Source organism: Anser anser, assembly GCF_964211835.1.
Source record: "Anser anser genome assembly, chromosome: 7".
Taxonomy (NCBI): Eukaryota; Metazoa; Chordata; class Aves; order Anseriformes; family Anatidae; genus Anser; species Anser anser.
The window spans coordinates 29,721,834-29,793,922 of record NC_139727.1 but is presented as its reverse complement, the minus strand read 5'-3'; the positions used below and the strand labels follow the sequence as shown (position 1 = coordinate 29,793,922).

Sequence of the window (72,089 nt, the reverse complement as noted above, 5' to 3'; positions counted from 1 at the left end):
CGGAGAGCAGAAAAGGCATGCTTATTAATTGGTTAAATCCGTCATTAATAAGCTCTCAGCTATGTTCAGTCTGTTTCCCCAGCACTTTACACAATGTCTGAGCAGTAATACGCTGATAGAAAGGGCATATTCTGGCAGCTGATAACAGGACAGCAAAATGAGAAAGCTGAAAGCAGGTAGTGTAATAATTGTGCGTTTCCCTCTTGCTCAGGATGGTGATTCTGAGCTGTTCACTCGGGGTCTGGCTCTGTCGGGAGTCTTCTCTGCAGGGTCTGTGCTTGCTCCCTGTAAGGATGCATTAGTGCCTTTGGGGTCATCATGCACTGAAGGAGCAGGCTGCTGCTGGAGAGGCTGGTTGCGGTCTCTTCATAATCCCGGGATTCTCTTGCCAGCACTGAGTGTCCTGACATACTTGAGACCTTTTGGCTGATTGATATCCCTTTGGCTCAGTTTCCCATTCAGTCTGAGACACCTCACAGGAAGCGGTGATGCCATGCAGTGATCTAGAAAATCACAGGCGAGGTTTAAATTGTTGTTTCTTTCTTTTACAGAAGGAGAACTCTCCATGTTTTGGGTGGAAGCTAATATGGGGGCTTTTGCAATCAGACTTTCCTGTGAATCAATGATGTTAAGCTAAATCATCTGATGAAAAGGAGTTTCTCATAAAATAAATAAATAAATCAATCCAGTGGTTACATTCTATGCAGAGGACAGTCACAAAAATAAGGTTCTTAATAAACCCCTGAGCTGGGAAAGCTGCAAAGTCTGCTATACATCATTCTGAGGGACAGCCTGGCAAAAGGAACAGATTCTTGGTTTATGTAAACTGATGTAGCTCTGCTGTTTTTGCAGGCAATGCACAGCTTAAACCATGTTTTTTAACAGGCATCTGAAACTCTGTTATGATCATAAGAAGTGATGAGGATGGCTGGACTACAGTGACTAGAAAGGTTGTTTTATTTAAAATAAAATCCCCACTCAAGCAGTGAAACATCAGCTCAGTTGATCCAGTCTATTATCTCTCACTGAAGTTGAAAATCAGTATTACACCTTTTGCCTAATAATTAACGTGTTTGGCAGCTCTTGCTTCTCTCCTCAATAAATCCATCTGTATCATACAGCTCTTATTATTTTACACATAGGTGGTACCGTCCATCAGGGGTTGGCAAAACAGTTTGCAACATTTAATTTGCTGAGCTTCATTAATGTTCTTGCTGAGCTGTTACAGAATATTTTCCTGTTAGGCCTAGATGAATATGTGAAATGAGATTTGTATGCGCACTCACCAAATTTTAAAATAGCTTTCTTGGGATATAATCAAATTCCTTTGGTGTCTTGCTCCTTGCCATCTGTTACATGATCATAATCCTGTAACATGTTTAGCAGCCCTGAGCGCAACAAGCTTGACTGACAAGGTCTGTGATCGTAAAGGCTGAGACTTAGGAGAAGGGTCTTTACAATTCCTTACCTCTGATGTGTTCGGAGAGCCAGATAGGCCTGATTATGCTTTCATAGCTTTCTCTCACTTACTCATCACTCTTTTTCACCACGACTGTGATGAAACTAGTGCATGGCAGACAGCAAACACACACTGATTTTCCAGTGACGTGGAGCAGACAGGGACCTTATCTCACTCCTCTGCATTTGTACCCAACTTCAGATCATTGAAGAGAAAGCATGAGCCAAACTCCTCCAGGCAGATATCCCCTGCAGCACATTTCTGGACTAGTGTGGCACATGGACCACCTTCTGTCTGCCTGGAATAGCTAAATAACTAAAATTTTACATTATGTCGATGAAAATGCATAATAACAAAGACTGAAAGGAAGGGATAACTCACCCAGAGTAGAGGGAAAGAGCACACATTTTAACCCACATTTACAGTGCTGCTTCTAATCCATCTCTATGGATGGATTAGACCACTCAGGCCAGGTTTGAAAAAATAAAGGTGGTGAAGAGTGCCTTTTCCTGGAATCCAAATTCTCTGGGATAATCTATGTTAGCAGTGCATGAGATGGCTCATAAAGGTGAAGTATAACAAATCTGGCTCAGTTAGTGAAATATATAGTGCTCCTAGGTTGTTGCTTGCAATACAGAAAATTTATAAAGGGGGTGATTAGGGGCACTGGACAGAAATCAGAAGAGATATTAGGTGTCCAGCTCTCAAGCTACAGCAACCTAACATACTGCTTCTCACAGATAGATTTGTCATCCTTGATTTGGAGACTCTGGCAAGCTACAAACTCCTTAAGAAAAAATCAAGTTGGTCCATATTTTGAAAACTGGAAAAGAAATGTGGGTCTTCTCTCATTTATTTTAAGGCTTTTTTACATGATGGCACTAAAGTGGGCTATAAAGCAAGCATAAATGCAATTTATGTCCATTACATGTAAAGAAGGATGAGTTCAAATGGTAATCCAGCCATATATTATCACATTGCAGACTGGCAAATGGAATCCATTATGGGACCATGAGTCTGTCCAAGGAACTGAAACTTCACCATGCCTGAAAAATCAGTGAGAGAAGGTCATTTTATGCTTTTTCATATCTTCTCATTGACTATGAATTCTTTTTTTCCTCTCTCTTTTTTTTTTTCTTTCCTCACTGGGCTATTATATTTCTGCAGCAACACCTTAGATTAACAGCCCAGTTAATTAATATGGAATCCAAGTGGAAATGCTATAGAAGTACTTGTGACATTCACATTAATAACAGAGGGGTTCATCAAAATTAATGTTATTACAGTAAATACCAAGAAAATTAACTGTGATTAGCTCATTACTTTAAATTGTCCTCCCATCTGCATTTGGCTCTTCTAGATAGTTTTATTTCAGGAGGAATAGGTATGGCGATGATTCAGAACTTGGAATCAGAAAGCAAACAGAAAGCACAATGAGCTGTGATCAGTATTACTGAAAGACTTTCATCATGGCTCAGGCTCACCTCACTGTAAGGCAGATAAATCAGATTCGGAAGCCTTCTTCACTCACATCCTTTATAAAATATCTGGGACGTTTTGGTAGTGCCAAAATAGAAGTTTTGATTTATTAGTAAATGAAGAGATTCTAGTGTAGGAAAAATCTCTCTGTATGAGGCACCATATTTGAGGCTAAATTACATAGAATCACAGAATTGAAGGGGTTGGAAGGGACCTCGAAAGATCATCGGGTCCAAACCCCCTGCCAAAGCAGGTTCCTTAGAGCAGGCTGCCCAGGTGGGTGTCCAGATGGGCCTTGAATATCTCCAGAGAAGCAGACTCCACAACCTCCCTGGGCAGCCTGTCCCAGTGCTCCGTCACCCTCACCGTGAAGAAGTTCTTTCTCATGTTGGTGCGGAACTTCCTGTGCTCTATCTTGTGGCCATTACCCCTTGTCCTATCCCCACAAACCACTGAAAAGAGGTTGGCCAAATCCTTCTGTCTCCCACACCTCAGGTATTTACACTCATTGATGAGATCCCCTCTCAGTCTTCTTTTCTCCAGGCTGAACAGACCCAGGTCTCTCAGCCTTTCTTCACAGGGAAGATGCTCCAGGCCCCGTATCATCTTTGTGGCCCTCCGCTGGACTCTTTCCAGGAGATCCCTGTCTTTTTTGTACCGGGGAGCCCAGAACTGGACACAGTACTCCAGGTGAGGCCTGACCAGGGCAGAGTAGAGGGGGAGGATCAAAGAGCAGAGGGGGAGGATTAAATTAATGTGATGATACTATGCAAGAAGAAAAGCTTAAGTGTAGAGTGATGATCATGTGGAGCGACTTGACAATTGCTGATAGCAAAAAACAGACCAGTATTCAAATCTTCTGAGCCTTTATCCGGTATATTGTTAACCTGAAAATTCCTTCCATAACCATCACTACATCACTGAGAATAACTTTATGGATAAAGGAATTACTATATATGATCATTTCAGAATGTTGGGCATATAAACAAAACAGGTTATGCCTTGGCTGCCTGTTTTATAGAAACCTAAGTTCTATAAAACCTAACCCTAGCTTGATCCACTGGTTTAAAATAATAATAATAATAATAATAATAATAATCTTCTTTTTAGGCAAATAAGCCAAATCAAAATGCTCAGTAAACAAGAAAATCAAAGGAAAAAAAAAAGTTTAAATTTGGAAAGCACATGAAAAATGAGAGTGTGCAGAAAGATACCCATGTGTTCTTCTCTGCAGCAGCAACTGAAGTGTGCATTGTCAGGACTGTGCAGATTTACATTTTGCAAAATTATCTGCTTGTTGTTTTCCACCTCTCATTTTCATGTCAAGTAGAAGACCAGATAAGATAAACAGTCACCTGATGTAAATATTTGTAAATTGCCTTCAATGGAGCTATTTTTACTTGCTCCAGAAAAGAATCTGAGCCTTAAAATGCTGTATATAAAAAAAAAAAAAAAGTAACAATAATAGGAAATTAAAAATTATGCAGATAATGGAGGAAATCAGATAACTACTTATATACTTATTGAAGTCATTGCAGAAATGATCACTGCCATGTTTCTTGATCAGAGGTTGGAGAAGGCAAGGCATTATTGGAGAAGGAGAAGATCAAGGCCTTATTGTTATAAGTAGAAGATCAAAGACTAAGATACAGTTTATTGATAGTGTGTCATCAGCTTCATTGGAGTCATCCTGATTTTTGCCATCTGAAGATTTCATCGAGAAATTTGGGTGTCAAAAACAGAGTTGATCTTAATGTGCGTGAACTGAAAATCCATAGCAGCTTGGTTCAGTGATATCTGTGCTCCTTCCAAAGTGTGGATTTTTCCCCAAAGCCCCTGTGATGTCCAGAGTGCTTTCCCCACTGATACTTTCTGAGAATCGCCTCCAATCTCCATGTTGCTGATGCAGTAAAAATAAATAATAGAAAGAAATGAGAGTCATTCCTAAATTAACTTTGGGCTTCATTTTAACATTCAGGCTTAACAAAATGCCTCTTTTTGTAAGGAGAATAGTTTTTTCTTGCTTTTAAATTAAATTTCTTCAAATAGAGAAATGAGTTTTCTGCTTTTGTTGAAGTTGAAGCAGAAATGACAAAATGAACTGACTGGCTTTTTAGCCAGAAACCTTACATTTGAAAATATCATTCTGAATAGATTCTGGGAATTTGTACACACTCATTTATCACAGGGGCCATGAAAGCAGTACCCTCCATTCCTGTCTGCAGTGAAGGAATGAGCTATCCCAGCAGTGATATTGCTGCAAACTGCAACTAAACATAGGAGATTTCTGAATGCCACGGTCCATTTCAAAGACAAACAACAATTTCTTTTCCTTTTTTTTTTTTTCCTCAAAGGCCTGCGCTGAAATGGGAGACTGTATGTCATCTAGCTAGCAGAAGGATACTACATTTTTTCTATTACTACTAAATTTCTTTTTAAACTTCCATCTTTAATGGAACCATCAAAAACTAAATACAAAAAATCATTAAGGTCAAATCTGCTCTGTTGGAATCACTGTTCTGCTAGAAAATATTTAGGAGTCTGAAAATATGTAGTTGAAAGTATGGCAGATGGGACTGTTGACTGATGCCACAGGTAACACAAAGGTTGGGCAGATCAGCATACACTTGGGGGCTTGCAGTCCCAGCCTTGACACTGTCTCTGGGTATGACAGTGACAGCTCGGTTTGCCCATGCCTTAGTTCATCCAGCTGTGATAATGATAGTTGTTCTGTCAGAGGAAGCTGAAAAGCTCTGGTTAGTTCACTAAGGCACATAAAGACTTTTTAGCATTTCTTGAAAGCATTACTGTCATTTACAAGGCACACCATTCTTGTTATCAGGTTAATCTGCAGCAATAAATGACTGGGCTGTACATCTGACATAGAGCTGTAAAAGTGTGTGCAGACACTTCATGTTTTGTGAAAAACAAACAAAGAACAAAACCAACAAAAATAAACTATCTTTAGCCCCATCTATTAACTTTTTTTTTTTTTTTTTTTTTTTTTTTTTAAGTCTGCAGGGACAACGTAACAGGGAAAACAGCCATAGTTTTCCATTCTGATGAAATAATCCAGGTCAAAAGGGTGGGGAAACAAACATCTTCCACATCTGTGTGTATGCACATGCATCCACACACCTTTGTAAAAATGAGAATGTGAAAAAGGAGGAGGAAAAGACACCTCAGCTGGCCAAGAGGATTACTGACATCAAAACTCGCTTTATACATTAGAATCACATTAACTGTTATGCTTGGAACATGGTAAATTTTTTTGCTGCTTTAAGCTAAATGAAAGATTTACAAAAAAAAAGCAGAGAGGGAAGAAATGGTACATTTTCTGGACTCAAAACACTCCTCTTGGGTGGGGCACAGGGCAGTCACCTCCTCTCTTGCTGCTCCAGTGAACAGCATGGTTCATAATCAATGGAGACCATGCCTATGAAATGAAAATAAGCCAAAAAGACCAAGACACCATGTGCTGTGGATAATTGCATCTATTAAACCACCAGGTAAGAATTAGAACTTGTGTCCCTTTGCTCCAAACATGCTATCACGTTTCATTTGAAGGAGAGCCGACCCTTCCAGAAGTAAGGTCTCTATCACCCTTGTAAGCCCAAACATCTGTAGCGTAACCATTCCTGGTTTGCCTTGGCAGGATCCCATGTAACTGAAGCAAAAGGATTACTTTTTTTTTTTTTTTTTTTTTACTTTTTTTTTTCCTTCATTTCAAAGCAATACATCAATGAGAAAATCTCGCCTTTTTCTTCCATCTCTTTCAGGGCCAAAGATGATGGGGGTGAGGTATCAATTTACCAAAATCCCTGAACTACAGTGTAATTAACTAGAACTAAACAGGAGTGAGATTTCTCTGTGTTTTTGCATTACAGTCAACCTAAGTATGAAAGGAAACAGCATAAGGAGAATATGTGATATGATAAAAGTTAATATTCTAGAAGATAATGAGATGCAAATTGCTAGTTGTAACAATACCTACAGGCCCAACTCTTCCTTTTTTTTTTTTTTCCCAAAGATAGGGATATTTTACGAATTAATAATCATTTTCAGTTCTTGAGCTCTTTATAAAGGAGATCAGTAACAATGTGCCTTTTTCTTCAGAGGAAAAAAATGAAGCAAAAAGAGATATGATATACATTGTTCCATAGCAGGCTAGACACTCATCCCCATACTACAGACTTCCTAAGTTTTCTTTAAAGTTCTGAGGTATGATGACTTTTATATGCTGTACAGTTTGTCAGGCATTAAATCAGCCTATCTGGTTGGGGCAGTAGATTGAATTCTGAAATCATCTTTCAGACAAAAGTAAAAAATAAATTAAAATAAAATAAAAAATAAATTTAAAAATAAATGATCTTGTTCAAAATGTTGACACGATGTGTTTGTAAAAGCAGCTGGGACACAAATTTTATGTGTTTTACAAACACGTGTCAACATTTTGGCCCTGAGCATCATCCTAGTGTTTAGGAAGCCAGAGTTTATATACTTGGATTCCTGTGTGAAAGGAGCAGGTGTTGTTTGTGAACAAGATGCATAATTCAGTCATTCTCTGCATTTTAAAGAGTTTAGACATCGGATCTAGACTTAGCTTTCATTCTGACCTACAAGTGTGGTCTAGGGACTCAGGGATTGGATTTTAGTTCAGAAGACTTGCATCCAGTTCCTGACATCTGGTGACCTTGAATTTGATAGTACTTTCCTAGGACAACCTTACCTCATCCTCTTACTTGTCTCAGGACAGCTCCCTCCCAAGTCCTGAGTTACCCCTACGTCTAACTGTCCACACAGCCCTGTCTTCTGTGACTGTCTGGAAGATCACATTTTTGTCACAGTCCTGCAATGCTGTCATGTGGATTTCAAACGGTTTTGAAGGCTGACTTCTGCACTGACAGCTGTGTCCTCCTGAATGCTCTTGATCCTGTGCAGGGAGAATCACAATAGTCCGGCCAGGCGGCCTGCCACAACCATAGACACAGCAATACAACCAACATATCCCTCCTCCTTGGCCTCAGAGTAATTCAACACCAACCATTTGGACCCCTGTCATTACCGGCCAAGAGATCTTCCCTGGTTCTTCTGCTGGCATCCCATCATTCAGAATCAACAAGTCATCAATCAACTTCATCATGAATTGCTTTAATGACTGTAGTTACAGATACATTAGACATGGACTCAATGGCTCCCTAATTTGCATGCCAAGAAAGCAGCGATAAAACACTTTCTGCACTTGCATGTTTTGTGATTTAGTGTCTGCAAAGTGCTTTATGATCTGTGGTGCTGCGCTGCTGTTTCTGCAAAGTGCTGCTGCAAACAGAAAATGGCACGGTTCTGTTCCAGTTGCTCAGGGACAAGATAATAGCTGTAACTGCATCTTTGTGCACGCAGAGCATCATGCAACAACCTTCCCATATGGGAGGCTTTCAGCATTAATAAGAATAAGTCCTTGCTTGAAGAGAGCCTTGCCTTCCTGTTTCTTTCTTTAGCCTGGCTTCTCTTACCTGTCTGAAAATATCACCTAACTGCCAGTCTAAAACCTGGATCTCATCTAAGGGTTGCTTTGCTAAATGAATATAATAATCACTAATATCACAATGACCCAAGCAGGACACTGAAGTCAATATTGTGCTGAAATACCTATTTTTGGCATGCATGCCATGGATGAAAGGGTTCATTTCTGTAGAATCGAAAGATTTTTAATCTTGCAAAGGAAAAGATGAACTTTTTATTTTAAAATAAATGTTATGCAGCATTGTCCTCTGGACAATTGCCATTCTCTCTACTACATACAGATGGTTAAATGTTTGAAAGAACATATTTTTTTCCTTGCTGCTTCAGAGATGGGGTTGATAGGAAATTTAACATAGGTATGCAGAAAATAGAAAAACTGAAAAGTTACTTTTTTCCCAAAGTCTAATTAAAAAGGGAAAAATAATCAATCCCTGGAATAGTTGCCTGTTTCCAGTCCAAGTTCTGGTGAACATAGTTGTGAAATATTTTTATTTTTAATTTGATTTATTTTGTGGTGAATCTTACAAGTTTGAATTTACAAAGATAAAGCTTAGAAAAACTTGCCACTTAAATTGTGATGGAAAAAATTAGGGGTAGGAAAAATTCCTTTTTTACATTGGTCAGACTTTTCCTTCAGACTTGGTTTATGTTTTCCTATAAATAAGTAAATAAATAAGGAGCCAAAAGGAATGAAAGATCAAATCATTCTCCTTAAAATGCCACAAATACAATGTTTTGACCCTGTTTTCTGATTTTATTTCAGTTTTTGAAGTTCTTTCAGTTCTGAAAATAGAGGCAGCATGTTTTGATGAAGTGGTTTGCATATAAAAAATCAGCATTTTCCAATGGGAACGAATTCTCTATCACTTCTCTTTGGAGATGAATCATTACCATAAGATGACTGTCGTCTTAGCTAGCACTGAGGACAGAGACAAATACCACCAGATGAAGTCATAAGCCCCTACAGTAAGAACGGAAGTGCTGGGCACAGTAAGTTCCGGTTATAATAGCTTTTCTATATAATATTTTGGGAACATTAAGAACTGAGAAGTGATATAGTGATCTTGTAACAATGCAGCAGTGTTATTGCAAGCTGATGAAAGGAAAGGGGTTTGTTTTGTTAAGGTGTTTCTGGTTGTTGTTTTGTTTGATCACAAGGGTTGGTTGAGAGAGCGTTGTGGCTGAAATAAGGTTTGCTTCATCTCAGAGTAATTCAATTTAAAAATAAAAATAAAAAAAATCTTACCAAGATGTGCTAACAGTTTTACTGCTCACTGATGAAGAAAAACAGCATCGAGGCTTTTCACTTCCTTTCAGAGGATAAATGACAACGCATTTACCAATCAAACAAAAAACACTGAGAATTCAGCCTGTGACAGCCAGATGTTGGTAGTCACTTCCAACCTCATAATTATAGGTTAGAACAAAAACTTGGTGGTGATATTGTTCACATACTGGGATTGGACTAGATGATCTTAGAGTCGTTCAGGTTGGAAAAGACCTCTATGATTCTCTGTTGCTAGTTTAAACCGTTTATAGCAGTCTTTGGTTTGCACAGGATGCTAGGAACACACAAATCTGGCTGGCAAAAGTGTGAGAGGAATCAATCAGCCATGATAACTCTTTGCTGTCCTTTACCAGTGGTGCAGTAAGAGTAAGTGTTTGCTGTAAGAACAGCTCTTTAAAATGTTAAGCTACCCTGAAGGGAGCTGATCGGAATTTTCATGGCATCAGGTTGTATTGCACAACAGTATTGTCCCACTGTGCAGACATCTTGTGCTCCAAAAGCGCAAATTATCACTGCAACTGCAAGCACGGACTAAGCCTTTAATTCTGCCACTGTAATTTTTCCTATTCATCTCCCTTTGGACACACCATTTCATTAGGATTAGCAGATCTGGGTAGTGGAAGAAGCAGCTTTGGGATTTGGATCTCAAGACGTTCTTTGCTTGTGGCTTTCTACTGCTTTGCCAGCTGTGCAATGGGGTAGTCAAGAGTCTTTTAATTCTGGCAATGGAGAGACAAGCAAAGAGAAAATTGCAATTCAACCTGGAATAAGCATATGTGTCAGTTCATAGATTCTTTGTTCATTTGGTTGCTAAAGTAGTCTGGGAGAGAATTTACAGTCTGATTTCCTTTGAGCATGCCCTGTGTCAGGGAAGCTTTACTTACACAAAGGTAAACAAAACAGCAATCCTCTGTCTAAAGTAGCTTGACTTTAAAAGAATGGAAAGAAAACATGCTTATCAACTCTTAGGTCACATTTCATAGTATCTTTTCCTTGAAGGATGATTTCCTAGTGAGGATATTTTCCTGGACTTTGTACCTGGTCATGCCTTTCAGTTCATCAATATTCACAGATTTGTCCCCAGAATGGCCATCAAAATATCAGACTGCTTAGGAAAAGCCAACCTGCTCTGCTGCATGAACCTTCTGCTCTCAGTTACACCCAACTGCCTGTAACAGTTAAAAGGAATACAAGTTTCTAATATCACCCCTGCACAAGGATACCAGAGCCAACTCTGGTGTAGTTGATTGCATGCCTGTTTTGTACAGTCTGTAACTGTGTTGTTGTTATACGTACTGTGCAATGGATAAAGGTTATCCTTGAAGAAATCATCATACTTCATAAGCAGCTGGATTTTACTGGTACATCTTATATGTATGTATATACATATGTGTGTGCATTTCTTTAAGAAAGAAGTAGTTCTTCCTTTTGATTTCAGTACAGATTTATAATTATTGTGAATGACTAAGGATACCAGTAATTTTACAAGAGGAGCTTGATATTATGAGATCTGTAGTATAAGGGTTTTCTCCATATAAATGTGGAAAAGGATGTGCTTTTTCATCTCACCATGAATTTTCCTCCCCAATAACAACAACAAACTGCACTGCTGAAGGATCCATCATGCATTCATCACTGCTTTCTCTTACACCATGAAGCTTTGCAGACTTCAGCCAGTGACACAGTTTCAGCCTCACAGCTTCTGTTACTCACATATGACAGGAACAAGAGCCTTAGGCAGAGGAGTGGGGTCAGGGCTAGGATGAGCAGATCATTCATGAGATTCCATGGGCACCAGCTTTCCCCCTCATCTCTGCTGGTACCCTATCTGTTATCACCTTGATTTCCTGGCTGGCACATGCTAATGATAACATTTACTCTGCCTGTTTGGGCAGAAAGATGCAGCAGCAGAGCTGCTGTTGCTGGGACTTCCTGTGAATTTAATAGCACAAGGTCAAGTTCAGCTGGGGCCTTGAGACATAGCTGATCCCTTTCTTCTCCTTTCTTCCCTCATTCAGCCAGCCACTTGGGGTGTGAAGGGAATAAGACACAGGGGTGCTGGCTACAAAAAAGTCAGGCCACTTTCAGGCAAACTTCATCTTTCAAAAAAATTATATATTGTTTCAAATGCATCTTTGACAGCATTTTCATATGGATGTGTTTTTTGATAATACTGTTTTCTTATCTGTGTGGAAAGGATCTTGACCTTAGCCTGGCCTGCTAGCATAAGTCAGCAGCAGAGACAGAGACCAGTCCTGTGTTCCCCTCAGTGTCCCGTTCCTCCCGCAGCGCCTCTCTGCATTGATTCACAATCTGCCCTTCTCTAGTTCAGAACAGCCAGAGCTGCATCAAACCACTGTTTCTGCCTGTGGCGATATTTCTGTAGGCTTTGATCTCGCATAACACATACACAAAGGTCAGGCAGCAGAGCAACAAACCATTGCAAAGCTCAAGGGTGCTGCGGGAGCCAGCACCGACAGGCCAGCCTGCTGCAGGACAGCCCCAGTGCCACAGCACAACAAGGGGAGAGCTGTAGTGATGGATATTATTTTGCTGAGAGTTAAAAGTCAGCTTCTGGCTGCTAGCAAATGTTGCAAATCCCAGATGTTTTCTCTCATCAGAGAAGAGATGTAGAAATTTCTCTGTCCCAGATGTATGCACCACCTTTTGTATGGTGAGTTTACAGAGTGAAGGCAACCTTACATGTGGCAATGTGTCAGAGAGGGAGACCAGATCCCTCTGTTCTGCCCCATGGTCTGAGATCCAGCAACTAAACACCTTATGCTAGAGCATTAGGGGCATATAAATCCTCCTTCCAGATTGGTTCCAAAGTTGTTACTCCAAACCTTTGGATCTAAAAGTTTAGGCCACTGACTCAGTAGCAAAGAGGCCAGTCACTGACACTTTGCCCATCGTGGAAGTGGAGCAAGGATATCACCCTCAGCTGTAAACGCTGGCAGTAATTATCCATTGGGGGGAGACAAAGAGCTGTATTTATTGCACTTCACTGTGGTTGTGCGGTGACAGTTACTCATATTTTCCAGATGCTCAATCCAGATGTTGTTTTAGTTAGCAATGAATAAAGCAACTTCTGAGCAACTTCAGCCACCATGGGGTTGGGACAGCTGCAGGGATGATCCTCACTCCATGGGATGTAGTAGAAGCACCAACTAACATACATTCATTGACTACGGAAGCCTGACATAAGGACGCCTCCAGACACAAAGGGCTGGTTTTAGCTCTCTGTGGTACTTCAGAGAACCAGGGAAGGTTCAAAGTACAGACACTGTGTCCCAATGTCCCTACTTGCCATACAAGTTCAACTAAAGCTCTCAGGTCATGTCTTTCGTTAACCTATCGTCCAAACATAAGCTGACAGTCGTCGTCCCCCCCCCCCCCCCCCCCCCAAGCACATTTCACACATGTGTTGCACAAGGAAAAGGAGGAAAGAGGTTCTTCATGAACTCACCTTTCCTGTCCCTCGTGTACCTCTCCAAAGGGAAAACCACACTACGATTCCCAACATGCCAGCAGCTCCTCTTTTAACACTTTCATTCTGTGCATCTGTTATCCTGACTGCTATTCCAGGAGCAAAGAATTCACAAGAGGGGAAAAAGAGATTCCATACACCAAGTGACCTGAAACCTCAGCTCCTATCTTTGGGAAACAACAGATCTTCAGTTTCACTAGACTATTATCGGATGGGCAATCAGAGATTAGCTTATGCTGCTCAGCTGAGTCTGCTCTCACCTGAAGCTTGCCTAGGCAGGCAATATAGTAAAAGGTGGTTATATTCAGGTGCAAACAGTTAATGTGGTTAGAAATACCTTCAGTCAAAGAGTATGCATTAGTGGAACTCAGGTCCATATGCACTTACACACATAGTTGTCTTTTAAGTATTATTACTTCATAATTCTCTGTGATTATTTTCAAAAGATTCATTCAGCTAGTGACATGCAGTATAAAGCAAGGGACCCATTCAGACTCATTGTAATTCTTTCTATCAGATCTGTGAAACAGACTGTGGAAGAAGTTTATGGAGGGGGGGGACGGGGCAGGGGGGAGGGAGGGACACAAGACAAGACAGATGGGCAGACAAAAGTTACCAAAATTTTAAAACAGATATGCAAACATTAAATTCCAAATCTTTCTGCCATTGCGTTTTTGTGGTTCATTTCACCATCCAAAAAAAAAAAAAAAAAAATGTTGGCAACAGGGAGATATCAGAACCTGAGAAAACTGAAAAGGAGTGAGAGAATAAAACATTTCATCTTCCTGACAAGGTTACTTGGAAAGTTTGTAAAACGTCCCTCTTTCAGTCTGTACTCTGCCTTCAATGTTGTTTTTTTCTGTCCATATGAAATGGGGCAGAGCATTCAAACAGGTTCCAGCTGGGGATTCATTGAGGTGGCCTCATTGCTGGGAGAGTAGCAAGCATTGCATTTCAAATTGCCCTCAGTGGCAAACCCCTGCATTAGAGTAATCACACAGGACTTGAGCTAAACAAGCAAAATGAAAAGGAAAAGCAGTAAATCTCCTTTATATGAAGGGTTTATATGATACTCAAACAATACTGTGCACAAGATTTTAATGACTGAAATAATGTTTCTGTTGTAAAACAGCAACACAAATATTCATGCAAGAAAAAAAAAAAAAAAAAAAAGACTTTTCCACCTCCAGATTGGTTTCTGCCTGAAAATGTTTCAATCCCCTTTTTCCACCTTGATTTTCACCAACTGAAACTGTTACAGGCAAAAAAAAAAATATTTGAGCAGTAAATGCTAATGGCTGGATGATAATTGGGTGTACATGTATAGAGGGAACGACCAAAACTGACCTTTTGAATTCTTGAGCACAAGCCTGCTACTTGCTAGCTGCAGTCAGTTTAGGCTGGATGTAAATTTTGATAACTCCTGGACTAAACAAAGAATTGCATCCCAAATCTTGCAGTCGATAAACAGATGCAAGACAGAACCAGCAATTAGGAGGCTGCTTGTGCATTGTGCTTCTGAATGTAAAATATTTAGACTATGATAACAGGGGACTTGGCGGTCTGGAAAAGAGGAGGGTGCTCAAAGAAGGGTTCCCAAATAGAATTGGTTTTGGAAAGAGAAAGCAGGGGCAGAAAGAAGAAGGTGAAGGTCCTGACTGGAGGAAAGATGTAGGATATGGGGAAGGTCATGGAGATCAGGAAGATGAAGGCAGATCAATACTGGGGGACACCCACTGGGGGATACCTAGGTCCCATTGTTGATAATGTGACCTCCCTGAGAAGAAGGAAAGTTGAGAGCTGGTGAATGCAATGTGGGAGGGGAGAGCAAGAGAGTGAGCATGTGTATGAGATAACCAAGTAGGATAAAAGCTCTAACCTCATTTATTATTAAATCAATGCCAGTACCAGATTTACTGTGGGCTGTGGCTTACTCTGTCTCACCTGTGTCAAAGATCCAATCCAAATTAGTCATGGTAATTTCATTGTCCTATATATTGCTTAGCAAAAGTTGCTTTCCCTCCAGGGTTGTCCCAGTCCCTAAGAAAGGAATGAACTTAACTGATAAAGCAGCTCACTGCACAGTACTGAACTCCACAATCAGAAACACACCAGTTAAGTCTTTCTCTTTCTTTCTGTCCTTATGTGTCCTCTTTGGGTGGTTTCACACTGATGCAATTCATTGAAAATCGAAATAAATACAAACCTACACAGGGAAAATTGCATTTGAAGGTTTCTCGGGGACTCAGTGGTGACCAGTACTGAAATATTCATCACCATTTTGGCAGCTTTGTCATTCAAGTGGCAGGAAGAATTCAGTTTTCCATTCAGCAGGTGCTGATACAGTTATAGCAAATCCTAAGCACGGGAGAAAATAACCAGTGCATACATACACATGCACAGTTCTCCCCCCCCCCCCCACCATGTCTTCAAAGCTCAAGAGTGGAACGTTTCTGACCTGAAATGTCACAGCCAAGTTGTTATTTCATGCCCCATAAACATGTGCCAGATGATTGCATCTTCCCCTCAGGCAGAAGGATGGAAAATATCAGGTCCTTGCTAACAAACTTTGGGATTCTCTGTGCTTCTGCCTTTAAAAAACAAATCTGTTGCTTTGTAGCTGGGAGGCTTTTTGCAGCTTCCGTTCAATCCTGCTAAAGATGTAACTTTAGACTCTGAACCCTGGCACTACTGGGAAGAGCTCAAGATTTCTTTAGGAGGGACAAGAACTGACCTGAGTAGGACCCTCCAGAGGAAATGTCACATAAATGAGGGATATTTTGCCCTTTTTAGAGGTCTAGCCCTTGATTTATCAGGAATATGGGAGGTTTTTGGAAAAGAAAAAAGTTTTCTTGCAGGCCAAAGCATGTCACTGTGAATGAAATACCAGCACGTACTTGGTATTATGAGCCCCAGACATCTGAGTTTTTGATTCATGAATAAGTGCATAGGCAGCTGGCCCCTTCAAACTTCCTTTACCTTGGCTCTGATGCTGTAGGAACATTGCTGTTTATGTATGATTATTTAAAAATAAACAGCTATTTTAGCTTTTCAGTGCATAGGCAGATGAACCGTCTAAGCAGTGAATGAAGCAGAGGCTCCATCAGAGTGGTTGGGATGGTTAGATGAGAGCAGGAAACGTTAGCCTTCCCAAGATAAGTTCTTTCTGTCTGTGAACAAATGTCTTTTAGCCACAGAGGAGGAAAAAAGAAAGACACTTCTCACATACAGAAAAGTACTAAATTGAAAGGGCCTGTTTTTTACAGCAACTGAAGTAGTCTCTATCTATCATCTACAGGGCTGGGTCTTGGTGTCAGGGTTATCTAATAGCCTCAGTTTCTGTAAGTAATTCAGTGTTGATTGCAGAAATAACAAAGGACAAAGGAACTGTCCATCTGAGAGATACAAAGAAACATTCAACCTTAAAAACTATTTCCCACACTAAGTTTTGATGGACTGTACATATCTGTTACATTTTCTCATTGTTGCCTTATTTCTGAAGGAGCTACTCCTCTTTGTATGTATTCGTGTTGCTTTTCCTGCTAAAAATGTCAGCCTCATTTATCCATTGAATGGGAAGTTGAGTCCCTGAAACTGCAAGACCCCTCCCACTTGGGTGGGAAAGACTCAAGCAAGACAGAAATCAATATAATAGAGTTGAGAAAATGAAAAATGGAGGATTCACATACCTGATATGATGGTTTTTCTATTTAAGCGTATCTTTCCTTCAGATGACCTCAATCCACTTACCTTCATACCTTCTTGAAAATGTTACCCAGAGACAGGAAAAGTAGGAGAAAAAGTACAGTATACCCCTTGTATATTGTATCTGTAATTGATATTTTTGCTCTTTGTGTCAGCTTGCAAAATTGTTCATTAAATTAATTTGTAAAGCTTGACCTTATTTTATTCAAACTCGAACTGTTAACCTCTTTTACCAAAAATGCCTCTACTAGAACAGATTAGTTATGTATACGACTGCAATATTCCAATTTTTCATTGACCTGGTTAGCTACAGTAATCATGTATTAATATTGCATAGAGTTAGAACACAGAAATCTAACGTGTGGGATAAGGAATAAGGTTTATAATGCCTATGCTTTCTACATTAGTGAAATTTTAATAGGGCTGGATTTTATTAAAAAATTTTTTATAAAATATTTTTATTATTTTTTCCACTAAAATGTTGAGGGCAGAAGGAAAAAAAAAGTCAAGAAAAAAAATGTAAAGTATGTACTAAGATGTATCACTCTTTTAAAATCACATTCCAGCAAAACATGCATTTTAGGAAAGATGACATCTTTTAGGTGTATTAGCATGTCTCCTCTCTTCTGTATTGCTCTTTCACCTTCCTGAAAGAGAGATGCTTTCTGCATTTCTGACTGTATTTCACCACAACAGACAGGAATAATATGATCTGACAAGTTGTCCCTGAGCTGACTTCCACACACACTAAATGATCTTTGCAGTAGATAACATTCGACAACATAGATAACCTTAGCACAATAAAAAGATGGGACCAGATTCTCCAAAAATATAAATTAGCATAGCTTCACTGAACAAAAAGATCTGAGTCAATTTAAGCCAGCAAAAAATGGTGTGATAGAGTCAAATTGGTTAAATCACAATTCTATTTAATTATTTGCTGAAGCTTAAGGAAATGAATTATTTGTGTTCATTGTGAATACCTTCTCAGTAATTACTCTGTGCTTTAAATTAAATGAATGTAAAAGGTTTAGGTGACTCCTGTCATATTCTTGTTGGATAGAGCAGAGAGTGCTTAGACACTATGAGCCAGGCAGCGACACTCCAGCACAATTTGTGTTTGCCTCTTGAGGTGACTAATATCGCTAACAAAGCTAAAGCGAAGTGAGAGGAGAAGCTGTTGTTTTAGCAGCCAAACAGTGATGAGGGCAGTAGGCTTGAACTCAATTCTGTCACTTCTTCCACATGCTGTTTAGAAGGGTTTAACAGAATACTTACGGTGTGATATGTTAAAACACTGCCCTAAAATTCAATGAGAGATGTTTTAGTCATGCTTCTTTTCTGAAGTCTTACTCTCTGGAGGAGAGAGAGTACAAAAGAAAAGCATGGCTGGTGTGCAGGTGATAAAGGACAGGTGGCAAGGAGTGGATTGCAAACAGGGTTATATATACATCCAAGAGATTTTGTGTCAGGGACTGTGACCAGAAACAAATGGTTATGGACTAATAGATGTAGTCCACTTGATTAGTTTATATGGAGTAAAGGTGTGCATTACTTAGCCAAGACTGTGAAGATCTTGAGAGTCCAAAATCACATAAGAGAAAGGTATAAGCACCATGCTATAAGCACTGATGTCTTTCGTGGAAAAGGTACAGACTCGGGGAGAAATCTGGGGGTGCAACTTGACATTAAACACAAGGTGGAGCAGCTCAGCTGCTCTGCCTCTGTATTGAAGAGTCCTTTATTCTCTTCAGCACCTTTTGTTTTAGCAGTGGATCCCAGGCTAACTCTACAGCTACAAAGGGACTCTGGGGTAGGAACAGTGTTATGGAGTTTACATGAAAATCAGTCTTCTTTAATGGAGAAGGGGAAGAATAGTCAAAAAAAAAAAAGTCTCTAAAGTATCTGATAAAAACAACTGCTATAAAACTTTAAGGCAGGATCTGAGCTCTGGGCAGATGAATGTTTAGACAGATAAGAAGTCTGTGAAAAGACAATTTCAGCCAGGGAATTCCCTTTAACTTGATATTGATAGTATTATTGTCAAGAAAATAAGAAATAACAAAAGGAAAAGTCAAAAGCACAGAGGTAAGAAGCGTGTCCCCCAAAGCTACAATGCTGCTTCCTTTCAAACTTCTCTAAATAGTCACACAGATCAGAATATGATTTGAACTCTGAAAAACTATTAGCTAGATACAGAAATTCAAACTGCCTCTTGCTGTGAATGAGCAGGATGCACTGAGATGTGGAACACCGGCTGGGGTCAGAAGGCAGTTAGACAAAATCATTAGGTTTAACCCACAGAAGTCAAATCTCATGGCCAATTGAGTCCACTGGCTCTGCCTCTGCAAAATACTTTCGACTGATTAGATCAGGCCAAGAAATGCCTTGCAGTATTATTGTGATCTTTAAGTCACAGAAACCCTGAGAGTAAAGGGATGAAATTTTAACTGTGCTTACTGAAACAAGATCTGTGAAGTAAGGTAAATTGTATTACCAAAAATAAAGAATTTGAAAGCCAGATAGTCATTCAAGAGAAAAAGCAGGGAGCTAAAAGCTACTGTTGTAACTGGAACTGCACATATACTGGCTTCATTCCAGGGGGGAGAACATCTAAAAATTTTTAAATTTTCCAGAAAGAAGATGGCCTATCTGATGGCCTAGAAGAACAAAGGTGGATTACTTGGGGTCTTCAGATATGTTTCATTCCAAGAAAATACAAATCTTTGACTTCTTTTTCTATTTGAAATGTTATATGTTTCCCTATAGGAAAGAGAAAAAAAAATAAATTACAGTGGGTAAGTTGTGACTTCCAAATGAACAAAGATGTTTAACTTCACAAATTCTAAATAGACATACACATTCTGAGAATTTTATTCTTTCTTCTTTAAAAAGGAAATTAAACTAAGTCAAAGTACCTCAATTTCAGTGGAATCAAAAATATTACCATGGTCTATAGTTTTATCACATTTCCTGTGACTAGCTGTATTAGCAATTTTCAACTTAGATCCAGAAAATATCATGTAGATTGACAGCTTTCAGAATTGTTACTTTTGAAGAAGGTAAAGAATAGATAGCTATTTTTGGAAGGTACTGGATACAGCTGTATTTCTATAACTAAATTTATATCCTTCACACTGCATGTCACTGATACATACGCTAAACAGGAATCTAGTTATATGCATAACAAGACATATGCAAAAATACCGCAAAATATTAATAAAGCCTTTGAATTTTGCATTGTGAGTGGAGTATTCCAGCATCCTTGATATAATCCCAGCGTAATGCAGTGACTAATTCATAAGCAGAACTACTTTGAATCACAAGTTAAAATATAGTCAACACAGAATGTGAATGCAAGATACAATCTCAAAGAAAGATGGGATATAAAGGGTAAATGTCTAATTGCACCAAAGATTTTATAATGCAGTAGCACAGTCTAATTTTGCCAGTTGCACATGTGCTTGGCTCATTCACTTATAAAGCTACTAGTACATGATGAAAATGTTTTCCACTTTTTAACATGTTCCTTGCTATCCTTGAAGCCCAGGTCAATTCTCTACTCTATCACCAGCTCTTACAAGTCATTAAAGAGAGCTTTATAAAAGAATTTTGTTCCCATCCATTTTGGTGGGAATCAGAGAAAACAGATATTTCATTTCAGAGGAATTTAGGAGTCCACTTCTTTTCTGGAAAACTAACTAGTTCTGCATAGATGTTGGGAGACCAAATGAGTTTCATTGCATGTTCACATACTCTAGGCAATAAAAGTCAACTATACACCATTGCTAAAGTAATAATAAAAAATGATATTTTGAGGGGATCAGCAGAAGGAAATTCCTAGGAAAATATGTTCAGTGTATCTGTTGCATTCTGCCAGAACAGCCTAAACCGAGGGCACAAATAAGATGAATTTACATTCCCTTTAGGCCTACTCCATTTCAACATACATTGAGCAGCAAAAAGGCCCTGAGGTATAAATTAGAGCAACAGCTGCTTTTAGCTTGCAACACCTCATTTTACACTGCCTTCAGACTCCCATGAAACTCATGATACCTGAACAACTATTTCAGAAGTGTTTAAATTCACTTATTTTGCCAGAGAACCTGCAACCAAATCATAAATGATCTCTTGCAGGTGCAAGCTCTGCCTGGCTAAGCCATCACTGGTTACACATTTCTCCCCCTTCTCCCCATCGTTTGCTGGTTTTGGGAGCAGGATTTCCTCTCACTGAGAGTAGCTTCCAGTCTGGGACTCCCTCCTTAACTTCACAGATGCTATCAGGTGGCACGGTGCTTTACTATAGCCCGTTTTTAGCTCCATAAGGAATCCTGTCCTTCTTCCCTCTTCTGTGCCTCTACCCTTAGAAAGGCTATCTGGGTGAAGACACTTTTCACTGCATAGCAAAGGACAGGATTGCTTCGGTTAACTGTTCTTTTAATGACAGTATCACTGAGGACAGAGAGTTAAATGTCTCGCTCCTAACAATGGTACTGAAAGGGAGATTTGAACCGCATGCAAGCATGCTTTGGCAACGTGCAGTCATTGACAGAGAAGAATCCCCTGGTGTATCAATAGCTCATGGTATGGGAACTGTGGGTGACAAATGTCAGATAATGCTGAAATTAAGTACCACAGCTGCCGCCCCTTATCTCTGTTATGTTTGCTTCTGATCAGTCATGCAAAGATTATTAGAGAAAGTCACAGACTTGCTGAAGCAGAAATCGGGAAGCAGAGTTAAAATTTCTGCATATTGCCAACATCAAAGCAGTTCTGCGCCTTGTTTATCTGAACACAAGCTGCCAGATGCGGGGTGTAGTGACACCTAGAAATATTGTCCTGTGGAAAACGCCATAAAGCCACCCCCTCAGACTTGCCTTTCATACTTTATTGTGGCTCTTTTACATATTCACTTTCTAAACATCTCTTAATCATGCAGGCTACCACATTAGGATGTAACTCTTATTGGCTACCCAGATCACTTTTGTCATGCTTACCTCAGCACTTGTGTTACTTGGTCTTATGGCTACTACAGTCTGGCTCCACAGGTCTCTGTAATGATAAAAAAATAGCCTACGCTTTCTGAGCAAAAATATCATGTCTTCATTTTCCTTTTCTAAACCAACGGATATTCATTACAGTCTGTCAAACTAAAAGGATAGCTTTGATATATCATCAGACCCACCACAGAGTAATTAGCTTACTTCAAGCAAACAACATATTTAAATTTTGCCAGCTTTTGTTTTGCTAAGCAAAAACATCTCAGGAAAATCAGCAAGACCTCAGCCCTTGCCCTGCAGTATATTCCATGTTTTGATGAATGATTTGAAAATTATGAGTAAGAGGAAATATCTGTGCATCTTCCGTGGGATGATATGGGTAATTTGGTGCAATCTATCACATTGCCCAGGTCAATAGTAGCCCTGTCCACAGTAATACCTTCAAGAATTGTTTCATATCAGGGTGGACCATTTTTTTTTTCCCCTGCTGTGTTACCTCAGGAGCTCCCTGTTCATGCCTCAAGACAGAAAAGAAATGTATTTTCTTCCTTTGAAACCTGCTGGCAGGTTTCTCTGACCAGTCTAAGACCATGTGGTCAGATACATGGCCAGGCTGAAAACGTGGCCAAAGACACATCTCAGGGCTATATCAGCAAGATTTCCTCTTTGGGCTGTGGTGTTTTACGATGCAATAGGTTGAGGCAGTAGATCCTATGGTTCTATAGCACTATGGTAAGCAAATGGGAGAGAGGGAGCAAATCTGGAATGACAGAAGATGATGCATTTCAGGATCAGCAGTGATTCAGTAGGAGCCACATATGTATCATCCCAGAAGCGATATTGCAGTATTGAGCTACTCTCAAATTCAAAACTGGAGCAGAAAGGGTGCATTGCAATTTTAAATATTCTATTAAGGTTTCTTTTCAGGGGAATTACCATCCATTCTCAGCTACTCACAGAAATGGTAAAATCAAGGAATATTTAGGGAGTGGAAGTGTTTTAATACTGGGTGGCAGAGCTCTCACAGGCTCTAATTTTATTCTGAATATTAGAAATCATTGTTCCCAGGAGAGACTTATTCAACACCTGAGAAGCATAATATTAATCGCTTCTCCCCAGTTCTAGTTTTCAGGTTACTCCTGGGTAAAGCAGGTGACCAGACACAATATTTTATAACGACAAAAAATTAAATGTGCCTGATTTAGTTCTTGGTTGTTCTCCAAATCACCACCATTAGCAGAAGCTATTATTATCTGTGTTGATTGTCTAAGCTTTACTCTTCCTTAAGACAGGCTTTATGAGTATATGGCATAGAAAAACATACAGGGGATCCAGACACATCAAGTGATCTCGGGCACATGCACACACATACACAAAGCATGTCTAAGCAGCCCCAAAACTCATTGACATAATAATAATAATAATAATAATAATAATAATAATAATAATAATGTGGTCTGTGACAATCCGAAGTTTAAAAAAAAGAAAAAAGGGGGGGGAGGCAGGGGGGAATTAAGCATGCCAGTTAATGAATAGGCTTCACAATGTCTTGTGGACTTAAAAATCTTGGAGTGCACTTGGACATTAAATTTATGTCTACCTTTGCCCTTCCTTTCTCCATCCATCTTGATAGCTCTCAGTGGATGAAAATCTCATCAGTATTAGAGGAGGGGGAAAGCCAGAGAAAAGGCTCATGGATGTTTTTTTTGGGCTCTGTTCTTTGAAAGCCCCCCTTCACCAAATACTTTTTTTGTGCCCTCTGAAAGCAGAACAGAGATGATGAAATTCCTTGGTTCCTTTCTCCATCCTTCTAGTTTCCTTGAGGTCACCCAGATGAGTGCTTGTCCCTCACTGACTTTTAGGAAACTCCCCCCACAGTGTTCTTTTTTGATATATCAAGAGCTCCTTTCAGTACAATTCTACTGTGGTGTCCCCACACCTTTTTGAGGTGAATCAGTGCTAATCCATGAACAAGGAATCAAGGGTCAGTAGAAATATCCAGACTAGAGTTGCTAATTTGGTCTCATAGTTACAAATTCTTCCTGTATCCATCCTGTGGCTACTCTTAGGTTGATTTATGTTACCTGTCCTGCACCCACATTCCTACTACTTCTCAGTTATTTCCAGTCCTGACTTTGTCCTTCTTTAGCTGGTTAACTCTGTCTGATTCCTGTGCTCAAATGTTTCAGCTGTTCATTCACAGCTTTGAAGCTCTGAGTGTCCTGGGGGACATCGGGAAGCTGCCAGGGAGCTGAGTGCACTAATGCTTTAGCACATTACCTTCCCTCCACTGAGCAGCAGACCTTGACCTCAAATCTCTTCAGAGCATCTTCGGGATAGGTCCTGTTCCCAGTCCTGTCCAGACCAACAAACAGAACTTGGATCAGGTGTTCAGACTCAGATTCATAAGAAGGTGAATATAACTCTTTTGTATTGATTTTCATTTGTATCTGGGTACTTGTGCACATCTAGGGATCTGATTTTCTATAGCATAATGAATCATCACAGAAAATAAACCCTTCCTCTTTCATTTTAGATAAGTCAATAGTAATCTCCTCATCAGCTGTCTATATCAATTTATAGTTAGAATTGAAATATTCCGATTTTATTTTCTGCCTAAAAACAGACAGTTGTCATCCACATTTTTCATTTCTTCCTAAGAACTCTGCTTTTGTTTAGTATGCAAGTCAGTATATATGCATATATAAACACGTGTGCACGTCTACACATATATGCAAATATGCAAGCCCTTAGAATGGGTGCACACATCTTTTTCTGAATTGCAGTCATGCTAAACAAAATCCCTCCAGGGCTTTTCTCACCACTTCTTTTCACATGTTTGACAGTTTCCCAGGGAATTAGTCTTACTGCATTATCGGATATGTGTTCTAAATAATTAAATTTGACAATTCTGTGGGAGAAATCTCAGAAAAAAAAAAAAGAAAAAAAAAGAACTGTAATCTCTGAATGCAGAAATATATTGGGAGGGTTCTTATTTTTTCTCCAAGTTACCATATCCCTCCTTTTGTCTGTATCTTCTACCCCATTAAAGGCCATTGCTCATCATCTTAATATGCAGAATCTCATCTCAGCAGGTACATTTCATTTATTGAAACATTATTTGAGAACAACTTTATTAAAGATTCAAGATGCCAATACAAGATGACATAGTGCATAGCAGCTTGTAACATGGAAAGCTTTACAGAATTCAACAGTAGGCAAGACACAGTGTGAATTACAGAAAGGAGCAATGTTAAACTGATCCCTGGTGAATAAATTAAAAGTGTTTAGTCACATGGTCAGGAATGAAGACAGACAGGAGCGGAGGGGCATAGACAAAAGACAAGAAACAGTGTTTGACAAGACATGGGGAAGGACTGAGAAATAGGAAAAATACTACCTCTAGATTACAGGATGTGCAGAGAAGGCTGTGGGGCTCAGGAGAAAGTGGGACCAGGAGAGGCAAAGAAGTTCTGCTTTCTTAAGTTTTCTGTTTGACTGAAGTTTATTATAAAAAGTGAAACCTATCCTTTTTTAGACTTGGGTATGGACTTCCATTGGAGATTATTCCCAGCTCTGCCTTGGGGATCAGAGTTTACAGTGGTCTAATGTGTTCCTCCAGTGAAGGACTTGGCCCCCATAAATTGCAAGACCTTTGCTTGACTAAAACTCTTAAGCAAGTTCATTGCACAACAGAACAAAATACAAACCAAAAACCGAATATCAGAACTCAACATATATGATGAATAGCTGGGGAGAAACATAATGAATAATATTATTCAGTAAAGAACATCATTTAGCTGCAGTCAGAATGGAGTACTGGGTAAAGAGATTTGCAAATAACATATTTGAAATACACTGAGAACAAATTTATCCAAAGCATCAGCAAAAACAAGTTGAAACTTTTTGCCCATATCATGTTTTTGTACAAAATGTCCTTTTTAAAATAAATAAATAAATAAAATAAAAATAAAAATAAAAATAAAAATAAAATAAAATAAAATAAAATAAAATAAAATAAAATAGTCCCCAAGAATAAAATGTTCACAAGAGCTATTTAATTGCCAATTAGGGATCTCTCAAGTTTTTGTTTATGGTAGAAAAATAGTCTTCAAAGGATGCTCAGTAAAAGAAACTTGATTAATACCACTTTCTGACCTTTTGAAAATAATCCTTTGTGAAGCATTTTTTAAGAGTCTGTTAATAGGAAATAGAAAACTGAAAAATACTGAATAAAAATAAAAACATTGCCGTATTCTTCCACAAGCAAGGAAACGTCCACATTCTGCTCTCCTTGTTGACAACGTGCTTGCCTTTTCCACCAGTGAAGCCCCATCTGTGTCCCCTGAAGTTACTAGGACAGATGTTCACACTTCTCTAGAATCAAAGAAAAGGTGCCAGCATACTTTGTGTAGTAAATAAGGTTCTGGCATGTTCAAACCCTACCTCTCTCCACTGCAACAATCATGCTATAAATCAAAAGATTCCCCAGTGATGCATGGTCTTCCAGTGTATGCCTTCCAGTATTTTTATCAGCTTGTTCCATCATAAATTACAGCCTTTTCCTTTTGACTTTTTTTTTTCCTAGTCATTTCTTTTATGGGTCCACCATCTTTTGCAGATAGGGGAAAACAAAAAAATCAATAGGGCAGAAAAAGAATAGTTCAGAGGAGAGGAAAGTGAGTGTGGCCCAATGTATGAGGCATAACACTGTTAGCTAAAATATCTGGATTATTTCCCTTGTTCTGCTCATGAATTTCATCTTCTTGTTTTTATTTGCTCTTGCACTCACCGAAGTTCCTTAGGCCAGACACCTTACCTCAAGTCTTGCTTGTAACGTATGTAGTATAGCTGAACCTGACATACTTTAGAGACATCCAATAAGAAAAAAAATTAGTAATAGGGTTGATACATATCCATCTGATGTGTATGGAGTGTGATGGCTACTGTCTTCATCACAGAACATTTCTGCATAAAGTATTTGAGACTACTTTCTTAAGAATAGAAGTCCTAATATAAGAGTATTATACTTTTCCCATGGCAGGTCCATAATCCCATTTACCAATTCACCAATAAGTTGCCATTCAACTCAGTGATGCCAGCTTAAAGAGAACATGTAAGAACATGAAGAAGCAGAGGCTGTAAGCAGCAACCCATGGCCATAGTCACAGTGAGTGAAGGTCTTCATGGAAGGTGAAGGTTTCCAGTTAGCCTTTTGCTGTACCCTTAGCTGACAGCAAAGCAGAATTGAGCCACCACAGAATCACATCTCAGCTAGAAATACAAATTGGCAAGATATTTCATTACTCTGTTTTCAGGGAAGTTCTTCTCAAGAAAGGACACCCAGATGAACTCAGAAAATCTATAAGTTTGGGTCCAATTTCATAATGAAAGTGCCCACTTTCAAGTAACCTTGTGAGTAGACAGAAAACAAGTTTGCAACTTTTCTGTATTCATTTTACTTCATAGTTAGGTGCAAAAATAACCAAATGACATGAAAGGATGTGTTCTCCATGTATAAATGCTCATTAACTGAGATGAGAAAACAAGAGAAGGCTCAAGAGAGACCTTTGTAGTGATTTCCAGTCTTTTTTGGACACCCAAAGCAGACTTTTTCACAGATATGCTATACTCAGACAAATCCATCTTTATGCTTGGGAAGTCCCCAGTCACTAAACTTCAGAACTTGATTTAGGAACCTAATTCTCATTTCAGGGTTCATCTCCTGTTTGAATCAATGCAATGTGCCAAAATCTCTTAAAGAGCGGGATCTTTGTTAGGAAAAAAAAAAAAAAAAAAAAGAAAAGTGAATATCTCTAATCTCTCTTGCACAATTCCACAGATATGACAGATACCTTCTTAGTTACAAGTTCTCTGCTCCTGTGCTCCTGTCCTTCCCAACATGAGGAGGAGATGGCTCGGGGTGTATTTACATTGAAAAAATCCACAGAGAGGTGCCCTGGGCACAGAAAAAAAAAAAAAAAGAGATTTCTAAAGCTCTGGGACCATGAAGATCCTGAAATAAAAATTCCTGTTCACTGACTTATGGTCTTCTCCCTACATGCAGCCAGCTGAGTAGGGTGACTGTTTGGGAATATGAAATTACCTGGAGAAACAGTTACTTTGACATCCGGAGTGGATGCAAGGAAGAACTGGTGAAATTCTCTTCAGTAAGAAAGCTACCAGCAGCCAGCATAGAACTGGGTTCCTCCTCCAGACCACAGCAAACTCCTGGATTTCACAAACAAACACCAAAAATCTCAGAGCCACTTTAGTTCCTTTCTAAACTTGGAACTACCCCTGTATTCCTAGCACAAAGGTTTTTTTGTGTGTGTGTGATAAAGGGAAAAAGTTAATTACACAATTCCTCCTGTTCTCTTCTGGATTATGCTAGTGCAGTCTAGACTTGCAATTTAGAAAGCTGTTTATAAGCAGCTGCTTGGCAAAGAGCAGACATCTTTCTTGTAGTCCAGTACATTTAAATATTTAAAGGCCAGCTGCACAGAGCAATGTCCCAGAACATTTTCACTGGGACATGGTGACTCATACACAGGCAGAGGAAATGAATTGGACTTTCTGCCACAAGATGGGGCTCTGCCTGCCCTGCTTCACCATACAACCTGTTTTATGCTTTACTTCCTCTCCTGCGTGAAAAATCATTGTTTCCTCGGTTATAATATGTCTTTTTCTTCTTCTTCTTCTTCTTGTTTTGCTGTTCAGCAGCACATTTATTTTCCATGGCAAGAAAACAACTTTTCTGTCTTGTCCCTAAACAGACACAGAAAACTGACAAAGCCTCCAGGATCCCCTTGTATGAGATAGATGAGCTGTACTTACAGAATTAAAGCAAAACCTTTATTGCAGAGGAAAATGATGCTATAACCACGCCATCTGTTTCATAGCCTCCTGGAACAGAAAGCATTCACGCAGGTTTCCTGCTTCTTACTATTTCAGCATTTTGCTCCTAAGAAGCAGAGGACCAATGACCAGGTTCTGATGTTTAGTGCTCACCAGCAAATCAGTAACAGGCTGAATTTGGCACATCTGTGCCAGATCTTCATCTTGAAATCAAATGTAACCTTGTATTACAGCAAAACAATTATTAGTGCTGTGGTTGTGCCTGGGGGCTTTAACTGGATCTTCACAATGACTGGTAGTTAACACATACATAATAAAACTAATTTGTGCCCTAAGGACTTCTAATGGCTTTACATCATGGAGGTTCAGATGGCTGAAAACTGAGCACCATTTCTTTGATATGGGAGGGGACAGTTTTGAATACTTTTGCTGTTTTCTATATATCAGGTATCAAATGCCCAAAGTGAATCCCATTGCTTGTACTTACTGTGCATGAAGATGTTCGTACCAGAGCTGCCCATCAGCTTTATCCATGTAGTGTTGCAAACCAAGTCACTATGTTCACCTTAGCAGGCAATAACCCAGCTTCCCTCTCCCTGCAGTGGGGAATGTTCCCAATTGGCAGGCGCTTGGGATGAGCGCTGCTGAGGGTGACCATACACAGCTCTGGCACTGCATGGTGACCACCTCTTGAGGCAGGGAACCACCATGCACATACCTTCCTGTTCAAGTGTCATGCATGTTCAGTGAACGTCTCAACTTATGCAGCAAAGAAATCTGGTTCCTTCTCTGTCCACACCACCCCAAACCTCCTTGTAACTGCTTCCAAAGAGTAAAATTAAAAAATGGTGATCAACAGAATGGCTCATGGAGGATATCTGGGCAAGTCTATCCTCCAAAAATGTGGCAGCTGTGTCTGCCATGTTTTCCCATACATTATCAAACACTGCAGTCTGGAGAATCTGGTTCTTTTTTTTCTCTTTTTTTTTTTTTTTTTTTTTTTTTTGCCACTTGCTCCTGTGTGTCTTTTACATATCCCATTGTTCACCCTAAGTATAAAATGAAAATGATCATATTCATGAAGGTAATTTAATTGAGTTATGAGCCGTTGGGACCACAGGCCCTTGACAACCCTCTACATTTCTCATAGTCTGCTAGTAACATTCTGTTAGCAGACATCTTGCATAGTCTGCTAAATTTTTGCTATAGAAAAGTGTCACAAATTCATTGAACAGTTGCAAGCCATTTAGCATGGTTTTGCAGAGCACTGATGGCCTGTGAATCAACATGTTACCCTTAGAAACATAGAAAACAGAGGCCTCTGAATGACTGAAAATCTCTTTTCTACATAATTTTTATTTGCGCTTCTTCTGCTGTTACATACTTATAATTTTTCTCAGTAAGTTCTACATGCTGCTTATCTTACAAACAAAGAAAAAGTATTCACATCTTCCTAAATCACAAAAACAGCCTTTATCACATTTAAGACTGAGATCCAGAAGAATGCTTTTGGCTCAAGTCCTGTCTTCTGTGACCTAAAGTTGCCTCCCTGTACAAGCTCATTATAAACCTGTCAAAATTACTTTAAATGAGCAGGTCTTTCTCTCCACTAGTCCAGCTGGAAGATTGTCCAGTACCTTGCTGTTTTGCTGATATGGGGTTCTTCTTACTTTCAGGTTAAAACTTCTCAACCCTGAGAAGAGGCCATTTTTGTGCCACTATTTGCAGAACAGAGTTCTGTAAAAAAGAATGCCAGAGGCTTTCCTTTGTTTGGAAACAAGTTACTTTTACAAAAGGGCTATGAAGTATTGTAACGAATTAGGTAGGTAGTGGGCGCAGGGCTCCCAGTAAAAATGAATAAGTATTTCTAGTGTTCAGAGGGGAGGGAGGTTTTGGTGGGGAAAGCTGGCAGCACTGTGCTGCCCGAAGCCGCTGCAGGATGGGGAGTGGGGTCAGTAGGACAGGACAGGACATGGGGGACAGGGGGGAGGTGGGACCAGGACGGGGACCTGGGGCCGGTGGTGCCGGGAGCAGCACCAGGCCTGTCCCCAGCTGCCCACAGTCCCACAGGTGAGGCCAGCGCTGCTGTGGGCGGTGCTGCTGAGGCTGGGCCAGGCCGCACCGCTGGGCCATGAGATAAGTGTCCTGCCAACCTTCCGCCACTGCTCGGACCACCACTGTGCCTGCACTACTGGTTGGTGGAGGCGCAGAGCAACCCCCAGAGCAGCCCCCTGGTGCTATGCCTGAACAGCAGCCCTGGCTGCAGCTCCATGGAGGGTTTCCTGAAGGAGCATGGCCCCTTCCTGATCCAGCCTGAGGGGGTCAGCGTGAAGTACAATGACTGTGCCTCAAACAAGATTGCCAACACGCTCCACCTGGAGTCCCTCGCTGGCGTTGGCTTCTTGTGCTCCGAGGACAAGAAGTATGCCAGGAATGACACAGAGGTTGCTCACAACAACTACTCGGCACAGAAGGAAACCTTCCGGCTCTTCCTTGAGTACTTCAAGAATGACCTCTTCTTCATGGGGGAGAGCTACGGTGGAGTTTACATCCCCACGCTGGCAGAGTGGGTGATGCAGCACCCCAGCCTCAACCTGAAGGGAATCGCTGTGGGAAACGGCCTCACCTCCTATGAGATCAATGACAACTCACTGGTTTACTTTGCCTATTACCACAGCCTGCTGGGGACCCAGCTGTGGCAGGACTTACAGGCCTTCTGCTGCTCCCAGGGGAAGTGGAACTTCCATGACAACCCCAACCTTAACAGCACACTCAAGATGGAGGAGATGATTCAGATTGTAGAGGAGTCTGGCCTCAACATCTACAATCTCTACGCCCCGTGTGCTGGCGGTGTCCCTGGAAGCATGAGGTAGTGAAGGTGACTATCTCATCACACACAACCTGGGAAACTCCTTCATCCGTATGCCAATGAGGTTCTTTTGGCCACAGAACCTGTTCTGGATGCCTGTAGCCTGGAAGAAGGTCTGGATGGACCTGCCATGTACCAACTCCACAGTCCCTACCATGTATCTGAATTCCCTGGAGGTGAGGAAGGCTCTTCACATCTTCCCTGATGCCCTGGAGTGAACCGCAGCTAAAAGTGCCTGTACATGCAGATGAATGACCAGTACCTGAAGCTGCTCAGAGCCATGAAATACTGGATCTTGGTGTACAGTGGGGATGTCGACATGGCCTACGACTTTCTTGGGGATGAATGGTTTGTGAACTCCCTGTGCCAGAAGGTGTAGGTGTCTCGCCGGCCCTGGCTCTACACTGAAGGAGGCGAGAAGCAGATTGGAGGCTTTGTGAAAGAATTCACTAACATTGCCTTCCTCACTGTCAAAGGAGCCAGCTACATAGTGTCCACGGACCAGCCCCTTGCTGCCTTCTCCATGTTCAGATGTTTCATTAAGAATGAATACTGGATAGAAATGATGAAAAATGCTCTCTGTACAGATTGGACAAAAACTCTTTATTCCTTCAGTACTTCCTTTCTTGCACAGCCATTTCCAGACTAGTTGCCATTAATTATTAGTTTTAGGAACAGTGGATTAATGAAGATAAACGATCCTGCAGTCTCTGAAATACAAAGCCATTTGTACAGTCCATTTGGTAGGTCTGCATCCAGTTCAGAGCACCCAGACAGATGTTTCTACCATAAGCACTGTCACCAGAATTGTCAGTAGCCATCAGCCTCATTAACATCTTCTCTAAACCCAGGCCAAGGACCAATGTGCTACTGAAAGCAAATTTCCCTTAGAGATTATTTCTGCCAGCATAGTTTACAATGATTTAGCAAGGGGCAGTGTGAGAAACAGCTGTCTCTACTATTCAGTGGGTGAAAAAATTGCATTTTTTCAGCACAATCACTATGACATTTCTCACTAGTACCGATCAGTGCTTGAGGACATATCAGTGGCTGCACTTTTAGAATAGAGTTGCTTATTCATCTCAGTATGGCAGAAAGGAGGTTGGGGAAAAGGATTTATTTTTCCAGATCACAGTGATGGCCCAACCTCAATGAGGGTGTGCTGTTCCTGAGTAAATAGGTGCTGCCTTTGTAACAAAGTTCTCTTGGTATAAAAAGGTTGGAAGGAAAAACAAACCAAGACAAGACAAAAACAAACAAACAAAAAAAAAAAAACACTAACACCACCTAGTTCTCATGAAGTATAACAATTGAAAGGAAAAAAAAAAAAAAAAAAAGAGAGAGAAAGAAAGAAACAAAAAAAATAGGAAATTCACAGAGGAACAATGGCAGGATTTTATTTTAAATGAACACTTTTCAGGTACTTTGAAAGGCTATGAAAAAATGCAGTACAAACACTTTATTTCCCTCTCTTACCTAAGTCTCATAAACAGTGTAATCAGTTTTGCTGAAATTTTAGAGACTAAAAAAAAAAAAAAAAAAACAATATCCTCAGCCAGAGGAACAGCCCAGCACAAAAATTTCATCACAAAGGGTTAGCAAAACAATTGCAAGCAAACTCATAAAGGTGAAGTTTCAAGCAATCTTATCTCTAGACAGTCCTGCCAACTTAGTTTGTATGTTCTCTCCTTCTTACACATTCTCACTATTCTGCTTTGTTCTACTGATCTCTTTTTTCTCTATTATTCTCTTTTTGAATAACACTGAAAGGAGATTTTTTGTTCTTTCCTTTCCTATCACTTCTAAATAGAAACAAACCTTGTAATCAATGACATGCATATCTGGTTTTCTCCCCAATGACGTCTGAGTGGATTTGAAACTCAAAATATAACCATTTGCCACGTTCTGGTTAAATGATCTGATAAAAAAGGGACTTTGTGCCTCTCTTCCTCTAACTGGTCTTTTGTATGAAAGGTACAAATGCAAACATGTAAACGTGAATGTGGTATATGAACAGAAGTATCATTCTGCATGATTTCCTGCACTTTCTCACACAACAAAACCTTTGTAAAATGGAGGGATAGAGAGGTGTATTGTTCAAGGTAATTAGGAAAAGTATACAAGCCATCATCATTAGTGGTTCATAACACAGCAATGAAAACATGATTGCAGCTTAGCCCTAACTCTTTAGCTGATAGAGCAGGGCCACTACAGCAGAACTGTGGAGAAAAGATGTATGACAAGAGGTTTGTAATGATTTACAGGGTTTTCCTTAATTGCACAATCAGTTGTTTGTTCCAGCTAATTGAGTTCCCCTTCCAGTAATTACTCTTTGCAGTTCTTTATGCCACTGTATTTCATGATCAACTTTTCATACAGCTACCTTAGCTCAGTTACCTCCCAAGACTTTTCTGCCTCATTCAACTGAATTAGTATTGTTTCCAGAGTGGTTCATGAGGAATGATGGATTTACTCCTTATATAATTTTACTATTGTGCTTCACAGAATCACAGAATCACAGAATTGTAGGGGTTGGAAGGGACCTCGAGAGATCATCGGGTCCAACCCCCCTGCCAAAGCAGGTTCCTTAGATCAGGCTGCCCAGGTAGGCAGCTGCTTGCCTCTCTAAAGGGTGTGGAGGGGTGCAAAGGGGGATATAGATGTTTTCTTCCAGGTGTCTTACTAATGCTTTGGAGTCTTGTTCTTTATTCCAGAAGTCATTGCTACACCTGAGGCCAAAATTTGTCTCCAACTATTGTCCGCCACTTCCTTGACTTCTAAATGTCTGTATCTGACAAGATTAAAGAGAAGAAAATACTCCATGTTTAATGGAATCAGAAACTACTAAGAAAAGTCTGTGTTTATATATGAGACTATAAAACTAAGGAAGAAATATTTAATGAGAATATAAAAATTAAAAATTGAAAAGGCTGTGATACCAGGATGAATGGAAGGGGTGACAGCTCTGGAGGCTGTTGTGCGATCTGCAAAGATTTGCAGACAAACTTTTATTTTTTCCGTCACTTGTGAAATGTTAGCTGCTCCTGGTTGTCTGCTGCTGTTTATTTTTAAGCAGTTTTACTACTCTATTATGTTAACCAATGTTACAGTATCTATTTTAACTCACATATTTATGAATGTCCTTTCTATGTTATGGGAAGTTGTGAATCCTTCCTCTATGATTGTTTACACATGTACCAAGAGGCACCTATTTAAACTTCCTATGACCCCTTGAGTCTGAAAAAAAAATGCCTTTAGATCTCATTTATTAAGAACTTTTGAACTTTTCCCCTACACCTACTTCTATTAGCTGTAAATGATTTCTGTGCACTTTTTTAATGTTTCCATTTTTAGGATTGCCAGATGTATAACAGTAATGATGATTTGTATATCTCATACTCGTTGACATTTTTGGAACTTCTGTTTTTAAGATAAGCAGATGGAGGTTAGCTGAATTTCACCAAGCTATATATTGCAAACAGATAGGACATAAATAAGGTAGCATGAAACAATGTTCTGAGCTGACCTCCATTTTCATCTGCTCTGTTACTACCACAAGCCAAATATCAATATCATATGCTTTATGTCTATGCTTGCTTGTCTTTTATAGTCTTCAACAATAAACCAACAAGTGGTGGAATGTCATTACTCTGCTGAGGTTTTATACAGTATAGACACAGATAATTTTCAGCATTTCTTCTCCTGCATATTGTGATGGATTCACAGCAATGGGTAGCTAAGCACCATCATTTCACTGTCTCGCTCCCCCTCCTCAAAAGAACTGGGGGATTAAAAAAGATGAAAAAAAGCTCATGGGCTGAGGTAAGGAGAGGGAGGTCGCTCATCAATTATCATCACCATCATCATCATCCCATACTCATCTCTGGTGAGGCCACACCTCGAGTACTGCGATCAGTTTTGGGCCCAAGTTGTGCCAGGGGAGGTTCATATTGGAAATTAGGCGAAATTTCTTCTCAGAAAGAGTAGTTAGGCATTGGAATGTGTTGCCCAGGGAGGCGGTGGAGTCACCATCCCTGGGGTTGTTTAAGGGAAGGTTGGACTTAGTGCTCAGGACATGGTTTAGTGGACGATATTGGTGGTAAGGGGATGGTTGGACCAGATGATCTTGGAGGTCTTTGCTAACCTTAATGATTCTATGATTCTATGATCACAGACAAAACAGACTCAGCATAAGGGAGAATAATGTCATTTATTTCCTACTAATAACAGACTGGAGCAGTAAGAACTAAAAACAAACTAAAAATACCTTCCCTCATCCACCTTCTTCTGCCGCCTCCCTCTGCAGCTCAGGGGAACAGGGAATGGGGGCTGCAGTCAGTCCATGACACTTTGTCTCCACAGCTCCTTCATGGTCACTCTCTGCCCCTGCTCCACGCGGGGTCCCTCCCACGGGATGCCGTCCTTCCCAAACTGATCCTGCGGGGACTGCCCACAGGCAGCAGCTCTTCAAGAACTGCTTCCATATGGGTCCGTACCATGGGGTCCATTTGTCAGGAAAAAACTGCTCCAACACGAGTCCCCCACCGGTGGCAGCTCCTAATATTTTTTTTATTTTTTTATTTGTTTTTATGTACTGAAGTTATTTGTCAAATGGAACCTTAGTTTTAAAATTGTTGTGGACCTCTTAAACTACTTACTCTGCCCTTCAAAAAATAATAAAGTAAAGTAAAGTAAAGTAAAGTAAAGTAAAGTAAAATAAAATAAAATAATAAAATACAATACAATACAATACAATACAATACAATAAAATAAAATAAAATAAAAATACAAGCTTGTATTTTAAGAACTCCTTAAAATAAGCTCTTCTTATATCTGAATAGGATATTCATCTTGGATGTCTGAGCAAATTTGGAAAATATAGTGGATGCCTCATACCAAACAAATGAGTATAGTGATTAAAGCCAATATATCCAATGTTAAGCATTGAAAGCATCATTGTCCAGAGTGCTATGAAACTCCTTGAGTGCGTCACCATGAGTTTGTTTTTGTTGTTTGTTTTTTGTTTTGTTGTTGTTGTTTGGTTGGCTGGGTGGGTGTGTGTTTTTTTTTTCATTGCTGTTGAAAAAGAAACTTGAATTTGAATGAAGAAAAATAAAAATGATTGTGCACCACATCCGTTTCCAGTAAGTTTAATTTCTTAATTATTTGTAGGGTCATTCCCTGAGAGCTGCCAAGGTGTGACTCATTTTTATTAAGGACTGTGCCATCTAAAACTGTTCATCAATATCTTTAAGCCTTTCATTTTTCTCAGCCAGTGTTCCTTTTAAGCAGAACTCAGTGCACTGGATTCAATTGCTTTAACTCTAGTGAAAAGCAAGCTCACATCAAATATGCTGAAAATGATGTAACCTTTATCACAGACCTAGATAGGGGACTAGGATGGAGTCCCTAGCTATAGAAATAAGTGCTCCTGTTGAGCCTTGGGGATAGTTTAGCCTACAGATCCATACTGAGTCGATGTCCAAAGACTGCTATTAGGAACACTGCTTTTGAGCCTATTACCTTTTAGAGAGGCCTTTCAAAAGGACTTTTTGATTCATATCATCAAAAACCTCATGTCAATTTTTTTCAAGAAGAAGGATTTATGCTAAATGTCTGATCAAATTCTGTTCTGCAGTTCTGTTTATGACGCAGACCCAGGTCTTTTACAGACTAGTCTACTCTGCTGTAATATCTACAGTCAAAAACAAATAAATATGGACAAACTCAACACCAGAAGCTGGTCCCATTCCTGTAATGGCTGGAGTTTCATTTTCTAAGCTGAATACTTGAAGACTGGGGAGAAGGTTGCTAATCTTTTTGGCTAGTTCTGGATAAAAAGTTTTCTAAGTGTAAAATGATTTATTGATATTCTTTCCATAAAGCTGAGGGAAATAGAGAGGAACTGAGCAATGGGTGATCCAAGAATACTGATTTGGCACTGTTCATTAAGGCCATTGCATTATAAATGATCATGAAATGCACTATTTAGAATTCTAACAACCCCAGTAAGGGCAGCACATTTATTTTTAGAGAACTGTTAGGAACAATTGCTCAGTCCTCCTAATAAACAGCAGCAGCCGCAAGTAGAAATTAACTGCTGTGTAAACACAGTTGGGATGTGTACGTGTCTGTGTTAGTGTGAATGAACTGTGTTGCACAGCAGACAAATATCAGCCAACAAACTACTTTTGCTGCAACAAATCCTACAGGAAATGCTCTGCTAGCTGGTGTGATTTGAGGACGGCTCTTGCTGCAAAAGCCCTGTATGCTAAATGTGGGTTGTGGCTATTTTGTAGTTGTATCTTCATGGACCATCAAGACTACAGGAACCACTCTGCCTAGTAGGAGTGCTTGTTGAAAACATCTTCAATCCAAAAGGCTGTCTGGAGACATTATTTCAATAGAGAACATCACCTTGGAAGGTCTTCAGGAACACCTATTACTGCTAATATGATGGGTGAAATTCAAGTGCTTAGATTAGAAGAACTGTTCACTGAGTATCAAAAGTATTAGATAAATTACATGCCTAAATTATGCAAACTAAAATTCATTTTGAATTATTATCACTTAATCATTAATAAAGTTAGCTTGGGCTTACTTCCAGGGCCTTCCTTAAATTCTCCTCATTGCTTAAATTGGGAAAAAGTGTGTGCTTTTCCTTCAGCTAAGACATGTTCTGGATCACTGTACATTTTCATTTAACAGCCACTTTCCAGCTTCAAGGAAGCTTTCTTTCGGGTGTTATTGCATGTAAACAATATTTCTAGGGATTTCTTACCCCTAAGTAAAATGACAGCTTTCCTCTACACTTTTTTGAATCTCTGTTGTCTTTGATGAACATACAAAACCCCAAAAGTAAATAGATACATGTCTAATTGATTTAAAAAACATGTCTAAGATTACTTGTAAGTTTGGACTCTATGGTGCACAAAGCAGTTTATCATTGAGACCATTGTTTTTCCTTCAAGGTTTCCTGAAGAATATTTTACCTTGAAAAAGAAATGTCATTAGCTGGGATTTAAATACTTATTTGAAAATATAAAATTATTCTCAGTTTTGCATGTCTTTGAGTCTGTATTGTGTGGAGGTAAAGGGTGTTTTTTTTTGATTGTTTGTTAATTTGATTTTTATTGAATCATCTCCCAGGTGAACAAGGTATGGAAAATTGAGTCAAGAAAATGGAATTTCATCTCTGAAAAAAATAGAGAGTCAAGATGCTATTTTAAAAATTCCAACTTAAGCCTGAAACATGCAAGTCTAAAAACTTCTCCCGACCTGGTCACGTTTAAATGTGTTTTCTCAGGGCCCACTGAAAAGGCTCATACTGAAAAATCATAAAATATTAATTTAGATGTTGACTTAAAAAAAAAAAAAAAAAAGACAACTAAAATTAGCTTAATGTTTAAATACAAAGCCACTTGAAATTGGAACACTTTTTTCTTCCTTTTATGAATGTCAAAGCAATTTTTGGACAAGACTGGCCCATTTTTAGCTTAGAAATTCATCCAAACTAACTCTTTTCTGACAAAAAGTAGAGTTTTAACAGAGCTGCTTTTTACAATGAACAAAATCATTTCAGGAAAAATTCTTAACTACATCATGGTATTAACTCTTAATAGTGAAGCAATTTGGACAAAGACATTTTAGTGACCAGTATGGTATATTCAAGACAGGAAGTGATTCCCCATTGTCAAAAAAAAGCAGCCCAAAACATGAGTTGAAGAATCATTTTGCCCTATAGGAACATTGTGAGGATAAACATGTTGCTGACATGTTCAGATGGCCTTTGGATATGGAAATAGATAAATAGTTCATCCAAATGCAAGATTAGTGTTCTGTGGTTTGTGAACTGTTTGTGATATGCAGTTTCTTCTGAAACACTCCTGTTACACACCTGAAGAAATGTTGTTTTATATTTCACATCTACATATGACCTATGAAGAAATTCCTACATTGGATCCTCAATTCTAGAGGGCTTTGTTAGGACTTAGGAGTTCAAAAGCAGCTGAAAATCACCACATTAAGCTGCTGAGGAAAGTTTCTAACTGGGGAGTCTCAGAAAAAAATGATTTTTCCCTATTAATGCTTTTTGAACCTCCTTCCATTACCAGTGTTGGTGGGTTGCTCTTTTCTTTTGTAAATACAAACATTCTGTTCCACAATGCTGCCAATTAAGGCATTCCCTGTGTGTTTTGTTTTTACTGTAGCTGAAAATAAATTTTAATTACCTTTGGAGACTTCGCTGTCATTTCCATGCCAGAAGGGTCTGAAATGAATACGCCCCTCACAGCCCTTTAGCGGGCAGAAACACACAGGCATCACCAGTTAAGAAGAAAAAAACTGTCCACCACCTCGTCATGTTTTATTTTTAAAGTGTTTGCTTGGCAGACTCCTTCTTTTCTGTTCCTCATGTTTTCAAGGACATACTATAACTGACAAAGAGTAGCTTGCAACCTCATGGATGTCTGGAAGACAAGTGCTTCCTAAATCTCTCAAAGTGACTGCAAGGCTGTGTTTCAAATTTAGAGCCATGCAGCTCGGGAGGGCTGCACTTTAACAAATTCTTTCTGCTCATCCAGCAGTGCAACACACAATTCCTGTGATTAATAAAAAGCCACAGGTTACTGCCTGTCCAAATCTATTAACCCTGTATGAAGGTCTACTACAGAGTCAAGGGTTCTTCATGAAACTTTCTCTTCTCCTGGCAGCTATATCTTTTCATGCATTGAGATTACAAACATCTGCTTTTAATCAGATCCTCTAGAGCTTCATAGAGAGTTTTGATTGCTGATTAGAGAATGATGCTTGCCCAGATTGCTCTGTTTAGTTTTCCTTAAAGGCTCACTTGGAGGGTGAATGTCTTTTTTCACAGTCTGTACTTGCAAAGGGAATTAGAAATGATGAGTTTGGGAGTGTTCTTAGTTATGAAATTTCCAACCAGTCTGGCATAGGTCAACAAAGATGTACTATTTTAGAGTCATGTGCATTGGAGGTGGCCACTGCCCAGCTCAAGGCTCAGATGGCATTTTGTCATCTCCCAGGTCAGTAGTGCTATGTTTCTGACAATGGAAGGCAGTAGCTAGCTTTTAGGAGGTTCATTTATGAGGGGTTTTGCCACAAGGCACTAGACTCATGTGCAAGACAGAGCTGGTGGCTCTGAGTTGATTTGCTCATGGTTTGCTTCTGGGTCTCTGCCCCTTCCCTGTGTGTGGTCAAGGAGACCTTTTCCTACTTTTCTCTAAAGAAGTTTTACCATCTTATGCTCAGAGAAACTTGATGTTTCTGATCCAGTAAAAGAATCTGGGCTGACTTATAACTATCAAGAAAACTGCTGGTGAAGCAGTCTGAACTTTTCCAGATATGGCAGTGTGAGCTATGTTGAGAAAAGCACCTACTAAGAGTGAAGAAAGTAAAAAAGCTGGAGAATGAGTTTGTACAGAAGAAAGAGGAGGAAAAATCTCTTTTTGGCTTAAGATTCTTGCAGACTGTGTAGTGAAAGTTGTATTTATAAAACACAGATTTTTGCCTCCTTTGGAGAATTAATTCCTACCTACCAGGAAACTGCCAGCAGGTTCAAGCAGTAGCTGGCAAAGCTGGCCATGTATGCAACAACTTATCGGCAGCCTGTGCAATAATGCACAAATCTTAATGGAAAAGCTGAGCAACTGCCAGAGAAAACAGCCTGAGGGAAGGAAGAACAAGCTGATATTCAGAACTCCTGAATCATGGGGTTGGAGAAAAAAACTGCTTTGAAGCTCTTTGTTTTCTGCTTTCAGGCATGGAGTTATGAAGGGGGCTAAAGCAGTCCTCAGCCCTGCAGGTACCAGCATGTAAAACATATTTATTCCTGTGTCATTGACATGTAGCTATGCAGTCTTGTTGAATTCAGATCAGGATTTCCTATTTTTATCCTGGCCCTTTCTTTCTTAGTCTTAGTCAACCAATTGCTTCTCTTTCTATGATATACTTCCCCTCTTCTATTTTTGTTTTGTGCAGACAATATTTCCACTTCACTACAGTAATTCTCTTACTATTGCCCTCACATCTCTTGAAATATTTTTATATTTCATACATATGAAATACATCCATACATAGCTGATGGTCATGTATGTCTGTCAATACAATATTCTGAATTGAAAATGGGATAATGAGTAAACCAGTATTTATGAAGAGCTCCTGCTTTTGGTAGTTTTTCATCAAGAAAATAAAGCATCTTTGGACAAACTCAGATCTCTTTCAGTTGTAATGCATTGCTACAGGACCTCCTGGAAACTGTTGTTTGGTTGTTTCCCTAGTCTGTGGGCCAAGTTTCCCTGATAGGCTTCATCCTCTATGGGAGTGTATCTTGAAAAAAAAAAAAAAAAGAAAAAAAAAAAAAGAAAAAAAAAAAAAAAAAAGACAATACAGCATAGGTAATGGTGTGCCTCCATTTTACAGTACATACGGATATCCCAAGGGAATCCCTTATCAAGAGACCTTCCCTGGCATGTATTCCTGGGCAGAGTTACACAGAGGAGGTGCTAAAATGAATGCAGTTTTCCTTCTTTTCTGTTGTGCCACTTGGTCCAACATATGAACCTCTTTTCTATAATATGGTTGTGGGTGAAACTTGGTGTCAGTCCTACTTGAAGACAGACCTTTGGAGTTAGAATGTTTTACCTTCAGGTCTTCTATTCAGTATTAGAACTTGTTGGGATTATCTTTCTATATAACTGCGTATGAGATATTTCAATTTAAAAATATAGTCACACTCTCTTGCAGGCTTTGCCTTTATTTTTAAGGTTTCTTATTGTCATCATCTGGACAAAACAGCTCTTTATTTTTGACCTTTTTTCATGAATCACTCTGATTCAGCTGGACTTCTACATTGCTGTTACAAACAAATCAAAAAATAAAAAATCAGATTTTTTTTCACAAAACAGTACAGATCACCATTCCAGGGGACAGGTGGTGCTGCTGCTATAAATGTCTGTAATACACAAAGGAATATTCCTTACCTGTGCCGTTATTACTGAAACAATTGCCTCCTATGTTAGAATAGTTAACAAGCCTACTGGAAGGTGTTAGTTTTGATTACAGTGTGACATGACTGATCTATTGTGACAGCAGCTAAAATGAAATGTCCAATTAACCTTGAAAGTCAGTCTGTGCCTCAGCAGTATTTACTTTTTTCCTATGCAGAGCCTTTCCACCTCTCTCACTGTTGTAATGTGATACAGTGCCTTTAGCTTCATAAAAGCTGCTTCAGACTAACCTGACTGATGTCAGCAAAAACTGTTGCTTTCTGTACTAGGGCTGAAGCCTCTTTATCAATTCTTGTTTCAGTGGGGAGTATTGGTATGTCCATGAACTTGAAGGATGTCCTTGTTTTCATCCATGTCTTTGTCGATTACAAGCTATCAGGCTTTAACTTGACTTGATGAGGTATTCAGACTTTGTCACCAGCAAAAGGCACTAACTGTTTCAGTGTGTGGTCCAAAGCATGTCTGGTGTCTACATAATGTGGAAGTGCTCCCATAACCAAGCCCCTGGTGCCTAGACTTCCCTTTGAACACATCATATATCCAGCTTCCTGCCAATGTGTAAAACCAAAGATAAATGTTTTGACCCTGAAAAACAATCCTGGTGATGAGCTTTTGCAGCAATTACCTATACTACTTCCATCTCAGGGTGGTTACAAATATAGTCTTGCTTGGTGATATCCTAACTCCCATAGCATGTCCATTAACATAACAAAATCCTTGTCAAAGATATTAGCAAGAAGCCAATTTCAAACCTTCCAAACATTTGTATTCAATCACTTGATACGGAGGTGACCAGAATCAGGAACAAACAAAATCAAATTGAAGTAGCTGCAACATAAAAGGGCACTCCTCTGTTCAAGACAGAGTTTTTTGGAGGGAAAGTGACATTTTGGAGGACAGCATTTCTTTTTTTCCACCACAGAATTTATTTAACAAGTTACTACCAAGTGGGAAACGGGTCATATAAGAATCCTGATTAAATAAACCTTTTCCATCTGAAGTCATCAGAAGGTCAATATATTGCACACCCCCTGATTTCACTTTCACTTAAAGTTAGAAGACTCTGCCAAGGAGCAACCAAATTTAACACCTTTCACTAGCAACCATATGCTGAACATTGGGCTTTCAGAAATCACTGAAAGCAACTGAGCATTCAAGGCTGTCTAGCTACGATATGACAGAAGTTTTGGCATGATGTATATCATGAAGAAAGTTAAAGTGCCCCAATGGTCTTTATATATCAAAGGAGAATCTTGGCATGGCACTGAGGGTGTAGTTTTCATGTTGTATAGGGGGACATGGACAAGTGTCACAGGAAAAAGCATAATGTTATGATGTAGAGTGGTGATTTACCTATCAGTTCTGGAAAATATTGATATTCTTTGTCACTTCCGAATATTGGGGAAGAATTCTGTAGAACCAAGTGTATCTTGCCAGGAGAGAATCCTCATTTCTAGCTGCTTTTACACTTTTTCCTTGGTTTTGGTATATTTTGTCAAGAACAAGCTCTGAAAAGCAAAGCCTATCAACTGCTTGCTAAATCACTTCTATCAGTCAGTCTATTTTAATTCATACACAGGGAGCACTGCACACCCAGACTTACACTTTGAAGAATCTGCTCTCATGTCCTGGATGACAGAAAGATACTCTAGAGGTTACAAAAATGAAAGAGTCCAGGGAGCTCATTTCTCCTGTGGCCAAAGTACAGGATTCAATCATAAGTTTCAGATTCCTTTTTCATTAGCATTCTAAATTGTGTAGCATTGCATATTACAGATTATTTTCCATTCTGCTAAGAAAAGTCTGCTTTTTTGCTATGACCTTGCATGAATATGTCTAGATTTCAATTACCACCACCCCACTTAAGCAATTTCAGCTATTTTTGTTAATTATCTTGATTTCTCACTATTACCTCTCTTGAGGTACCATGATTCCCAGGTTTTCTGCTCTCACTGTCATTGGGAGTTGACATTCAAAGTGATTTCTTGTACTCTCTGCCTTTAACAGCCTTCCTTAAAGGTTGCTTGTATCTTCATAGATAATGTGATAAGGTAACCACAAGCACAAAGGCCAAATATACTCTGCCACAGAAAGAGCTTACATTGTGCTGTCTACTTCTGAAGCATTATTCTCTTGAGTTTTGACATTCTGAAGAGTTCAATTCTTTACACTCACGTCCAGCATTGGGACTACTTCTTTTACCTGCTGCACAAACACTTATTGAATTAGAATAGATTAATACATTAATGTTAGTGATGGAAGGATATGGAGTGGTTCAGAATCAGACTTGAGCTTCACCTCTGGTTTAAGCCATGACAGCATCATTCAAACATTGTTGAAATCAGTGTGTAGTATTCCACTTTCTGTCATGAAGTTCATCTCTCTTCCCTATTGTCCTAGTATGGAATTCTAATAGTAAATGATACTGGATCTTACCAGAAAGAGTCTAAGACAACATCAGTATAAATGCAATAATAGCCCTATTTATGAAGTTTAAAATGCAGAAATCTGTGAGATCTGTAAGCCTCTATCTTGAACATTAAAAGACCTAAACATGGAACAGAAGAATCATTATTTTCTATAACTATTAGTGCTGCTAACATTCTTTCAATCATCCAGATGCTACCCTGTAATTGTTTATTGACTCCCATAATTTAGTCCTCCCAAGGAACACCTGCTCTATCATTATCTGAACTTCTTATATATTTAGCTTGAAAATTGTATAAGCCACTGCACAGGTAAGGAGTGGAAAAATAAGGAGGCTTAGTTTTCAGCAAGATTTTTTCTAATGACTATTCCTCATCATAAGAAATACATGTTCTGTGCTCAAAAAAATTAATGCCACCTCATTATCATGCACTATTAGTAAATCTGATTAAAACAGATAAATCAAACTAGAAAATCTATATCTCTTTTCCCTCCAGTTTTGTAAATCATTCAAAAACTCCTCCTTCTCTCTCACTCACTTATCTGTGCTTGAATAATGATCTCATTTGTTATTTATTTGTTTCCCATAATTATGACTGGAGTATGGTTGGCCCCAAAGACTTCTTTTCCATGACTTTTGTATTATTTTTTCCACAGAAGCCATTAAAGGACACGTAATGAATAGTGAATGCAAACCTGAGGTAAATTCATGAAGCCTGGGAATCATGAGCATGTATTTCCATTATTACCCATCAGTAATTTAAATACAACCAGTAAGAAAAGACTGTGCTCCCACAAGGTAATAACAAATAACATTTGAGATGTTAGTTCAGAAACATGCTAGTGAATCCATTTGTTCATTTTTTCAGACAGTTCTATCAAGTCCTACTTGAGATATGATGGTTTTAGTTGAATATACTTTGATTTCTTCTTTCCTAAGGGATTCAGGTCATGCAAAGATTAAGGCTTCAGTTTACTGTACACTCAGAAAGATATCAACCAGATCTCAAGCGAAATAGGTAATGGCTATGTTTCTCTTTCTCTGAAAATCTGTAGTCACATGCTCAGCTTGCCAAGCATAGGGTTGTACCTCCTGCCTTCTGTCCACATGGCTACCTTGTAGATCACCAGGCCAAGCAACTTGCTGAAATACCACATGTGGGCAGGGAAGTCCTGAAAGACCACTGTCTGAAGAAACAGAGCTGAAGAAGTTACCAGGACATGTTATCTCAAGCGGAAGTGGTCACTGGTTCAGCAGTCAATTAGACTAAATGTCTAAAATAGCAGATGTCTGAGAACCCAGTTTCAGCTAATAAGAGTTTAAAATCAGGAAACAACAACCTGGTCTCTTAGTTTCTTTCACCTTTGTCTGGATTCTGGGATCTAGTTTACTTCCTAGGATGATAAGAGCATTGCAAATTAATAAATTTTCTATTAAGGTGGGAATCAGATACTATTGCAATGCTTTTCATCTCTCTCATTCCCTGTGGTGTGTACTACATAGGATATATCTATGTTGAATGCTAAATCCTGGTTAAAGACACAGTTACATACTATATATTATAAAACATAGCCATGATGTCATTTTATATAAAATCTTAAATGAATAAATAACACTCCAGGGCCAGATAAAGTTGAGAAGTCCAGCAAGATTTAGAGACTTGGTCAGTATTTTGAATAAAGTGGATGTAGGTCGTCATCCTCTCCAACATGAGACCCATTATTCAAACAGGCAAGCTCAGATCTGATTGTACAGCTGTGGCAGCTAGGTAGTCCCATCTTGTACATGTGTTTGACCCTTAGTTCCTTGTATATATGTGTATGAATGTATAAACATGTATTGTGTGTGGAGGACAGATTACTTCATGCTGAGGGACTTCAGATCTCAATGACCCTGCTGGAGGATTATTTCTGATACCTAATACGGTCGGTTCAGAAGAAACACAGTTGGCACAGGCTAGATGTGCCAATCGCTGTGAGAAATATATTGAAGATATGTGGTAAATCTATGTTTTCTTTCACTTTTAAATGTATATAATTTTCCTGCCTGTGGCAAATACATACACATACATACATACCACAGACATACCCCGTGCATAACTGGCTTCAATTTCTTGCAGTTTGCCATATGCTCTTTTCAACAGTGTGGGAGACCCTGCTGGTGCCCGCATTTCCAAACCAGCTGCAAATATGAAAAACAGAACCAGCTTCAAACTTTACTTCGTTCCTCTTATTCAGGTGCAGCCCTCACCTGAATCCTCAGAAATTATGCAGGAGCCCAAATGAGGGAATGAGGAGGGTAAGGGAAATCTGTTCTCATTTTGATGTCGAACTAATAATTAATGCCCAATTATTCTATTTTATTTGCGTAGGAAACATTGCTAGTTTAAGACAAAAAAAAAAAAAAGTATTTGGCAGCTCTTGTTCCGCTGCTGCTGGTGGGAGGTTGCTTAGCAACTCCAGAGAGGGCTGAGAGAGAGGAGGTTGCGAGAGTCAGGCTGAGAAGAGGAAGCAGGCCCAGCAGTTCTGAGGAGAGTAGCAGGCCCGACAGTTCTCTGAATGCCAAGAGAGCCGAGCTACCAGTCATCACAGGAATCCAGCAGCATTATTTTATGTATCTCACTGCCCACGGGGATCCACGCTGCTCTGTGTGGTCAGCATGAGACCTCTCTGCGACAGGGTGTGCGTCTCCATTAAAGATCCAAGAGGACAACTTGTACTTCTAGCTAATGTAATTGGGTACCTCCAGCAGGAAAGTGCCTGGAATGGAAAGAGCAAGGAGATTCAATTCGAGGCTTGAAGTTTTAAAAGACCTCAAGAGGGAAAAAGAGAGTTCAGTGAAGGCAGATGCTTTCCTGAGAGAAAGGGAAAAGCTTTGAAGGAGGATGATGCTATATTTTGGTTGATGTTAACAGGGTAAAGTGAGCCTCTTTGGAAGTTGTAAGTCTAAACCACTGTGTAAAGAAGCCAAAAAAAGCTCTTACAGAGCCCAATTTACTCCTAAAAGGTAGTGATGAAATGCTGGAGACATCCTGCATTGTTCAAGTCAATTGTTCCTTAAATGGGAGCAAAGTTTGGCCAGCTGGCAGGAATCTCTTTCTCCTTTCAATTCATTCATTCTTCTCCAGAAACCCCTGCAGACAATGTCACCAAAGTCACCATGTTTCCCTATCCCCTCCTGATTAGTACCGCATTAAGGTAAATTGCCTATATTTGCCATCCACAGTCATTTATCCATGCTGGACCCAGTACTTTCTCCCAGAGAAATGAGGTCTCTCTCCTTCAAGCTATTTATTTTTATTCATTATTCATTATTTTATTTTATTTTATTTTATTTTATTTTATTTTATTTTATTTTATTTTATTTTATTTTATTTTATTTTATTTTATTTTATTTTTATTTTATTTTATTTTATTTTATTTTTATTTTATTTATTCAAGCCATTATTTTTTCTGTAGTATAGCCATCTGTTTTCAGCTGGAGAAAAGCATCAGACTGAGTTGAAAATTTGAGACGTACCTCAGTTAAATTCAGTGATGTTGCAATTAGGAGGAGGTAAAGTGAAGCCGGGTAAAAAGCAGATAACACTTTTCCAAGGTTTAAGAACAGGAGTCAGAAAGTTTGTATAGGCCTGACAGCTGTGTCCACTGCTAGTAAGAAGAATTTTTCACAAAAAAAAAGACATTTTCAGAATACTTCTTACATTTTAACCTTGTATGTCATCAGGTGGCTTTGGCATTTTCTGTACTGATGATGTTCCTGTTCACTGCATATCCCATTAAACCTGTAAGAACCTTCCACAGACACTCCATAAACAGGGGCATGGATTTAGTTTGAATGAGAAACTATTGTCCCTGTCTGGGACACTGGCATTTATTCTCCCTGAGAAAATTCTCTCTTTCTTCTTCCTGGGGCTACCTACCTTGCCTACTTTTCACCCCCTGCTTTAGTTCAGGACAGCTTCTGATCTTGCATGACTTTATTTATATTAAAGCTGAACTCCATCCTGATGTGGATCAGCACCTGTTTCTACTTTTTCTTCTTCTGTTGCAATGGGCTAGTAGGATATTAGGAGATGCTGATGATACATTTATGTATGATTTTATGGCCATACATGAAGACACTGGAGAATAGTTAGCTCCTGCTTTCTGACACTCCAAGTTCAAGTTCTCCTTGGCTATTCTATTGTTTTTCTTGCTGTGTCTAAGGGCTACAAGATCCTTCTTCAGACGCTCCTAACCTGATGTAGCAACACTACATGCCACTATGCAGGTCTGGTCATCTACCTCAGAGAAAGCTGTTTTCCAGAATACTCCAAAGCTTTCTTTTCATTGGGGTCACATTACTAATGGTCTAGCCATTAAAAAAATAAAAATGAAAACTTTAAAAAAGGGAATAAACATGAATGTAATGTGGTCAGCTGTCTGGAGTATTCCTGGCAGGTCCTTGCCCATAGCTTTTGCTCTGAGGTATAATCAGGCCCATGATAAAGCTTCCCGAGTGTTTCACGGTCCTTTTGAATGGGGCTTAGGATATATCCAGAGAGCAAGCTCGGGGAACCTTATGCTATCGTAACACAGCAATTTCAAAATCAATGCTTTTTCAGGGGGAAAGGAGAAACTGACACTATGCATGTAGCTTTTTGTCTGCAGCTGCATGGAGTAAAGCAGCTGCAGCACGCTGTCCCAGGTTACTCTGCAGTACAAAAAAACAGAGCACACACACATGATCAGTTATTGTGCTTCAGGCGAAGGGGGAAATTCAGATTCTAGCTGTAGACCAGTGGTTTTCTAAACCACACCGACTCATCCATGTCCTAAATTGGAGATACACAGCACATCTGTCATATTTATTATTTCTCCCTCCCTCCTTATAAAACCAAACTGTTTTTCAGGCTGATTCCTATTTCCCCCTCCAAATCTTGGCTTCTACTAGCTGCCATAAACCACTGAAATGATTCTCAGGTACTGCAGGGCATGAAGGATGGGTCCTGCCGCACTGCTGCTCAAAGAACAATGCATCACCTGTCTTAGCTGAGATACACTAGATTATAGCTTAGATACCCCTCTCCTCAGCATATATCTCTAGTGCTGCTGACAGCACTGCATCACACAGGCAAGATAATGTCCACTCATTTGTATCAACATGCTTTTGCCCTTGACCTTTTAGAAACACACCCTTTGCATGCCAAAATGTTAGGCAAATGAGGTGAGTCTTGTGCTCCCAAAACCTTTCATCCACAGGGGTCTTGGGTACAGAAGAGCTGCTGGGCATCTGAGCCAGGACAGAGTGAGGTACTAAACCACATCTAGTGTCAAAGCAACAATCAGCCCATGCATGAAGTGAATGTTTGCCTGATTTTAGAAAGGCAGATGCTATTTGCTGAATGGTTCAACAGAACTAAGGGGTTGACAATTAACCAGAGTGCCTTACAGGAGAAAGCCAAAGAGAACAGAATGATGTCGTAAGGCCAAAAGTGTGTATAGCTGCAATCTTCTGTAGGAGAGTATCACAATTGCCTAACCTCTTGGTATAAACCTTACCTGGTTCCTGTCTAATGGCTACACATCTTTGGTCCTTTTGTGTTAAAGACAGGCCACCTGTCCTGGTTTCAGCTGGGAAAGAGCCCTGCCAGAGAACAGGCTTGGGGTGCACCAGGAGCTTGGAAGGAACACAGCTAGCACAGCTAACCCAGACTGACCAAAGGGATGTTCTATGCCATGTAGTGTCATGCTGAACAATAAAACTGGGGGAAGTTGGTCAGGGGGCCAGCATAGCTTGGGGACGGGCTGGGCATTGGTTGGCTGCTGGGGAGCAACTGCTTTGTTCATCACTTGCTTTGGGTTTCGTTATTTTTGTTCCTCTCTCCCCCCCTTTTCTTTTTTTTCCTTTCTTATTAAACTGTCCTTATCTCATCCCACAAGTTCTTGTACTTTTCTTTTCAATTTTATCCCCCATCCCACTCTGGGCATGCATGCGAGGGGTGGTGAGCCAACAACTGTGTGGTGTTTAGTTGTCTGCTGGGTTAAACCAAAACACTGCCCAAAACTAATGCATGTGAATAATAATTGCCACATAAACTTATGATTAACCCTGGTGGACTGAAGAGAACCATATCACATTGATCTGTTACTGTGTTTTGTATAACAACCCTTACCTAGAAAAAGAAGGTAGCAATCTATCTAGGCTGGCTGGGCACAGCAAAATTGTTACTCCCTTCCCGCCAAAGCCGTTGAGAGCTATGCTGGTTTCTGCTAGTGTCAAGGGAGGTGGTGAGGTCTGTGGGGTGGCAGCTTCTGCTTCTGTACCTTACAGCAACCCAAGTTGTGTCCCCTGATTGCCTCTACCTTGCTGGCAAGAGCAGCAAACATTAATTAATCAATTAAGCATGATATTCTATGCTCTCTCACTAGCTACCTACCCTAATTCTGTCTCTAGCATTTTATTTTACCTTTCCTGTAGTAGTCTGGTCCCAGCCTCTTAAGGGTGTTGGCAACAAAATTTAACGTTGTCTCCACTACTGAGAAGCTTTTAACTGGCTCCTTCCCTTGTGCACTGCTGCATCTTCCACAGACTAATTGCTTTAGATTAGATGTTTATCTTCAGTGGAGCAAAATATGAAGTCAGAGGGAGATAGTGTGACTGGTCCTAGCTGGTACAATCATTAGGAGGGTAAACAGCCCAGATTTCCCTTCTTCTGGCCTTCTTTATACAGTTTTCCTCAATTGCTGACTCTGGGAAGACTGACAAGAACTAGACAAGCTCTTTTGCTGTGTTTCCAGCTCAGCTGTGGGAAAATAAATTACTACTAAGACACAAAAAAAAAAAAAAAAAAAAGCTTAACTACTGTGTGTTGAAAACAGTCAGTTTAGTCTTCCTCTAGGAAACAGTGTATGCAGTGTAAGACCATAGGACTTGCCATGCCTCATCTGTCTTTAATGGATTTTTATATACTTAAAGATTTACAAAACCACTGAAGATGCTACTCCAGTATTTCATGTGCCTCTTAAAATTGATTACCTTACCAATATTAGGCTGCAGAAACTACTTTTTCTAAAACTTCCTAACATTCCCAATATCCCTGTTAGCCCAGAATGCTCACTATAATCAGCTATTAAAGGTATTCCTTTCCACATTCTTCCAATCCATCTCCTTCCTGCTTGTTTTTAATATTCAGTATTCCCAGCTGTTTCATATACATGGAAAACCCATTCTTAGTAATTAGGTAAAATTACTTACACCTGCTTAGTAACATACTGCATTTTTATCTGAAGTCAATGACAACATTTTCTCCAAGGACTTCATTTTAAATGAAAAATGATTTTAAGATATTTTTCTCTCCTTCTCCTCATCCTGTTTCCTCCCAATTCCATTTATTGCTTGTGACCTTTTAACAGTCAGCCAATAATTATTCTTAAATATTAATCTTGGAACATGTCAAGTTGACAGGTCACCAGCTTTTTTGTGAGTGAAAGTCTGTTAAACTGAATTTAACACTGAACGTGGGTGGCACCCACTGTGGCAGTAGGCATGACACAATTACAGCCTTGCTACTGTCCAGTAGGTACAGCTGTTGTGTTTAGCACTAACAGCACAGAAAATGATTCACACCCAAACTGGGCAAGCAAGATTAATGTATGCACTGCATATACTTCCTGAGCACTAGACTTTTTTTTTTGTGTGTGTGTGTGTTATAGCACTAGAGGTTGAAGGGTGTTTAAACAATGTAATACCTGAAGTTGCAGTTAACAAAAATTAAAAATCAAATAGTAATAAAAAGAGTTTTCCAGATAAACCAGCTAGAATCAAACCATATACAGCCCATTAAGTATTTACATAAATTTAATAAGCACTAAATTTTTACTGCAAGTCATCGGAATTTCTATTAAATCCAGTGGCAGCTTGCAGAAGAATGATGCCCACATGGCTGCTTTTAAAATAGAATCTGAGCATCCTGTAATCTTTAATGAGTTTATTCCCACAACCACCTCTAGTAAGTCAGGAAGTATTTTTATCCCTATTTACTAGATGAGGTATTTTACAGAGCAATCCCTTCATTTGCCTAAGGTCATGTAAGTACCTGCATGACAAGACAGAAGCTAAACTTGGCTTTCTCATATCCCAGTCTACAAACATAACCACTGGATTGGCCAGTGATTGATTTGAACCACTCTTCAGCCACTCACTTTTAAACAGGCAAGACAGAATCTCTGCAGTATGTCTCCATTGGACTGTATACAACAAAACTTCCAGTATGTTATGGAATAAATGTCAATACCAACAGTTTCCCTCTCTTCTTCTTTCCTCTTCCCAGAACCCGTTACACCTGTTTGTATTCTAAGACAGGAGAACAGGCAGGGAACATAGTACATGTTCAGTCCTGGGCAGAAAATGGACCTTTTTTCTGTGCTCACCATTGCATTTCCCACTCTATCTGCATCATACTGCTTCTGACGTCAGATATGCCATGACTTGGTACTCACGTCATCAAAGATGATATGAAAGAGATGAACCCTTTAGGGACTACTATCCTACCCTCTCTCCTAGCTTTCCTACATGCCACATTCATACTCATTCCTGTTGCTACGTTTGTATGCATTTAAAAGATTTAAAATCTGTAAACGTCCTTTCAGGGTAGCAATGAGTTCTTTTGTGCAGTGAAGGCATCAAACCCTTTACTGAGAGGTACAGGTATATTACAGCCAGAACATCTCCCACACCTATTAAAAACAAACAAAAAACATACAAACAAACAAACAAAAACAACAACCAAAACCAGTTCTGATTAAAAATATCAGAAGGATATCAGAAAGGTTTGTCTGGTGCGATTTTCCCTTGAATAGCACATACTGCATTTTGTCCCCTTTTCCATTAATGTATGTCTCTTTTTATTCTTTCTTTCAAGGTTTGAACAGTCTATTTTGTATACTATTATACATGAATCAGCACACAATCTACTGACTAATTTACCCCAGCAAATGACAACCTGCGAGACCTCAGCAGCAGAGGAATTGCCAAGAGATGCCTTTCACAGCAGTCATAAGGCTATTCCAGGCTACAGTGGAAAGCCACCTTTTCAATAAAACTGGTAATGATTTTCTTTCAATGCCAGGCTGGCAAGATCTACAGAAAAGATAGATTTATTTATTTATTTATTTATTTATTTCAGTGTTGCAAGGACCTGATTATCTGATCTTAACTGCAATCATTTTGGGACCTTGCACAGGGCTCGTTCCATATTCCTGAGAGAGTGTGGGAAGTTGTTGTTGACTTTGGTGGAAAATGAGGAGCCTTTTTACACCATCTGAGGATTATACTCATAAATACATTTTTTTCTACCTTTGTTTTTTATTACTTAAATAGATTTGGTGTTTCCCTACAGAGGTGATAGGTACTACAGAGACAAAGCACACGTCATAAAAATTCAGTACCAAAAAAAAAAAAAAAAGACAACTCTGTAATATAATCAGCAATAAGGTCCTTAATTATTGTTATTGAACCTTGAAGTTATAATAGGTCTTCTTTTTTTTCCTGCATTCCCTTCAACAGTTTCAACATTCTCCTTCGGCAATTCTTTTCTGTGCAGTATCTAACAACAAATAATTACACAAGTCTGTCAAAAAATAAAAATAAAATAAATCCTGAGATGCTATACCAAGAAACAGAGAAAAGTAAGGAGCCTACAAATTTGTTTTTAAATATCAGGTTCCCTAGACACAATCCTGACTTGGAAATAGAAGTCAGGTTACTGACAGGTGATTGTGAGTGTTGAATTTGTTTTTATTCGTGCTTGAATTTGTTCATGTTGGTTTGGGGATCCTTTGCTTAATGCATCTGGGACCTGAACTGGCATATTGTATATTTAAATGAAATGCAATAAAAACAATTTAGAACCTTTCCCCTGTGCTTGCATTCATTATTTCACACTCATGGGAGAGAATAAATTGTTAATATATATATTTATGTATTTATATTTATTTCCATATATATGTACATGTGATTTTATTTTATGTAAGAGTCAGTATTTGCTAAGCTAGAGGCAAAAAAATTGTCTCAACAGGAGGAATCATTTTCTCAGAAACAGGATTCACTGAAATAAGATCAGGATGCTGCTGTATTCAAAAGATACAACTATTGCCTATGTAATTTCTCTGCTTCCATTACCAGTCTATATCCCATCCATTTTCTTCACAGATTCTTCTCTGTGACACTGTTGGGTTTTATAGACATTAAAGTTGAGAGGGGAGAAGGGTCACCAATGTTCTCAGATTCTGTGTTAAAAATCAGATCTTACCCTATCTGTACTTCTTAATGATTAGGAGATCAAACGTCAATAAAAGGTCTTCTCTTATATTTTCTAGTATCTTGCAGTGAGCTTCAGGTGAAGTTTTCTCCGTGGTTGGGATTCTCACAGATCTTTCTCACATTTATTTTCTGGTTTCTAATAAGACCAAAAGTCATAGGCAGCATTACCTCAGCTGAGGATACTTTCTGATCTATCAGGTTTCATAATACTTGCAGAAATTTAATCTTAGAGACTTCTGCTGTTTGACCTTTTGTCTCATCTCATTGTAATTGATGAATTAATTACAAAATTATTAGGGAGGACGGTCAAGTAGTTGGGCACTTCATCCCTAAAGAGTGAATACATAAACCATGCTTCATTAGGCAGCCAAGGTAAAAATATTTTGGTTCACTGAAACAGACTCATAGATTTATTCTTCTTACTATAAGACCTTAATTCACAACCCTGCTGTTGTTACCTGTTGAGCACTGCAGCTTAGACCAGTATATCATAGCTAGACACTGCATAGAACTGATTTGAAAAAACAAGCAGCGTGATGCATTGTACAACTTTGAGCCAATATGTCACATGACAAATTACATGAGTATTTTCACAGTATGTGCATAAGCAGAGAAAGTTGTGGTGGCCCTTTATTTGGGACATGGAAGGACAACAGTTAGTGCAAGTAGAGAAAGAAAGGGAAAACCTGACAGCACAAAATGCTGAATAATTTAGTTTGGAATTGATTGCTGGAGGTCTGTAGACCAATTTCCTGATCGAAGCAGAGGTAACTATGAAGTTACCAGATGTACAAAGCCTTATCCTGTCCAGTTTTGCAACTGTACAAAGGCAGAGAACTCAGTGTCTCTGGGCATTCTGATAAACAGGGCAAAATTGACAGATCTACCCATTTCCTGATGAAGCCCTAGTTGGCTCACCCAATATCCAGGGTCTGTATTTTGTTATTTGTTTTCCTCATATCCATGAGGATCTAAAACGTTACTACCACTGAAATCACTGTACCTAAAGCTTCTATGGACGTCACATCCCTAACCTATTCTGCCTTATTCATGAGTATAACGGATAATATGTATAAAAATATTATTAATTTGAAAGCCCCTGTTTTGCAATCCATGAAGGATGCCTATCTGTCTCCAGGAAGGCTATTTCAACTCTTAAAAATACCTGTCATACTCAAGTAGTCCTAGAGAAAAAAAAAAAAAAAAGCACTATGGGGCAGTTGTGCTCCAGTAGTGGATGTTGTCTTCATGATGGAAAGAGGCAAAGACTGTGCTGTTGGCCTGAAACACTTGGAAAAGAGCTGTTCAAAATACAACTCAAAGAAGGGTCACCTGTAAATAGACCCAATTGTTTCTAACTGACCCATGTCTTCTCCTTTGATTGAATAGGGAGTTGGAATATAGGGCAATTTGCATTACTTAGCATTTTCTTTATGTATCACACATTCTTCAGACTGTTCTTAGGTCTCCATGAACCAGGAACTTTTTATAATATTAAGTAACTTAGCTGGGTACAAAAGACTTAAATACAGCTTCTGGCCCTTCTACTAGCTCCTGTATTCTTGGTAGAAAATCACTGAGCCACCACACCTCAGAAAATAGAGATATGGGCACTTGCTGTCTCAAACTGGGACAAAAGATGTATTTTATGCCTTAGTAAAATACCCAATGGACTGGGAAAGGCTCTTACCTCTTTATAACAGTAATGACTGCACACAATGCAATTAATGTTTTATGTTTTGCTATCCCTAGTAATGCCTGCAGCACCATATTAATTGTTTCTATTTCAAACAATAGAAACAGATAGCTGAGGCCAGCCCATGCGAGCTCAAATGAAAACAGCTGTTTAGCTCCAGTGATCTGAACCTATAGCACTGACGGTCTATTTCATGCAAACTCTATCACTTCAATCACCATACATGGGTAGTTACTGTACAACCCTTTACTTAGTAAGCATCTATTTTAAAACTTTTGTAGTCCCAAAGTTAGAAGATACATTTTTGAATATATGAACTTCAGCTTATAGGACTTGTCTGGAAGACAGAAGAATAAGTATATTCATACAGAAAATCCAGAGGCTGAAAAAAAACCAAACCAGTCTGCATAAAAGCATATTAATAGGCTAACACTGTACATCTGTTTTCTGGAGTGTGTATTTCTTGTTCCTCCATGGCTGAGGAAGATCTAAATGGGGAACTGAGAAGATGTGAAGGAGTTATAATGCAGCATTCAGTGACTCTGCTTTGCTAGCTAATTTATTCTGTAACAAAGGCATCCTTAATATACAAAGATGACAATACCTGTAGATTTTTAGCATGTGAAGCATTCAGGTGGGTTAGGATAGTGGCTCATCAAAAGTTTCTTAACAGTGTTGTCATTCTGCCTACTCTGTGCTGCTGGATATACCTTTTTTTTTTTTTGCACCTGGTTATGTTATTTCAGCAGTGTATTTGCAACAGTTTGTCTTAGCCCACCTATGTGGTGATAATACAATATTTGTCTCATGAGAATAATGTAGCAGAACAGGTAAAGTACCTTTGGTGCCACTTCTTTCCACATTGTGTAAGGACACCCAGAATGCAGCAGAGGTATATAAAAATTTCCTTTTTCTGCCTCATTTTCTATAATATCATGTCTACCTTCAGTCAAGTGTATAATAGTATATAGAATCTAGAAAACATCCAGTAATTACACAAATAAAGAAACTGGGGTCAGAGCAGGGGTGGATGAGGTTTTGAAGAAAGAAAGGGAGATTACTTAGGCTCTCCTCCAGGCTACTTTTGTAGATGAAAATGTGGCCTTTGCTGGAAGATACAAAAAAGGCTCAGAGAATCAGAGTGCCAAACCAAACATCTTTGAGCAAGAACCAGGGGGCCAGGTTACAGTGCTGAGCTTATGCCAGTTTGCTATTTCAGAGATGAATAAGACATTTTGTGTGCAGACAATCAATAGGCATACCCTGCTTAGTTTATGAAATAGATGGTAGAGAGGTACCTTGCATACAACTGAACAATTTTGTGAGAATAAAATAACAGATAATAAAAAGGTCTTTGTTCTAGTGGAGTACAACAAATAGCTGAAAACACCTTCAGTGAGAATCAAGGTCTAAACATTTTTACATTGATGGTGGTAAAATACAAAAGTGAGAGGTTTTCCATTTCTAGATAACTTTAGGAATGCGGTTGCTGCTGAAGACAGACTTTAACAGCCTGTCAAAAGTTCTTGTAGCATGGGTAAAATGTGTTAAGACTGCTGAGGTCACACTAGATGAGCAAATGGTCCCTCCTGGCTTCAGAATCTATCAACCTATTAATTAGCAGCTAATTAGCAGCTGGTAGTAATAAGAGGCTATTATCTCACAGCAAATCAGGCAGTAGAAGAACAAGCAATACACACATGGGCACATTATATGACTGAGTAAAACTTATTTTTAATAGCCTTATTTCTGCTATTTAGAGTTAAGTAACATAGGTCCTCTGAGATGTACAGATGAATGTAGACAGAGTTAGTCTAACCTTGAGGGATTCACCCTCCAATCCCCCAAACATTTTGGACTCTAGCTACAACCCAGAAATGAAGGAAATAAGCCATATACAGTATTTCCATTAGAAAGTTGTGGTTTATTGTTTGTTTTACAAGAGAAATATTAAGTCTCCTTTAGTTCCTTAAGTTAATAACAAAAGTGTATATACCATGAAAAATTTACTTTTGAAAAAAATGAAAACAAGTTTTTGTATGCTAATAAAGATAATTAAAGTTTTAACACAGCTGATTTTAAATAAAACACACTATGGATTAATTCAAAACTACTGCAATTAAAAAAGCAAAACAGAAGACAAAAAAAATGTATGTTGATTTCACTTTTTCTGTCTTCATCTAGAAGGAACATCAAATTCAATATTGTAGTTTACTTTTCCAACATTTGTAGTTGTTAAAATCACAATTAGTTGTATTTCAAGCTGACAGAGATTTTTCCAATTCCAGGGAGAGGAGAAAAAAAAAGATTGAATGGAAAAATACTCTAAATTTGCCTGCATTGCTCACTTTACTAGATAAACATTCCTCTACTTTGGACTACAGCAAAAATATCAGTAACTTGTTCACTGATTTGTACATCCCCAGAAGCACTAGGATAAACCTCTTCTTTCTCCAGGAATTATTTGCAAATAAGTACAATTGCATGAGGTCCTTACCTTAAAGAGTAGTTTTATACAGGAAAAAATAAAAAGAAAATGCAATCCTCATTGATTCCTTTCTGAAATTTCAGAGTTTCACAAGCTAGCTTACTATAACACTAGTTTTTTAAAATAAAGACACATCTACAAAATAAATGACTCACCATTTATTAAGTTCTCTGAAACTTTCACAGAAGAACATGTAACACCATATTTTCTTCCTAGTTATCTTTATGATTAGTGGGAAGAAAAAAATCTGCTGAGAGTGATATTGACATTTTGATATTGCTTTCCTTAAATATATACATATTTTATTTATCTGATTCCTTAAATCTTGTTAAGGTTTCTTGTCTAGATAGAATAATACATTTTATTTTCATTAATTGAAAACAAGGCTAAGGGTTTGGATATTTTTTTTTTTTCTCCTGTGAACATTAGCAAAACAGCATTTTTCTAGTGTTCTCAAAATTCTTCACGGGAATATTGCCCACCCACATCTGATAACACATTCTTTCTGCTTGATTTCCTTAGATAAATTTAGCTTCTGGACATACCCTGTCAATTGTCATCTTGGAAATCTGAAAGCAAAGTCAGGAAAAGAAATTTTATCTTAGGTTACTCCCAAAATTTAACTCCTAGGCTCGAAGACAAACTGAAAGGATGACCCTGAAAATCCATGGTTGGTTAAGCTCTGGACACACCAATCTCCCACCTTAGCTTTTAAGGGATAATAAAGCAGGTAAACATTGTCCTTGTGAGAGTAGCCTTTGCAAATGCCTACATTAACAGTCACATTTTTTGACTATAGATAATAGCATTAATGCTCTCCTCATGGGGAGGAGTACCCTGACAGTTCTCCAGAAGCTTCAAATTAAACCTACAATACTAACATATATTCATTTGCCTCTAGACTTTTTTTTCCTGATATTGAATTTTTGATCTAAATATCTAAATACCAAAAAGGCTCACACCTTTTACAGACAGTAGCTCTGAATTTCATGTATGGACTAAGCCAGATAGATTGATGTAGCATTCTCATCTATTTCACAACCTAACCCTATATGAAAAGGCAAAGAATTAATAGAGAGACAAGAAACAGAAGTCATTTATGCTGCATTTTGTCACCTTTGTTTTCTGTTAATAACTCATCCTGCTCTTGCACATCTGCCTCCCAGTTCTGTCAGAAAAAATTGCAAACTTGACAGCAAAAGCTTCTTATAAGCGGTTTACCATACTTTCAGCCCTTCCTAATTAGTTAATCATTTCCTGTTTTTTTTTTTTTTTTTTTGATTCTTATTTTTTTTCACCAATTTTCTTCTAGCTTTCTGGCACCTGCTTCTAAGGAGCCAGCACGCATAAACCCCAAACTCTGCAGAAAATGTGTTGTGCTTTATTTATTTATTTTACTTCCCCCAGCAACCTCTAATCTCATAATCCCAGACCTTTACAACTTCTCTTGTTGCAACAAGGGTATAATGATATGGGTTTCACTTCCCAAGGACCCCTCTAAAGATCCTAATTCTCCACAATGAATGTCAAGCGTCAAGCCCACTTTCATGGTCAACAACTGCTCTTGCAATTGTCTGTCAGTATTAGGGAAAAGGGATCAAGGTACAGTACTCCCTTATGGGTTCAGGTTATAACAACAAAAAAAAGAAGCATTGGCGAGTTCATTTCCCAATTCTCAAAGGCAGGCCATGAGCACTGTTTTGTACATGCTGCAGGAGACTGAACCTGGAAGAGAATACACTTTTGCAATCCTCCAGTTAGTATGGAAAGGAAGAAGAGAAGAGAGAAGAGATATCACGGAGTCCACAGATAGATGTATAAAGGAATTAAAACATTTGAGCCAATTTAGCTAAGCAAGAAATAAGGAGAAATTACCACAGCAATAAGGAAAGGTCCCGAACCACAAAAGCAGCAAAAGGAGAGATGTTTCAGGTTATTCCAGGATCTCTGACCCAGAAAATTTAGAAAGTAGTGACAAGCTAATAAGAAAAACTCTTTTGTAGGAAGTACTCATAATCTCTAACATTAGGTACATGAAAAAAGTGTCAGAAGCCTACTGCTTTGTCATATGTAATTTTAAATGTTTCAGACAATACTTGAGAATCAGTGGAGAATTATTCTTTATTGGGTGAATATTCAGCATCATTTGTGTTTTTTTCCTTACAGTAAGTTCAAGGGGGCTCTGTCATCTTTGTGGTTTAAAAAAATAATGAATTCAGACAATTCTGGTAATTTTGGGGCTGCTTGCACAGTTTCCTTCCAGTTTCATTAGACACCAAAGAGAATAGGTAGTTGCTTCGGTTTTGTGATCTGTCAGGTATTTTAACGGATTTGTCCAATAGACATATCTATAAAGAAGTCTTTGATTTCTTCTTTGTTGTCTGTAAAGAAAAAAAAATATAAAAATGGACAAGGCGTTAAAAAATTGCATTTTATTGTTAGAGAGTAAATGTGAGGTGAGGGAGGAAAAAAAGGATGTTATAATGAGGTGTTTTACTTCTCTTAGGTAAGGACTGAATAAAGGGAGAGAGTATTAGAAAAACAAGAGAGAGAAGAAATGAAAAAAAGTGAAAAAGTAAACATGAATTGACAAATAAGAAAGAAAACTATTATCATGGCATGTCCTTTTTTAATATGCAGAGCTACCATCATCTGTGATTTAGGAAAGATGAAAGCTAGATTTCTAACTTTGGCTAAGAAAGATTGGCTTGTACTATTTTTTTAATACCAACAGAGTTCAGTTTCAATTGTGCTGAAAGATGGTATGAAGGGAATATAAAGAATGAAACTGAAAAAATAACACACATTACAGCCTCACAAAATTAATTGCTGCACAGCAGGAAAATATTAGGCTAGAAGATCCAGCAGATAGACTGGAGAGATACCAAATTTGTGAACACAATTACTCCAGGGTGAAAATGTCAGAGCCTATTGTACTAAAATAAAAATTCCATTGGTTATGGCAAATAATCACCAATTGAATCAGAAATATTCTGTCTATTGTCCTACTGTATAAACATCACATTCATTCCATCATCCGAATGTATAATCACTGCCCTTGTTTACATAACTTGCGTTCAGCAGAATGTGATTTTTATTTTTTATTTTTTTGCCAAAATATAAAGCACCCCAGTCTTATTAAATCGTAGCTATAAACTCTTTCTTGAGGAATAAAAACAAGCTGCTTTGAAAGGCTGAAATGGCTGTTGGCTCACCCGAAGTGATTTGTAGGGAACAAGGGAACATGCACAGAATGTGGTATTGCACAGAGAGCAGCACCTGCTTCCATGGCTGAGCCAAGGTTGGGTGGATGGGAGCTGTAGATCACACCACAGCGAAGACTGGGCAGGACCAGGCAGACTTTCCAGCTTCCTCCAAAAATTTCAGGGTGGTTTCAGTGGTGAGCTTTACCTGAGCAATGGTATTGCTACTTGCTCATGAGTCATTATGTCCTCAAAGTCTGAACAGCCATTTTCTATTTGTGCTAGACCACACTCATCCTAGCAGTTGTTTCATTTTGATTATTTATTGTTACAGCAGTGCCTGGTGGCTGAGAACTGAGGAGGCTGCTATTTCAAACCAGGCAACAAATTTATACAATGAGAGAGAAGGTCTGTGCTATTTCTGCCTCTTTTCTATTAGCCAAGACAGCAAATGCTTTGGGTGGCATGACATGACAGGGAATAGGCCATTTTCTGACTTTCAATCATATTACGATTTCATCTGGCTCTGAATCACTACTCTTCTTGTAATGCAAAAGGTAGGAAAGGAAACAGAGAACCACCATTCCCAAGGTCAGACTATAAATCAGTTTCAGACTTTGGAATAGCAAGTAGCCTCCAGACTGTTGGTCATCTGCTCACAAAGCAAGACTGTGTAAGACATTTATATTTTCCTTTTATCATGAGCTTCGTAGAATATGCACTTTGCTACCCATGCAGTGTTGTATATCATAATGAAGAGGGGTTCTGGTGTTACTGTCAATTTTGTCAACCAACAGCTGTCTATTTACACATGGATTAGTATGATTGAATAAACCCTGTCAAGAATGTGATGCAGGCTATTTCTCTAGCACAGAACTACAAACACACTCTTGTCCCCTCACTTTGTGTTCTTTCTGTAGATTTTGCAATTAAAAACCTTGAAATATAGAGCATGGAAAAGGAGATTATTTATCCTATTATCTTATATTCTAAAGTCTCATCCTTATAACATAAATTGAGATTGTTAATATAATTTCATATTTGATTGCTTTGGCCTTTAGAATATCATCTATTTCCTTTGATCACGGAAAGCTATGCACCTTTCATATAGTGCTATACAAAAAGCTACGTGATTTATTTTAATATGAATGTCCATGTAAAATATGAATCACCACATCAAGGAGCTTTGGCAAAGCCATGTTTTCTTGTGATTACTGCTGGAGAATGGGAGGTGAGACACCCCCATTCTCAGTCCTGCTCTGTCATTTATCTGCATTGCTTGCTTTAAGACTTGACGTTCTTATCTCTAAGAGGGGATAATAATGCTAGTGGATCCAGAGGCTTAATGAATCTAAAAGTCCTTTGGAGCTTCATGGATGAGAAAGACCACAGAAATTCAAAGTATTATTATAAAATCCCTTAGTGACTGCTCCACTGGGGAGTTCATCTGAAAAGCCTTTTTTCCCCTCCCCATCTGCTGTAGAGTAAGTGGCTGAGTAGGAGCTTTCAAAGGAAGGAGTCAGCAGGTGAAAGAACTAGAGAAGGCCTTTGCAGTCAGTACGAAGAAAGAAAGGTGCCCTACTAGCTCAGCAGTCTTTGCAGCCTCTACAAAGAAGGGCAGGAATCATCTCAGGCACATGGATGGGTCTCCTGTCTGCCTGGCTGGCACAGTTCTGGGAGATAAGCACAGAAGGATGAGCCAGGGCCTTTGCAAGAGGTAAGTGAGAGCAATGAATGAGTCAGCGCTAGAGACTGGGGGTGAAGGCAAAAGTGCTAGGAATGGGTTGGCAACACTGTCAGCCACGGACTCTTCCTTCCCAGGTGGCCTGTCAGGGAAAACAGGCAAGATGTGACATCCTCTCCCAAAATTCATGGACCCCCCAGCCTTGAGCCTGTCATCAGGCTGAGGTTGCCTGACTCAGTTTTCCTCAAACAGGCTGAGCTCCTCAAATTGGTTGTGCACCTTTTCCTGTACAGAACACACCATTAACCTGAGGAAAAGTTTACCCAGCAGGACATATGCTCCACCTCCAGAAATTGTGGGGAAAGAATGTTTTCTCCCCCTGTATACAAGAAGCAAGTGGTTTCCCATTGAGTGGTGTAGGCAGTCAGACCACTGCTCTAGGGAAACACTTAAAGATTCAAAGGATATTTGAGGCTTAAGAGTTGTTTTACAAAGTTCCTGTACTATGCTCTGATCATTTACCATACTGTTCTCAGAGTTATTCAACAGCTTTATTAACAGACTCCTTGGGTCAGATATTTAAATGTGTGTAAAGCTTGACTTATTCACATGAAAGCAATGACAATGAAGCACTCATTTTATAGCAAATTAGCTGCAATTAGAACCAAGGCTTTTTTGTTTATTCTCTGAAGGATAGCTAAAACTTTGTGATCAGAGATAAACATTTATAATGTACCAATAATGTTCTCCTTTGATTCCTGTGGGGTTCACAGTATTAGACTTACAGAGCAAGGGGTAGAAATCTTAAATGGAAAGCTGTATTGCAGAGCCTAAAAGTAGACAGATCTCTAGCTGAGACTGCAGGGTACATTTTGGACTGACAAAGGACTCGTGCTCAGATGTGTCTAGGGCCCTGGGAGTAGCACAGGATTTTTACTGATCACTAAGGCAGTGGGACTTTCATTTTGCTCCCCTCACCTCCAGCAGCCAAGCCATTTCTAACAATAGCCTGCGGCCCTAAGCAAGGATTTTCAGTAGTCCCTTTGGCTCAGATTCACAAAGAACTTGAGATTTTACATTCCTGAGCCACTTTTTGTCTCTTACTGTGAATTGCTCTGGGTACCTGTCATATAAATAGTGGCCTGATTAAACCCCTGACATATAAAGGTTGCCACATATTCAGTGAAAGGCTGTGGGGTTAGGGTAGAAACAAGGTAGAAAACAAGGTAGAAACAGTGTGTACAAACGGGGGATTATTCTTCACCCCCTCTTTTCTACACTTAGATGATTACAGATTATCTATGACAAGATGATTGATTCTGTAGACAAGGCAGGACCAGCAGGTATCTTTCATCTCTACTTTATCTATGTTTTTAACAACGTCTCCCATAGCTTTCTAGTAGCCAAACCGCAGAGACAGGGACTGGATTTCAGTACAAAAAGTACAAAATTGGCTAGGCTGTTCCAATACAGCTATCTGAAGTCTATATGACTGCCACCTATGAGTAGTGCTGCTCCTCAGGTGTCATGGAGCAATACCATTTGACTTCTTTATTGATGACCTACTTGCTGGTAAAGAAGGCTCCATCAGCGAGGTCACATGTGATATTTTACAGGTGAGGGAGCTGTTGCCAGCCTGGAGGGTAGTGCTGCTTTTCAAAGGGACCTTGACAAGGTGGAGGAGTAAGCTGGCTGGAACTTCAGCAAGCTTAAAAATGTCAAATGCAAATTCCTGCACCCAGGAGAGAATAACTCCACACAACACAGCAAGCAGGGAACCAACTGAACAGGGAACAATTCTGCAGAAAAGGACACACGCATCCTGGCAACCAATAAATTAAACAGGTGTCATCAAGGCATCCTTGCAGCAAAAGAGGCTGAGTATTGCTCTCTCCTAACAGTGAAGTGGTTAATATATATATATATATATCAATCACATATACATGAATTACATGTATAATTAAAGTAAAACCACCTATCTGGCATTCCAGGCCAAGCAGTGAAAAGTGCTGTCTCCTCCATATATTGCCAAAAAATTTAACACAGGTGAGCTGCATTCTTCTGCATTTACCCTTGATTACACCATTGATTTGATGTTGGTTGCCAGTGAGGCTTAATAATGAACTCAAGAATTTATCACCAGAATTAAGTGAAGTGAGTTCACTAGCTAAGTTCCAAATGTGTTTCATAGCACACAGGTTCTCCTCACTGCAATTTGCATTATTGGCAATTCTCCCAACAATACTGTATGAGGATGAGAATTGCAAGTCAAGCATATATTTGTTTTAGTATCACTTAGGCAATTTTTCATTGCAAGGAAGGATTTGTTTTCTCAGTTTAGATATCACTGTGGTTTAAAGAACCTTAAAAAAAAAATCAAATCTATTTCAAATTGAACTCCTAAATTCACTAGGCAGAAGATCAGTTCCAGAAGCTAAGGGGCTGAATCATGAATATAGGCCAAAAATGGATGCCCTTATATTGAGTCTGTCAGGTCTATTGATGCTTTTTAACACCATATAAATCTTAGTTAATAGTTTGCGTTTTCTTGTTTGTTTTTTTGTTTGTTTGTTTGTTTGTTTTGGTAATTTGAAGCCACCATCAGCATCTTTCTCCAGCACCTGTAAGGAGCCAATAAAGAAATGTATACCTAGAGTTTGAGAAATGACCATAATCAAAGCTGTTCTTTCACTCAAGATACCCTCTGTATTCAAAATGGGTTTGAACTGATGTTTGTTTGTTGTGGGTTTTTTTGTTTGTTTTTTGTTTGTTTGTTTGTTTGTTTTTTTCCATTAGGAGCCAAAAAGCACGTTCTCAGGTCAAGACAAGTATGTTCTAGTAAAATCCTAACAAGTCCATTCATACGTGCTATAACAGAAACACAAAGTCCATTTTCTCCCCCATAGCTGAAAGTTTTAAAGATCAAATGATTTCCCATGATTTAAGATTTAAAGGAAGTATTCTGGGGGATGTGAGAGGAGGAGGAGATTCAGTACTTGGGTGTCATCTTCCACATGATGCCTAACCATGCCTTGCATTTGTCTTAGGACCTCTAAATGACTAGTAAGAATTGTCCCACAAGGCCCAGATACAGGACTTGATCTGGAAAGACGCCTGAAATTGCACTGGCAGATGATTAAAGGTTAAAACTAACCAAGTCATAAATCCTAATGTCCCTGTTTGTTTAATCCCCTTCTATTTCACCACCACTTTCCTGTGTAAATACTGTTACTGAATTGGGAACTGGTTTACCTTGATTTTCTTATTGTAATAGACCGGTGTTACTGAACAAAGCAGAGGTAACATGACTATACTAATTGGAGATGTCAGGGCATTGGGGATTTCATTAGCTACTGAGAAATGGACTGAGAAACATCAAACACCTTCTCTTGCCTTTTCACACTCCTTATCTGTAGAAAATGAAAGGCTGCTTAAGCCCATCTGTATTTCAGTAGAGCTTAAAAGTTGGTACCAAAGGAGGCATCGTGTCAGATCATGTAACATGGAAGCTGAGTTTATTTTGTAAAACAAAATATTAGAATAGGATCAAATACACTCTGAAAGAGAACGCTTCATCTAAGAGTGTATTTTATGCAGTCAAAAATAACCAGAATCTCTGAAGAGAAGAAATTGGCAGATAAGCTATATATATGCACAAGAATATATTTTCAGATTTACAAAACTTTCAGAAGTCTCTTGGCCACTCACATAATCAAGGAAGCAATGCAGGATTTTCATACAACTCTGCTGAAGCAATGAATGCGGAAGCAGGACTCCTGGGTTGGTGTGTGAGCTCCACTGCTGTTTGCCTGTAGGTAAAACACCATTCTGGTCCTAAACCAGCACTTTTCTAATCACGGAGCATTGGTTCCCCACTCTACTTTTTATGAAGTGTTTTGATATTAAAAGAGAAAAAGTATGACAGAGGCTAGATTCTGCAAACCTTTGGCATGCAACTCAGATTTCTACGCAATGTGGGCTTATTGGAAAAATGTTGATCCCTTAAAACTGATTGTTTTTGTTGAAATGTATTAATTTGGAGAAAGCTCCCCTCAAATCAGTTGGAATTTCAGACAAGTGAAGCATGAAAGAGATCTTATTCATCATTTTTTACTGCCAGAGCTGCTCCTCTTTATCTGAATAATGAATTGCAGGAGGCTGACTTGACAATCCGCTGGCTGAGACACTCAGGTAGGTGCCCAGAATAATATCCTCCTTTGAAAAGGCAGAAGAGGGCTTGGATCCTGCATTGCCCCATTGCCAGCTGTGCATATTAACTTGAGTGTTTTGGCATAGTTTACGCTCACTGTGTTCCCAGCCTTGGGCAGGAGATGAGTTCTCATCACCCATTTCTTGAGTTGGGCAGTGAAAGTTATGATTCAATGTGTTTCTGAGTTAAGCTGAGCGCTCTCTGAAGAATCATCTGCTCATCATGCAAATTTACTGCTGCTCTTCTTACTAATGGATATGTATTTCTACTCTGGTGCATCTAGGAGTGTCTAAGAAGAAACAAAAATACTCTTCTTCAGTAGGAATATTGAATGAATGCTTGTGATAATAAAGATTTACTACGAAATTTTGCTTTGGAATGGAGCTTCTCTGAAGTTATTGGAGAGTTTAGTTTAGACAGCCATGGATAGTATTTCATTCTTGTTGACATGTCTGTGACATCAATATGAGCCAAGATTATTAATTCATGCTCAAATTAATAGAGAAATAAGAATATTTTCTATTTAAATTTTGTCTTAAGTTCAGAGAAAATTTAGTGATCAGAATTAAATCTTCTCATGTTATGTTCTGGTCATCCTGAGCTGTGATTACTTGTTGGATGATCTTTTAATACAGGGAGATGTTACAAAGCAAAAACAACTCAGTTGCAGTGACTCAGCCAACAGATAAATTTGCTTCCAACTGTAGGATAAAATTAGATTTGTTCTCAGAAAGCGACCATTCAAAAAATCCTGGTCCCTGCTGAGAGGAGCGTTGTTCACTTGTTAAGTACCACTTTCCTCTCCAAAGCACTATTAAATCTTTACTTCAGTTACCAACCTTTTTCTTTCTGAGACAGTATAACAGATTTTGTCCCAGAATTTTATGGAGATTACCCTCACTGCAAGCCTTTTTATTTTTTACTTCCAAAAAGAAAGCTTAGAAATTAATTGATCAACTATTTTCTGTCATGAAATAATAACTAATTTTAAGAGGAAATTTTTTTTGACCAAAAGCAAATTTCTCTGGAGAAAAATGATTATTTCTAATGTGGAATTTTCAGTGAAAAGAAGGAAATAATAATAATACATTTTTTCCTCCAAAATTAAATTTAAAAAAAAAAAAACTTTTTTTTTTCATATAACGCTTTCAAACAACACCCATTGTTGGCTTGTTTAATGAAAATATATATATATATTTCTCCACTGAGGTTTTGTTGTATGAGCTTACACCATATTTTTAATATTAGTTTGAATTCCCTGGGATCTAAACTGGTATTGTGGAATCCTGTCAATACTGAATAATGTGTTTGTTGCTTACATAGCATTTATTTGCTAACCTTTTCTGTGACATATAGTTCCAACTTGTACAGCTAGTTAATAAGGACTAAGTTAAGATTTATAGGAAAGATTAATAGTTTTTTAATTAAAATTAAAATTAAAAATTTAATTTAAATTTAAATTAAATTTAAAAAATTTAAATTTAAATTTAAAATTTAAATTAAATTTAAATTTAAATTTAATTTAAATTTAAATTTAATTAAAATTAAAATTAAAATTTTAATTAAAGATTAATAGTAGTTTTAGTATTAATAGATTAATAGATTATTTTGACAAGTCTTCCTTTAAGAATATATATTTTTTTCTCTTAATACTGAAATGTTTAAAATATCCCACAGAGATAAAGAGAGAAAAAAAAAAAAGGCCACACATCATCAAACAGTTTATCACCAAAGAAAATATCACAAAATAGCCCATAATTACGGCAAATCAAATATAAGTGAGCCCATAAAGCTAACTGCTTTCTTTCAACGCGCAATCAGTAAAAAAAAAAAAAAATTAAGAATAAATAAAAGAAAATAAAAGAGAGAACATGAGCTGAAAAATCCATTAATGTTGTAATTCAACAAAGCTAAACTTTTAAAAGTGTATAATTAAAACTTTTTGAGAATCTAAACAAAGCTGTTATTTTTTTCCATACTGAATAACAGTACGTAATAAAAGCTACATTAAATATGAAAACCCTAGTTTTGATACACTGGATAGCCAACAAATGTATCTGCACATATTTCTTTATTAATAATTCTGCTTTCTGTTAGTAGTTGGTTTTGGATGAAAGTCATGGTGCAAAGAAAAACCGTCACTGTAAGCTATAAAATCAACAACTTCTAGCGTAGATAAGGGAATCATTTTGACTGGTGCAGCTCTCCACAGTTACAATTTTCAGGGTTAATTGTTAATGCAAATCCAGTCAGGCTAAATGTAGGATTATGGTACAAAAATGCAGCTCTATCTGCATAGTATCAAATGTTAAAGTACTTAGCACTTTGCATCCTTGCCTTTTATAATGCATGTGTACACCACATTAAAGGAGAGAAAGATCTCACTTCAGAAATAACTTTGTCTTAACTGTGAACTTTTATTGTCCTCCCATGAAGAGTGGCCTTCTTCTGAGAAGGTGTGTCCAGCCATCTGTTCGCAAGGGACACTGTCAACTTGAAATTTTTTTGTTGTTATTGTTGCCTTATTTCAGTTTCAAAAACTTCAAATTTTCCAAATCTGGCAGCAGACGCAGACTAACAAATTTGTGTCTGTCAGCCCACTATTCCCCAACGAGATGCCTGTGAGCATGCTGATTATACATATGCAACTAATTAGTGCCATGGTTAGTATACATTAATGGATTGATTTACTTCCAGATCCAGTTAAGTAGCAACCTCATGCACACACGGAGTAGCAGACACTGCCCCATGATTTCCCACTGAGTCTTGCCAGCCAAGCTGGTGACGCCAGACTTCCCATCTCCTAATCACAGATTGCCTCCTAAAAGGTGCGAAGGGGGGAAGCTGTTTCAACATAGGGGAGAAAATATAGCACTCTTTTTTGATGGAAGGGATGGCTGTTCCTTACTGTAAAACCCATACCCATTTTGCTGCTTTGTTTCCTTTTCATGAAGTGCTAAAGGCCGCTGGCACTGTTTTAATGGCCCGTCTGGTTGAACATAAGCAGCAAACTTTTGGCAGAGTGTAAAAGCCAACTCTCCATCTATAAAGCCCCGTGCATCTGTGGTGCCAAATATCTTTCACACTAGTCCTCCTTACTTCCGCCTAATGGTAAGTGAGGCCCTTGCACTGCCTATGGCCAAAGAGGCCTGGTCAAGTCCACGAGTAGCAGCTGCCTTTTTGTGAGGTGACAAGGTTTGGGCAGAGGAAACATCATCAGCGAGGACAATGTCTCTACTGTTCCTGGCATTCACTGGTAAAGACCAAAGTGACACTTGTCCCTCTGCAGGACAGTAGTTTTCATAAAAAGTACTTCTCCCATGATGCCTCTGCATGCTCCTCTCAGCGTCAAAGGGCAGATTTGCAGTCTGCAGGTG

General features: G+C 38.8%; 1 long non-coding RNA gene and 1 pseudogene across 3 annotated transcripts; one reads left to right on the top strand and one right to left on the bottom strand.

The window, feature by feature from the left end:
• Positions 1-22,621: 22,621 nt before the first annotated feature.
• LOC310902196 lies at positions 22,622-28,900 on the bottom strand. 2 transcript variants are annotated; one of them, XR_014586551.1, is made up of 4 exons: positions 28,782-28,900; positions 28,051-28,175; positions 27,800-27,903; positions 22,622-27,218 (listed from the first exon to the last, which is right to left on the bottom strand). It is a non-coding gene; the product is annotated as an uncharacterized lncRNA (long non-coding RNA). The 2 variants fall into 2 exon arrangements; XR_014586552.1 differs by having other exon boundaries at positions 22,622-26,321.
• Positions 28,901-29,880: 980 nt separating this feature from the next.
• LOC310902323 (lysosomal protective protein-like) lies at positions 29,881-34,053 on the top strand (annotated as a pseudogene). The gene is made up of 2 exons: positions 29,881-29,886; positions 30,944-34,053. The product of its transcript is annotated as a lysosomal protective protein-like (transcript).
• Positions 34,054-72,089: the final 38,036 nt, after the last annotated feature.